We start from the raw sequence: 68160 nt of genomic DNA on the forward strand, positions 1-68160 counted from the left end.
TAACAACACAAACGCAGAAACGCTCCTTGGAAGCCAAAGGGGAGTTACGACACAGATGTTCTCTACCCATACACATTTTTGGTAGAATTCATCTTGGCTAAGAGATGCGTGTGCACACATGGGAAGATCCTGAGATGCACCACCTACGAACTATGCACCAGGCCAGTCAAAATGATTGGCCAAAGGAAACGCAGAAGAAATACCCCATGAAAGTAATTCAAACTGCATGAAGGTGCAACTCAAGAACTCTCTCCCTGAGTCCACCCGCATGTCTGTCCACACATACTGTACTTTTTTTCCTCTTAATAAATACTTGACTTGCGTCACTTTCTGTCTTGGTGGAAATTATTTTCTGCAGAGCCAAAGGGCCAGGACCCTTGTCACTGACCACCAGTCTAGTGGCTAGGATCTGGTGCTCTCACTGCCACGACCTGGCCTCAATCTCTGGCTGGGAACCCAAGCCCCGCTCCAAGCCGTCTCAGACCGAGGCCACCTGATCAAGCCTACTACTCCTCTCTGAACCTCACTTTCCTCAACTGTAAAACAGGGGATTGTGAGGATTCACCAGGTTATATAGATAAAGCACTCAGACCACTCCCCTGCATGGCTACAGCGCCCCATCAAATCGAGAGGGGGAGGTCCTCATTCACAGTGTCCCACTTTGGGCCTCAGTTTCTCTGTCTGGAAAATGGGGGAAGAGGGATGTGGGCTTCAGGGTCTCCCAGCTCTGCCGCTGCCAAGGGTAGGTCCTCTTTTGTCCCTCATTTTTGTAGAGGGAAAGGCAAGGTCCTGAGAGGAGATGTCCCCCATCTGGGAGGTAGCCAGGCCAGGATGGGAAAGCCCATGAGTGTTACCTGTCAGGCTTCCTGGAGTTGGGGAGATAATAGCTACAGCCCCACCTCCACCATCAGCCCAGGCCAGAGGGGGTCACTTCCTCAGTCAGATGGCAAGAGGCTGAAGGGATTACACACACACACACACACACAAACACACACAGGCAGTGTCTGTCAATCTGTCTATACTTTTCTCTCTTTGAAGGCAACAGAGGGTCCTTCTAGCTAACTCTGTCCATTAATCTCTCTCTGCCTCTGTCCTTGGCTCTCAGCTTCGGTCTTCTTTTGCAAAGAAAAAATATTTAATTTTGATAAAATGCATACAACATAAAATTGTCATGTTAAGGGTACTGTTCAGTAGCCTTAAATACATTCACATTGTTGTGCAGCCAATGTTCAGAATCTTGGCATTAAAAAAAATTATTTTATATTGGGCTGTAGTTGATTTATAATGTTGTACTAATTTTAGTGGTACAGCAACGTGATTCACTTATACCTATACACACATCTGGTCCCATCACATCATGGCAAATAGATGGAGAAAGAGTGACAGACTTTATTTTGGGGGGCTCCAAAAGCACTGCAGATGGTGACTGCAGCCATGAAATTAAAAGACGCTTACTCCTTGGAAGAAAAGTTATGACCAACCTAGACAGCATATTAAAAAGCAGAGACATTACTTTGCCAACAAAGGTCCATCTAGTCAAGGCTATGGTTTTTCCAGTGGTCATGTATGGATGTGAGGAGAAAGCTGAGTGGCAAAGAATTGATGCTTTTGAACTATGGTGTTGGAGAAGACTCTTGAGAGTCCCTTGGACTGCAAGGAGATCCAACCAGTCCACCCTAAAGTAAATCAGTCCTGAATATTCTTTAGAAAGACTGATGTTGAAGCTAAAGCTTCAATACTCTGGCCACCTGATGCAAAGAACTGATTCATTTGAAAAGACCCTGATGCTGGGAAAGACAGAAGGTGGGAGGAGAAGGGACCAACAGAGGATGAGATGGTTGGATGGCATCACCCACTCAATGGACATGAGTTTGAGTAAACTCCGGGAGTTGGTGATGGACAGGGAGGCCTGGCGTGCTGCAGTCCATGGGGTCGCAGAGTCAGACAGGACTGAGCGACTAAACTGAACTGAACTGAGCTGACACACATATCTATTCTCTTTCAGTTTCTTTTCCCATTCAGATTATTACAGAGTACTGAACAGAGTTCCCTGTGCGATCAGTAAGTCCTTGTTGGTTATCCATTTAAAATATTGTTGTTGTTTAGTCACTAAGTCGTGTCTGACTCCTTTGAGAGGCCGTGGACTGTGTAGCCCACCAGGCACCTCTGTCCATGGAATTTCTCAGGCAAGAATACTGGAGTGGGTTGCTATTTCCTTCTCCAGGGAGTCTTCCCGACCCAGGGACTGAACTGGTGTCTCCTGCATCGGCAGGAGGCTTCTTCACTGCTGAGCCACCAGAGAAGCCATTTTTTAGATACAGCAGTGTGTATATATCAAGTCTCTGTGTCCCTCTCTGATTTCCCGAGTCTGGCTGTGTTTGGCCCCTAGTTCTCTCACTCTATCTCCTTTTCTGTCTGCCTCTATCTCTCTCAATCCCTCTCCCTCTACATCTCTGCAGATTTTCCTCTCCCTAGCCCCGGGAAACCCCCGAAACCCATTGGCCTCACAGGCAGGTAGGAGTTGGGTGAGGCCCAGGTGAGTCAGAGGAGGAAGGAGCTGACATTCCTGTAGTTTTTTTTTTTCTGGAAATGTCCACGGCCCAGCCTCCTGCCTGCCTCCTCCCATAGCACGTCACTGGACCTCACAGTGTGTGTCACTTAGAGAGAACAAGTCAGAGACAGAGACAGTGAGGGAGAAAGAGCCAGAGACACAGAGATGGAGGACAGAGTCAGAGAGACAGGCAGAGACAAAGAAAAGGAGCGGGACTTCCCTGGCAATCCAGTGGCTGAGACTCCATGCTCCTAATACAGGGGACCCGGGTTCAATCCCTGATCAGGGAACTGGATCCCACATGCTACAATTAAGAGTTCTTCCTGCTGCAGCTAAGACCTGGTGTAGCCAAATAAATAAATATTTAAAAAAAAAAAAAAAAGAAAGAAAGGAGCAAAACGGACGTAGTGAAAAAGACAAAGAAGGACTTCCCCCTGGACATCCAGTGGTTAAGACCCTGTGCTTCCACGGCAGGGGTGAGGTCCAGGAACTATGGTCCCATATGCTGCACAGCCAAATAAAAAAAGACAAGACACAGAAAGGGAGAGACAGATGGACAGACTTAGGAAACTAGAGCAGTCTGGGAGCATGGGAGGGCTCCGAGTTATTTGTCTTCAAATAAAAGAGGAACTCGTAGTCCATAGCGATGAGGTCATCTGGCCAGGAAGTGGCAGCGCCAGACCACACAGCTCCGTGAACCTACAAACCTGAAGCTATTTTCCCCCAAGAGATGTTTCCACCCACCCCAGACCCATTTCACAGCTGGGAAAAGCAAGGATCCATGGAGTGAAGCCACCTGCCCAGGGGCCCCCAGGAGCAGGGGGCTGAACTGGGTCTCAAGGCCACCTGGGCCAACACCCCGACTTTCTACCTCCCCACCTCATCTGCATCAATATCTCGTTCAGTCTTCACACCAACCCCCAGAGGGGCTGAATTTTCCACATGAGGAGACTGATGCTTGCCCATGAGGATATCGGTTGAGCTGTACCATCATGCTGTCGTCAGCACAATTGCTGTCCTCATGAGTCAACATAACAGTTCTACCTCCTGCCCTATCCTACCCACAGAGAGGAAATGCAGGACCAGAGTCTCGAATCTGGACCCAACAGGGATAACAACGGCAGTGACGTCTTTTACTGAGCACTTGCTATTATTATTACTGAGCACTAGCACAGTGCCAGGCACTGTGCCAGAATGTACACTTTTCTGTCTCTAAGCTCACCAGCTGTGGGAGGGAGGCATTTAGCTTCCCTTTCCAGATAGGGGACTTGAGGCCCAGAGAGGTTAAGTAACCTGCCCAAGGCCACACAGCTAATGAGTAGCTGAAACTGGAACCCCCACAGCCTGGTCCCAGCCCCCACACTCTGAACCACTAGGTATAATACCTCTTAGAAAAGAGAAATTCTTTGAGATTTTTCTTATCTTTTTTATTAATTAATTCATATATTTTGGCCTGCACGGGGTGTTTGTGGCTGCATGTGGGCTTTCTCTAGTTGCAGAGATCCAGGGCTACTCTCTAGTTGCGACACTCGAGCTCAGTAGTTGCAGGGCATGGGCTTAGTTGCCCCAAAGCATGTGGAATCTTCCTGGACCAGGGAATTAAGTCATGTTCCCTCCATTAGCAGTCAAATTCTTAACCACTGGACCACAAGGGAAGTCCTTTTCTTATCTTAAAATGATTACCTTAAGGCTTTGATACATTAGTAAGAATAGCAATAGTTTAATCATCATTGCAGTGGTAGAGATAGTTACTGCTTACTCACAGCCTTCTACTGTGTCCCCCTTGATTACACTGGCCTCTTTGCTGTTCCTAGGTCTCATCAGGTCTGCTCTCACCTCAGGGCCTTTGTACTAACTGTTTCCTTTCCCTGGAACTCTTCCTGGACCATCTGTTTGAACGTCTATTCTCACTATATTCAGCCTCTGTTCAAATGTCACCTCCTCAGGAAAGCCCTCCAGGATTACCTGGCCTAAAACCAACCTCACCTCACTTGTACCCTTGCACCTCCTTCAACCCGATTTGTTTTTCTGCATTCAGACTTATCACAGTCTGACAACGATAGACCAGGTAATACATATTTACTCCCTGCTGTCACAAGGGCAGTGACTTTTCTGCTGGGTCCACAGCTTCTTGACCAGTGCCTGGCAGAGAGCAGGTCCTTGGTAAATGTTGACAGAGGTTGTTGAAGCACTCCATGTGGGCCAGTAACCATTTCAAGCATTTAATTCTACCGCATTAAATTGCTCTGACTGGGAGGGAGAGGTTATTTCATGTTTTGTATTTTATTTTTCTCTTTTAAAAGCTTATTATGGGGACTTCCCTGGTGTTTCAGTGGCTAAAACTCCATGTTCCCAATTCAGGGAGCCTGGGTTCAATCCCTGGTCAGGGAATTAGATCCCACATGTTACAACTAAAAATCTCAGAGGTTCAGTAAAATACCCAGGGCCACACAGCTAATGACTAGCTGAAACTGGAACCCCCACGGTCTGGTCTCATGCCACAGAGAAGATCGGAGATCCTGCATGCCAGAACTAAGACCCAGTGCAGCCAAAAAAATATTAAAATAAATAAATAACTGTGACTCAGTGGTAAAGAATCTGCCTTCCAGTGCAGAGATTTAGGTTCAATTCCTGGGTTGGGAAGATTCCCTGGAGGAGGAAATGGCAACCCACTCCAGTATTCTTGCCTGGGAAATCCCATGGACAGAGGTGCCTGGTGGGCTATAGTCTGTGGAGTTGCAACAAGTCAGACACAACGTAGCAACTAAACAATGATATTTTGCCTTTTTTTTTTCCCTAAAGTATCTCAAGGCAAATGATACAATGACATTCAGAAGCTAAATATTTCAGCATCTGTAGAATACAAGATCAAGTTTTCTGCATAACCACAAAACCATTGTCACAACAGCAATATCTGTTTCTTGGCTGAAGTGTTTTAAAGGAAATTGGAGACACTGTGTTATTTCACCCCCAAATATTTCAGCCTGCAGCTCTAAATGAGAAAGACGCTTTCCCATATAACCACGATCATTCCTAACAAGACTAAGGAAAGCCCTGTAATATCTAATAGTCACAAATTTCCCGAAGGGATAAGTTTTAATTTAAAGAGTGAGGTCCCTTTGCCTAGGTGATGTGGCATTGAGAGAAAAGTGGAATTCACACCCAGGCAGTCCGGGGACAGCTGTGACTACCGCCAACGTGAGTCACAGCAGGGTCAGCCCCCGTACCCCCAGCTAGCCACACCCTGGTAAAGGAAGTTTTTGAGGAAGGTGCGGGAGGGGTGGAAGTGTGGGTAGGGGAGGCGGGGGTGGGGGGTGGGGATGGGGAGGAATGACCTACGCATCTGGGGCTGACTCGCTCTTTCGCAAACTTCTGGGAGGAGCCCCCAGGGCCACAAAACTGTCTCCTTCCTGGAGCCAGACTGAGAGGTGCAGGGGGATCGCGAGCAGGAGCCACCGTCGGACATGGGCCAACTGCTGCTGCTACTGCTGTTGGCTCACACCTACATTCCAGGTAGGGGCAAGGTGCCCGGACCTCTAAGCTGGGACTGGGGTCTGACGGCGGGGAAGGGAGAGGGGAAGACGGCTCAGAATCGGATGACCCGGAGGAGGGCTCAATCCCCAGCACCCCCCACCATCAAATAATTCTCCTGTTCTCGGCGCCCCGCCCCCCGCGGTACAGAACCGGGCACACTGTAGCCGCTCAGGAAATACTTATTGAGCAAAGGAGCTTAACCACAGCCATCGTCTGGTGAATATGCTCTTTATGCCAGACACTCTTCTAAGCTTCTTCCTTGCAACTTCCGACTGGGTGGGCAGAACTATTTTAACCCCTTTTTACAGAGAAACAGGCAAAGAGAGGTTAACTAACTGGTCCGAGGTCACACAGCCAGCCTTTGTAAGCGGGATTCTGACCCGCAGTGGCTCCAACAGCCCTCTCCACTCTATCAGATCCCTCCCCCTCCGACCCCCGCCCCGCCACACACACATTCGTAAGACGGGGAGGACAACGCCTCATCTTACCCAAGGTCTAAAGAGTCAAGCTTAGTCTGGCAGAGCCAGGGGCCAGGGAAACAGGGCTTGCACTTCGAGGCTCCTTCCCTTTCACTATACTCTAGCCGACGGGACCTCTTACCTCCTTTCTTTGGAAAATGGAAAACGGGTCGAAAAATGAAAGGAAGTTGAGTTGGAACTGTGAGGGCGGGGCGGGGGGGGGTAGGAGTTGAGAGTTGGTTCGGTAATGAATAACTCAGAATGTTTTCTGGACCGCGGGAGACCTAGAATGAGTAATAACTCGGTAGGAGACTCCGAATTTGGAGCGGGCAAGGGACCACAAGGGAGGTCTGATGGCAAGGTTGAGCCTTGGCAGGGGGGCTAGAGCTCAGGATTCTAACAGCGGGGCGGAGGCGGTGGGCGGGGTCAGAACTTCGGGGCGGGACCAGTGGGTGGGGCCGACAGATCCCGCGCCCCTAGTGGGCGGGGCTGAAGCAGCTCGCGAGCCGCTGGGGGGCGGGGGGAAGCTTCGGGGGAGGCCCCAGTAGGTGGGGTTAGAATCTCCGCAGGGCTGATGGGCGGAGTTGAAAGTTCTCGGACTTATGCGTGGCGGGAGAAAGCCGGGGAGAAGTTAGGAAAGGCAGGAGACCCAGTGGGCATTAGTGGGGGGAGCTCCAGGAACGAAGGTAGAACGTAAAGATCGGCGAAAGTCGGAACACCCCTAGGAGAGCTCGCGAGGTGGAATAGGCCCAGGAGGGCGGGAGTAGAGGAAAGGACTAGGCTAGAAGTCTGCACCCGCAGAGAGGGTGGGAATCTCACTTTCGGCATGGCCCCGGCGCTCTGTTAGAATTAAAGGGAAAGCAAGGGAGGACTGGACTTAGGAAGGACCTGTGGGCGGCGGGGGGGGGGAAACAAAACTGCGTAAAGGACCAAGATAAAACGTTGGCCTAAAGATAGCATAGCAGGCTGGAAACCAGCCTTGGAACTCAGGCAGGGCAAAAGTGGAGCATGAACCTGAGTGCACAAGGCCTGGAGATTTGGTCCAGGTGTTGACGCTTAACGGGGCCCGGGGTGGGGGCGGTAGGGGTGGCGGGCGGGGCGAGATCCTGGCTCAGAGCAATAACACCTCTTCTTTCGTCCCCTTTCTCTGCCCCCAGCCTCCTGGGGCCTGCGGTGCTTACAGTGTAAGAACATGACGAGCTGCAGTGTTGAAGAGTGTGCTCCTGGTCAGGACCTCTGTAGGACGACAGTCCTGCGTGTGTGGGAAGGTGAGCTGGGACAGGGAAAGCGAGGGACCGAGAAACCTTATCTCACGAGTCATCAGGGAAATACGCCCGAAAAAAACGATGAGACCCGTAACACGCCCACCAGATGGACAAGCATTTAAGAATCTGACAGTACTGAGATCGATGAGGTTGTAGAACTGCGGTCTCTGCTGTTAGGGAAGTAAATTCGTTCATCCAGGGAACAGAGCCACGTGGCAATATCTGATACAAATAAAGATTAACATACCTTACAAGCAGCAGTTTAACTTCAAGGAATGTAGAGACCCCAAAGAACCTTAGCCACACTTGCCTAGAGACACATGTAAAAGGATGTTCCTAGGCCTCATATTTGTGACACCGAAAACTGGAAAGACTGAACTTAGGGTCAGCAGAGGAGAAACCTTAAAGTATAATCACACATTATACCCCACAGCAGCTGAAATGAAGGAACTAGGGCTGTCGGGGACTTCCCTGGTGGCTCAGATGATAAAGAATCTACCTGAAATGTGGAAGACCCAGGTTCAATCCCTGGGTTGAGAAGATCCCCTGGAGAAGGGAATGGCAACCCACTCCAGTATTATTGCCCGGAGAATTCCATGGACAGAGGAGCCTGGCGAGCTGCAATCCATGGGGGTCACAGAGTCGGACACGACTGAGCAACTAACACACACACACATACACAAGGCTGTAAGTATTAACCTGGATACATCTCAAAAATTTAAGATTAAAGGAGAAAAAAAAATCATGTTGCAGAGTTGGACACCTTTTACTAGAAAGAGTATTTAACAATCAAAATAAGCAATAACATATATTCTGCATACACAGGTGTGAGAATTACCTATATCAGTGGTTGCCTTCAGACAGGGAATAAGAGAAATGGGATTTGGAGGAGGGCAGTAAGCAGGAGGCTTTAACTATCTTTTAAACTTGGTTTCTCTTTTTAAAAAAATCTGAAACAAATATAACAAAATACTAATATTTTATAAAGTTTTGTGACTAATGCACAGTATTTATTATATCATTTGCTTGTACTTTTTGGTAAGCTCAAAGCATTTCCCTTTAAAGATTCCTACTAGAGGCCTCTCTCTCTTAAGATCTCCAAGCTGGGAGGGAGGAGTTGATGGATCCAGAATGTCCCAGGTACAGTGTTGTCACTAAGAGAGAGTAGGTTTCTGGTATAAGAGGTTGATGGGGAGGATGGGTAAGTCTAGAAAAGACAGAGTTGGACTCAAATAAGAGAAGAGGCCTGGCAGGGTTCAGTCCTGGGAGCAGGTGACTCTATAACCAGGAGTGTCAGAGGCTGGTTGGGTCCAGGGGAGCTTCTGGGGGTGACAAAGATATATTCCTCATAGGCAGCAACGAAATGAATGTGATGGAAAAAGGCTGTACCCATCCGGACAAGACCAACAGGTCCATGAGCTATCGGACTGGCAATCAGATCATCACCCTTTCAGAGGCCGTGTGCAGGTCAGACTTGTGCAACAAGCCCAACCCTGGTGAGTAGGGCAGTCCTTGCCATCCCCAACCCCAAAACATCCCCATCCCAGCCTCAACATCACCCTGGTCTTATCCCCAACCTGGGGCCGCCCCAACTCCAGCTCCATGCCTTACCCCAGGACTGATCCCCCAGCTCAAACCTTTCCTTATCTTAAACAAATCTCCAACCTGACTCCATTTCCATCCCCAACCCCAATCCCTTCCCCAACTTCATTTTATCCCCAACACTCTCCAACTCAAACCCATCCTCCTCCTGAACACATCTCTAATCCCATCCCCCAATCAACCCCAACTCATCTCAAACCGTCACCGGCCCCACTCCCAACTACAAACTCATCTCATCCTATCCCATCCCTTACTGCTTGTGTGTCTGTGTGTGTGTGGTTGTCATTTATAAGATGCATCACCGGCCTTTAAGAAGCTGTATATACATATACCCACTTGAGTGGTGCGTGAGTTATCTCACTGACATTATGCCATCTCGTTTTTCTCATGGGACAGGAAATGGTTCAGGTGACAGATGCTTCGTATCTTAGCAAGGGACCAAGATACAAAGACCAGAGATGCAAGTGACTCAAAGTCCTTAAAGAAAGTCAAAAAAGGAGGGAGCCAGACAGGCTGCCATGGGCTGGTAAAGTTGCTTAGAATCAATTCTCGAGTTGGGCGATGAAAAAAGAATGTAAAGAAACTTTTGCAAGACTTTTTGTAGAGTTTCATGACTTTAGGCTCTGGTCCATCAGTGTAAGAAAAAGACTTAGAAAGGCTCAAATTCCTCCGAGTTCTCACAGGAGAGGAAGGAGAGGAAGGAGTAGACCATGGTGCAGGGTCAAGCAGAGATTCTTCTTTCCGGCTCCGGTGAAAAAGGAAATGTGTTCAGAGCAGTCCAGTCACAATGACATCAGTAAACAGAGCACCTGCGTCTGCACTCAGTGTTCCCTTGTTTCTCCTCTGCCCTGATTCTGCTAGATTTTCACTGATCCTGACCTCAAACTTTCATCTGTTGGTGGGAATTGAATCAGATGTTTATTTTTAAGGAAGTGACAAGAGAGAGGATGTCGGCTTCCTTTTTCTGTTAGATGTGCCAAAGGAAAGCAGTAACAGTTGAGTCTCAGGAACACTTGTAATCAGAGATAACAACCGAAATAGTTAACAGCACTGGTCGGTGCAGAGGACATTGACCAGTCGGGATCTATTTCCCTCAAGGCCTCCAACTGGGCCTGGTGTTTCCCCTTTAGTGGATCTTGGGGACATAGGGATTTTAATGGGCTTCCCAGGTGGTGATAGTGGTGAAGAATCCACCTGTCAGTGCAGGAGATGTAACGGATGTGGGTTCAATCTCTGGATTGGGAAGATTCCCCAGAAGAGGAAATGGCAACCCATTTTTCTTGCCCGGAAAACCCATGGACATAGGATCTTGGTGGGCTACAATCCATGAGGTCACAAAGAGTTGGACTTGACTGAGCGACTTAGCATGCAGGCAAGGGGTCTACAGAGAAGGTTGGGAATGGTCAGGGCTCCACCAGGGAGCTTGGGCAGCAGCTGTCAATCCAGTGACTTAATAACTGAGCAAATTCCCTGATGGTCCAGTGGTTAAGAATCCATGTTTCCTCTGCAGAGGGGAAATGTTCAATCCCTGGTTGGGGAACTAAGATCCCACATGCCTCAAGGTGCTGGAAAAAAAAAAAATCTCTAAAAATTAACTGATATGCCTATGTCAGCCCTATTTCTAAAGCCATTTTACCTTGCTTGTGGTGACTAGAATGGTTGGTTAAACCAAATCCTGTTCTTCTGGGACATCTTCCCTGATGGCTCAGTAGGTAAAGTCTGCCTGCAATGCGGGAGACCCAGGTTCAATCCCTGGAACAGGAAGATCCCCTGGAGAAGGAAATGGCAACCCACACCAGTATTCTTGCCTGGAGAATTCCATGGACATAGGAGCCCGGCGGGTTACAGTCCATGGGGTCACAAAGAGTCAGACGCAGCTCTTCTTCTGTGATGCTGGGGACATAGCAATGGCCAAGACAGCCTTGAGTCCTGCCCCTCTGGGGCTCATAGTCCAGCAGTGTTTGTATATATGGCAGGGGTGGGAGGTGGGGGAGGGGGCAGGACAGACCCTCACCAGACAGTGACTGCCCTACCCCCAGTCAGAGCTGGGATCAGGGGAGCACAGAGAAAGGTGTCAGGACCCTGATAGAGGGAACAGAGACCACAGAGGTCAGAGCTGTAGTAGGGAAGCACAGCCCAGAATCATCAGGGCTGAGATGGGGGAAACAGAGACCAGAGAGGTCAGAGCTGGGATAATGATGAGTAGGGGCTGTAGGACCCTAGAGGAGATAAATGACTCAGGTCAGAGGAGGTTTCCTACAGGAAACAACAGCTAAGCTGGATCTTGAGGGAGGAGGAGTCAGGCTGTTAAAAAGAAGGTGGAAAGGGTTTTTCCAGACAGAAGGGGCAAAAGATACAAAAGCAGCAGAAGAGAGTGAAACTAGCATGGCTGGAGGAAGGACAAGATAGGGCAAGAGGAACTGATGAAATTGGCAAGGTCACATCATACAAGGCCTTCTAGACTGTGATGGGGAATATAGACTTCGTCTGGGAACACTGGGAGGTCATGAAAGGCTACCGGGCCACTCTCAGATTTGTATTTATGGACAAGTTATTCTGACCTCCGGCTCCCCAGGTGGCACTATTGGTAAAGAACCCAACTGCCAATGCAGGAGATGTAAGAGATGTGGGTTCAATCCCTGGGTCGGGAAGATCCCTTGAAGGAGGACGTGGCAGCCCACTCCACTTCTCTTTCCTGGAGAATCCCATGGACAGAGGAGCCTGGCGGGCTACAGTCCATTAGGTCACAAAGAGTCGGACAAGACTGAAGCGACTTAGCAGGCAGGCATTCTGACCTCAGAGTGGAAGACAGATTGGAAGGAAGAAATGATGGAGGGAAGGTAGATTAGGGGAGACCAACCTGGAGGTGTGTGAGGTTGTCCAGATAAAGAAGGGAGTGTATGACTTCCTTGGCAATCCAGTGGTTAAAACCTCATGCTTCCACTGCAGGGGATATGGGCTCAATCCTCGGTCAGGGAACTAAGATTGCACATGCCACATGGCATGGCTAAAAACAAAAAAAGGAGAAGAGAGTGTTTGTCTGATCAGCAGATGGAGAAAAGTGGATGGATTTAAGAGCTATTTAGCAGGCAGATAAGCATAACTTAATGATGGGTTAGATGGTGAGGGCAGATATGCAGTTCTGGTCACGTGGAGTTACTTGTCTCAGACCAACGCCCCCCCCACCCCACTATCCACCACCAATGACAGTTACAAAAGCTGGATAAATTATAAAGAATCGCTGAAGTCACTCGAGAGCAGCAAATGCAGAGAGGAAGCAGAGGTGCTCCAATCCTTGAAATAAGTGAAGCACCGAAGTTGAATTCCACAGACAAGCTGGCTCTTGCCTTGAGTGCACTTGCCAATTCCTGCTCTGGAAGGGAAGTAGAACGCAGATAGAAAGAGACTGTCACTAGACTGAGAAGGCAGAGGTTGAAATCTGGGGCTGCCAGAGTGTCTGGAAAACGAGAAGTAAAATCCTGGAATGCATGGAACCACAGAAAAGGGAGTCCCCAAATCTACAGATTTCCTTCAAGTCATTGGCAAGCCATACGTGCATAGCGTTAGACTCCAAGAAGCTCTACAGAAAATAGTATCTGGGAAACTACAGAACTGAGCAGGAATTCCCGCGAGCATGTGATGCTGGGAGACTGAAGTTGCCAGATTGGAAAGAGATGTCTCAGGCTTTCCTCTGAGACCACAGCCTAAGAATAAGGGCAAAACCAGAAATTGACCAGCCCCAGTCGGTAAAGAATCCGCCTGCAATGCAGGAGACCTGGGTTTGATCCCTGGCTTGGGAAGATCCGCTGGAAGAGGACATGGCAACCCACTCCGGTATTCTTGCCTGAAGAATCTCCATGGACAGAGGAGCCTGGTGGGCTGCAGTACATGGGATCGCAAAGAGTTGGATGTGACTGAATGACTACGCACAGTACAAAAATGCCTACATCCAATTTCTACAGGAAGAAAGCCTAATCTCTCTTTGGCAGAAGATAAAATCATTTAAAGCCTTTACAAGTCGTTATCTATGTCTGGCATCTAATCAAAACACACAAGGTATCCTGAAGAAAATAAACAGGACCAATCAACTGGGGAAACCAAGAGAAAAATCCCACAACAGGAACAGACTTGCTGTGAATCAGATATTGGAGTTATTAGACAGGGGAGGTCTAAAATAGCTATGATCAATATCTTCAAGAAAATAGAGGAAAGGATAATTTTTCGCAGAAATCTGGAATCCATTTTAAAATGAGTCAAACAGGAAATAGAGACCAGTCTTTAAAATTAAGAACTCAATAGAAGATGCTTAATGGAGATCAGAAGCAATATGGCAAAAGGATTACAGAAGATAGGGAAGTTGGAGTAATTAGATTGATGCTTAGATATGGAAGATCAAGGAGTCTGCCAAATTTCTACCCTGGGAGACCAGATGGGGCCACCTCAGAGATGTGGAATTCAGGAGAACCAGCAGTTTGGAGAAGATGGAGAGTCTTGTTGCAGACTTGTAGAGATTCAGGTGTTTGACAGATAGCCAGGGACCGCCAGGAGGCCCGTGGGTGTACAGGTGTGGAGTTCAGAGCAAAGTCTTGCCTGGAGAGAGATTTGTGATTTCTCTGCAGATAGGTGGAGATGAAGCAATGTCAATAGATAACATCCAATGGAAGAGAGTATATCCCATGAGAAATAAAAAAAGGACCTCAGACAGAGCCTGGATATCATCCACATTTAGAAGAGCAACATAAGAAGAAGAACTCACAAAGGAGACCCATGGGTGATGTGAGACAGCTATGTTGGCGATGACGGCAATTTGCATTTTCATTTTCAAGGTGGTTCATATGAGAAGATGTGGGTTGTTGGCCTTTTAGTTATTCTTCTTTGGGGAAGGGGTGGGGAAAATTTGGCTTTGAAGGTAAGTGATTCACCAAATTACAGCTGCTGGCCTGCCGGTTAAGTGTCTTGGCTGAGAGAGCCCTCTAATTTCTCTAAGACTTGGCTCAAACTCAAACTTGGATATCTGGGGTCAGGAAGGAAAGGGCATGCCAGGCTTGGGGATGGTGTGAGCCAAGGTCTGGGCAGAGGAATGACTCCGGTGTTTCCAGGAAAAGCTAATTCATCCACTTGGCCTGGATGGGAAGGTCCATGTGAGAGGCAAAGTTATCACAGATTAGTCAAGTGAGACTTTGACCTCTGACATGATTGGGAAGTCCTATTGCTGTAGGACTTCCTTGATGGTTCAGTGGTTAAGACTCTGTGCTTCCAGTGCTCGGAGTGCGGGTTTGATCCTTGTTCAGGGAACTAAGATCCCATATGCTGATAGCACAGCCAAAAAAATAATAATAATAATTAATAAATATTTATTGAATATTTTCTCTGGCCCTGGCCCTGTGCTGGGTCATGTTGGCACACAGGATAGCCCAGGCTCTACCTGGGACTTAGTCCAAACAGAGATGATCCAGAGGAGCCCAGGGGGCACCTAATCCAGCCTGGAGGTCAAGGAGGGCTTCTTGGAGGAGGTAAAAGTTAGGGAAGATGACTCCTGAAGAATGAGTAGGAGGTAGGGAAATTAGGGAGCAGGGTAAAGTGTTGTGCAGAAGCAAAGACTGGGTGGGAGTCAGCACTTGGGGACTGAGGGAAGCCGGTGTAGAGTCTGAGCGGATGGGGGAGAGAAATGAGGCAGGAAGGGTGGCCAGGAACCAGTCTTTGATGGGCCTTGAATGCCACGCTGAGTTTCTTGGATTTTGTTCTGAGGGCCCTGGAGACCCATGGAAGAGTTGAGCAGAGGAGAGACGGGGTTCGATTTGAGTATTAGAAGCATCCTTCTAGGGCCATGTGGGAGGCACTGGGGTGGAAGGGCAAGAATGGAAACCAGGAGGCCAGGGAGAACGCTGGTATTGAAGGAGGTCCGACCTGATCATGGAGCTGGAAAGGAAGGGATGGATCCTAGGAAGAGTTAGGAGATAGGATGGGCAGAACTTGTTGACTGGCTGAAGAGTGGGATAAGGAAGAACTGATGTGCAGGAGAGTCCTGTAGCAAGATGGGTCTCTAGGACTCCTCCCGTGGGGTCTCACCCTCCTGCTCCTCCCCAAACAGGCCCAGATGCCACTGTTTCCAGAAACCGCTACCTCGAATGTGCTTCCTGTGCCTCGACGGACCTCAGCTGTGAGAGGGGCTGGGACCAGAGCCTGCAATGCCGCAACCCTGGAGATCAGTGCGTGGATGTGATAACCCACCAGAGCCTGAAAGGTGAGCCCCAACATGCCAGCAACTCCCCTTCCCAGCTTTGTTCCTCCCAAAGGCTGCACTTAACAACAACCCCCCAAATAACAGGGAGGTAAGCAAGGTAGAAAGTTAGTACTCAGACAGGAAGCCCAGTGATGGGAAGTCTAGGGCCACTAAGACAGTTCCACAGTCACCAGATGCCTTCTCATTTCTTACATGTTGCTTCCATTTGCAAGATTGCCTCATGGTCCCAGATGGTTGCTTGAGCGCCTGACCTCGTATCCGAGTTCCAGGAAGGAGGAAGGGAGGAAAGAAGGGGCAAAAAGGTGGTGGCCCTGCTTTTGTAAAGCTTCTCCTTTCTGCAAGTCCCATAAGCCTTTTTACTTAGATCATATTGACCAGAACTTAGCCACATGACTAAACCCATGTGTGCATGCTAAGTCACTTCAGTCATGTCTGACTCTTGGCGACCCTATTATCCATAGCCCTCCAGGATCCTTTGTCCATGGGATTCTCTAGGCATGAATACTGGAGTGGGTTGCTGTGCCCTCCTTCAGGGGACTTTCCCAACCCAGGGATCGAACCCGCATCTCTTATGTCTCTTGCATTGCCAGGTGGGTTCTTTACCACTGGTGCCACTTGGGAAGCCCTGACTATCCCCGTGGAGGCTGGCATCTGTGTCTCTTGGTTAGATATATGGCTGCCCCTCATACATTGAGAGTCCTATAGTGAAGGATGAAGTGGAGGATGGACAGGTAACAAATCCAGTCCCAACTCCTCGGCAACACTCTAACCTCCTGTGTCCCCACAGAGAATCCAGGGGACGAGCGCCACATGAGAGGCTGTGGCGTCCTTCCTGGCTGCCCGGGCCCCACCGGCTTCCACAATAACCACACCTTCCACTTCCTGCGGTGCTGCAACACCACCAAATGCAATGCGGGCTCAGGTAAGGGGGCAGGGGGCCTGGCATAAGACCTGGGACTGGGGGCAGAGAGGTGCAGCCAGGCTGCTTACTCACAGGTAAATCCCTCCACTCTGCTTCCTCCTCTGGGGAAAAAAAAATGGACCTATTAAGCCCTTTCTCAAGAAAGATTTTGTGGGAATTCAAGGAGACCATCAAAGCCTGTGCTTTATGCTTCTACATCTTCTTGAATCCTTCCGCTGCTCACCACGCTGGTCCCAGCCCTCATGGCCTCTTGCCTGGATTGTTCCAGTGACCTTGCTGCCCCTCCTGCTACCCTACAGCCTACAGAGTGATTTCTTTTTAATGTAAATCAAAGCACGTCCCTCTTCCTCAAACATTTCAGTGCCTTCTGCTTGCTTTTAAAATGCTGTCCGAAGGCTCTCTTATGCTGTCTGTAACCCAGCATGTGTCTGCCTCGTGGCCTTTGCACATACAGTGCCCTCCACCAGGAACACATCTCCCCTAGGGGTTTGCCTGGCTGGCTATTTCTCCTTCATCAGGTCTCAGCTTTAAAGCATCATCCTCAGGAAAGATGTCCCTAACTCTGCCCTCTCAAGTATAATCTAGATCCTTTGTGTTATTCTGTTTCTGCAAACAATTATTGGCCAAAAGGACTTCCGATGGTGATGAAAATTTCTGTATCTGTATCGCCCAGTAGAGTAGCCTCTACTACATATGGTATTGAGCACGTGAACTGAATTGGATTTCATTCCATATCATTTTAGTATTCATTTTACTGTCATTGTAAACAACCACATGTGGCTAGTCCCTATCGTATGGGACGGTGTAGCTCTATTATTTATTTATTATTTCTTTTTATGGCCGCACTGGATCTTTGTTGCTACCCATGGGCTTTCTCTAGCTGCAGAGAGAGGGCTACTCTCTAGTTGCGCTGTGCGGGCTGCTCATTGCAGTGGCTTCTTCTGTTGCGGCGCACGGGCTCTAGGGCACGCGGGGTTCAGTAGTCAGTGCTTCTCCAGCTCTAGAGCCCAGACTCCAAAGCTGTGTGCCCGCGGCGTGTGGTATCTTCTCAAACCAGGGATCGAACCCAGGTACCCTGCGTTGGCAGGTGGATTCTTAACCACTGGACCACTAGGGAAGTCAGGGGACAGTGTAGCTCTAAATCATACGTTCTCTGAAGGCAGCGACTGTTTCGTCTTACCCAGAGTCTAGGCAGGTGAGGGTTCATGGGGAGCTGGGAGTCAAGATTTCTGTCATAAGCCTCAGAGAACCAACCCCCGCCCAAAGAGGGTGCTGTTCCAAGGTCTGACCACAAGGGAGCGCCATGAGATCTCTGGCTGAGAGGTGGGAGTCCTGGAGACCGAATGGTGGGAAACCCCTCGGGCTAATTTCCTTGGTTTCTCTGTCACTGATCTTCTCCCAAGTCCTGGAGCTTCAAAACCTGCCACCAAATGGCGTGCAGTGTTACAGCTGTGAGGGGAACAGCACCCACAGGTGTTCCTCTGAAGAAACTTTCCTCATTGACTGCCGCGGCCCTATGAATCAATGTCTGGAAGCGACAGGCAGTAAAGGTAAGGATCCTTGGATACTTACGGGGGGGTCTGCAAGAGGTAACCTCCTGTGAAACTGGACTTAACTGAGGTGGATCGTCTTGTTGGAAAAGGTAGGACTTCCTTCAGGAGGGTGCAAAGTGTAGCAAGGACTTAGGACTCCTTCATTAGGAAGTGGATATCTGCACTAGGGACAAGTGGATTTCTTTGTGGGGGAGTGGAACTTCCGTGGGTGGGTGGGACTTCTGTGGACCTCATGAGAGTCCATCCTGAGATGTCCTGGGCAGGTTCCTCTATTCCAGAGCTTTTCAAACTTTGGGGTCTCAAAATTCCTTGATGCTCTTAAAACTTATTGCTTATGTCAGTTACATCTGTAGCTATTTACTGCATTAGAAATGAAAACCAAGAGACTTTTTAAAATGTATTTATTCATTTTAAAAGAACAATTGGAAACTCATGACATGTGAACATATTTTTATGGAAAAAAAAAAGGAGACATTTTCCAAAATGCAACAAAAGTGAGCGAGAAGATGGACATTGTTCTTTGCAATCTCTTTAATGTCTGGCTTAATAGAAGACAGCTGGACCCTCATATTTGCCTCTGCGTTCAGTCTGTGGCAAAATCACATGCCCTTGGGTTTCTAGGAAACCCCTTGTGAGAGCACAAAAAAAAGGCAATGAGGTTGTAGCATTATTATGAGAATAATTTTGACTTCATGGAGCCCCTGGAAGGGTCTGAGGGAAAGCCGAGGCGTCCCCGGACCAGACTTAGAACTGCTGCTTTTCCAGGTGGCACCCACCACGAGGCGGCGCGTCACCCGGTGAGAATTCCAGTTTCCACTTCCAAGAACTTGGAGTCTCACATGGTCCTTCTCTCTCTTCAGGACTGAGGAAGCCAAGCTACATCATCAGAGGCTGTGCAGCCCCCTCGTGGTGCCAAAGCCTCCACGTGGCTGAAGCCTTCGACCTCACCCACGCCAACGTCTCCTGCTGTACCGGAAATGGCTGTAACCATCCAGCCAGGGACGCCCATCCCCGCAAGGGGGGCGCCCCCCAAGCCAGCCCTGCCCACCTCAGCTTCTTTATCAGCCTGCTCTTGACTGCCAGACTTTGGGGAGCCACTCTCCTCTGCACTTGAACCCCACCTTCCCACCACACTGGCTGGATCCAGGGGACCCCTTTGCCCTTCCCTCAGTTCCCAGCCCTACCAACTTGCTGTGTGACCTCAGGCCAGTGGGCTGCCCTCTCTGGGCTTCAATTTTCCCAGCTGCCCAGAGAGAGAACTGTGAGAACCAGAGGAGAAAAGCTAGCAAAAGGCTGCAGGCCAGCAGGAGAGAGCTCATGTGATTATTGATAGTGTTGCGGCTATTGTTATTATTAATTAATATTTGTTTTATTTAATATTTTATACTGAAATAAAGATTTTTGAACCAGCAAACAAGGCCACATCTGCCCTTCTCCAGAGAGGATGAATGGCGGGGGCTAACTTTTCACAGGCTCCTGGAATTAGGGGGTCATATTGTAGGACCCAGGCACCCGAGACCCCAGCCTTGGGAGCTGTCCCACGCAGCCTTCCACCCAAAGCCAGCTCCACATCTATTTCTGGCCTCCAAATGCAACTTGCCATCTCACTGACCCAAGCATTAACCTTCCAGCCTCTTCTCCCACATCCAAAGGTCAAGACTATTTTGTTGCTCTAAAGGGACCCATCTGTGTTTCCTAGGGGGCTCTGAGACAGGAGATGAATAGGAGATGACCCCTGGGAGCCCCGCCATGAGGACTAAGGACAGGACATCATTCCCCTGCTGCTCTGTGGGCAGGAGATAAAGGTTGGGCTATATTTCCTGGGATGCTCTCAGGCCAACTGAGAAAAAGCCAGAACTACCATTTCTTTTGTTTCTTTTTTTAATTTATTTTTTGTGAGAACTACCATTTCAGTGGTACTCTTTGAGCGCAACATGGCAGAATTCATCTTTTCCATGGTTTGTTGAGGCAAGCCCGCAGAGACAAAATTGTGTTTCCCTGGGACCCTATGGTTTAATGAAGAGAAAGAACATTTTCCATGGTATCTGAGGGCAGGTGGAGGACAAGGTTTCTTTTCTTTTCTCAGTTTTTATTTTATATTGGAGTATACTTGGAAGGACTGATGCTAAAGCTGAAACTCCAATACTTTGGCCACCTCATGCGACGAGTTGACTCACTGGAAAAGATGCTGATGCTGGGAGGGATTGGGGGCAGGAGGAGAAGGGGACGACAGAGAATGAGATGACTGGAAGGCATCACCAACTCGATGGAGGTGAGTTTGAGTGAATTCCGGGAGTTGGTGATGGACAGGGAGGCCTGGCGTGCTGTGATTCATGGGGTCGCAGAGAGTCGGACACGACTGAGCGACTGAACTGAACTGAACTGATACTTGATTAACAATGTTGTGTTAGTTTCAAGTGTACAGCAGTGTAATTCAGTTATACATATACATGAAAGTGAAAGTGTTAGCTGCTCAGTCATGTCTGACTCTTTTGTGGCCCGATGAACTGTGGCCCACCAGGTTCCTCTGTCCATGGGATTCTCCAGGCAAGAAAACTGGAATGGGGAGCCATTCTCCAGGGGAATCTTCCTGAGCAAGGGATCGAACCCAGGTCCCCAGCATCACAGGCAGCTTCTTTACCACCTGAGCCACTGGAGAAGCCCCATTTTAAATATAGTGGTGTTATATGTCAATCCCAAACTCCCAACCTATCCCTTCCTCCCCACTCCCAGAGACAGGATTTCTTTTCAAGATCTTCTCAAATCCCGTATCCAGGCTTCCCAGATGTCTCAGCAGTCAAGAAGCCACCTGCCAATACAGGAGATGCAAGAGATGAGGGTTCGATCCCTGAATCAGGACGAGCTCCTGCAGTAGGAAATGGCAGCCCTCTCCAGTATTCTTGCCTGGGAAATCCCATGGACAGAGAAGCCTGGTGGGCTACAGTCCATGGGGTCACAAAGAGCTGGACATGACTGAGCACATTCACACGCAAATACTGTATCACCAACTGTCATTGTGGTGGCCTAAACGGATGGGGTCAATACTAGCTCTTGGATGTCCCTGGTGATCCAGTGGTTAAGACTACATGCTCCCAATGCAGGGGACCAAGGTTCGATCCCAGCTCAGATAACTAGGTCTCACATGCTGCAACTAAGAGTTCGAATGTCACGACTGAGACCCAGCACAGTCAAATAATAATAAATTTTGCAAAACTAGAATATGGTGGGAGTGGCACTGTGGGAAGCCGATTGCCATGTCAAAGTCCCCCTGCACCAAGACTGCCATGCTCTGAGGACACCCAAGCTACCCGTGCAAGGATGCCACGTGTAGAGAGAGCCCCAGAGGTTCCAGCCATCTCAGCCCAGGCACCAGCCAAGAGAACAAAGGAGCTACCCTAGATGTGGCAACCCAGCAGATGCAAAGTGCAGGAGACCTGAGAAACCCAGCTGATTTCATTTCCTAGGACTGCCATGATAAGTGACTACAAACTCACCAACGAGGTGGCTTCAAACAACAGAAATTCTGGATGTTAGAAACAAAAAAATTAAGGTGTTAGCAGAATCATGTTCCTTCTAAAGCTCTGGGGAAGAATCTTCCTTGCTTCTGGGTTGTTATTGATCAGTCACTCAGTCATGTCCAAGTCGTTGAAACCTCATGGACTGCAGCACACCAGGCTTCCCTGTTCTTCACTATCTCCTGGAGTTTGCTCAAATTCATGTCCCCTGAGTTGATGATGCCATCCAACCATCTCATCCTCTGTCACCCTCTTCTCCTCCTGCCCTCAATCTTTCCTAGCATCAGGGTCTTTTCCAATTTTGGCTGCATTAGGCACCCAAAATGTTGGAGCTTCAGCTTTAGCATCAGTCTTTCCAATGAATAGTCAGGGCTGATTCCTTTAGGATTGACAGGTTTGATCTCCTTGCTGTCCAAGGGACTCTCAAGAGTCTTCTCCAGCACCACAGTTCGAAAGCATCAATTCTTTGGCACTCAGCCTTCTTTGCCAGCGATCCTCAACAGTCCTTGGGTTGTGGCTGCATCCATCACTCCAGTCTCCGCCTGTCATCACATGACTTTCTTTCCTGTCAATATGGCTGTGAGTCTCCAAATCTCTCTATATGAGGACACCTGTCATTGGATTTAGGGGCTCACCCTAATCCAGTTTGACGTCATCTTAATATACCAATCTACCTTTTTTTTTTTTTTTAACTTTTTGGCTGTACCCCTCAGCATGTGGGATATTAGTTCCCCAACCAGGGATCGAACATGCAACCTCTGCATGGAAGTCCCCCTATTTCCATATAAGATCACATTCATAGAACCTGGGAGTTAGGATTTCAACATATTTTGGGGGGACACAATTCAACCCACACAAAACCAAAGTTTCCGATATATGGCCCCAGATGAAGCAGCTCATCCATCTCCGGCTGTTGGCTCTAGTCCATTGAGGATTCAATCCACACTGACCTCACTGTGCCTTGCTCAAATTCTTGACCCACAGAATCATAAAATAAAAAAGGTTGTGGTTTTACATGGCTGAGTTTTGGGGTATTTTGTTATGCTGCAATGGTTGGCTAGAATAATCACTTGTTTGTCTGGTTTTTGCTAACCCTCCCCACAATACTCTCCATAAAGGGTAAATCCTTTTATTTGCTCACTACTGTATTCCCAGTTTCTAGATTAGAGCCCAGGACATGAGCAAAGGAGGAAGGGAGGGAAGGAAAGAGGACATCTTGGGTGGTACCTTACAACAAAACCTGGCCTAAGACTATATTTCCCATGATACCCTTAAGCAGAGATGAGGCTAAGATGACATTTTCTGAGATGCTTCATAATTAAAATTGAGGCTACTTTCACCATTCTGCTGTGATTCTCTACAGCAGCAGAAACTTACTGAAAAGAGACCCCCACTTCCCGCTCCGCCCCACCCCCCTACCCTCCCGCACCAGTGGGTCCAGAAGTTTGTTGCAAGGTAGATTTTTATTCGGTGGTCCAGGAATGGAGAAGGGGTCAGCTCAGTTCAGTCTCTCAGTCATGTCCGACTCTTGGGGACCCAATGGACTGCAGCCTGCCAGGCTTCCCTGTCCATCACCAGCTCCCGGAGCTTGCTTAAATTCATGTCCATCCAACCAGTGATGCCATCCAACCATCTCATCCTCTGTTGTCCCCTTCTCCTGCCTTCAATCTTTCTCAGTATCAGGGTCTTTTCTAATAAGTCAGTTCTTCACATCAGGTGGCCAAACTGTTGGAGTTTCAGCTTCAGCATCAGTCCTTCCAATGAATATTCAGGACTGACTTCTTTTAGGATTGACTGGTTGGGATCTCCTATGCTCTAAAGATACCTTCTTCCAGATTACAAGTGGGGGACAAGCTTTTTATAGAAAAGGGTGAAGAAGAGTTATTGGGGGTGGGGGTCTCATGTCACCCTGATTTGTGGAAATAGGTACAGATTTCCTGGAATGAACTCCTCTTTTCTGCCCTTGAATGATCCTTTGGTGACTGGACAGGAATTGGATTGTACCAATATGGCACCGGGGGCAGAGATCTTACTATTATAATGAGATGGTAATGAGCTGCAGAGCAACCCTTGTCCCAATTTTGAAGTCCCGTCAGCTTATACCAGTGTCTTGTGGTTAAGGCTCTCTTGTTCCTGTCTTGTTAAAAAAAAAAAAAAAAAGCAGCTAGAAGGTATAGTCAATTGTGGGTGTTTTTTTTTTTTTTTTGCAAGTTTGCCCAGAGTGAGGCTTTTATTAGAAATGAGGGGGAGGATGGCTTCCTTACCTTTTTGTCTAAGGGAGGTGTACTTGTTTTATTGAGACAGTGAGGTGTGGGTTAGGGACCCTCAGGTTGCTCCCCTGGGTGATAACTGGAGACTAGGATTGCATTCATCATGATACCCCCATAGCAGAGACTGGAGGCTAGGAATACATTTCCCAGGATGACTTACAGCTGAAATTGAGGCTAGAACTGCATTTCCCATGAGACCCTGTGGCAGAGGCTGGAGGGTAGGATTGCATTTCCCATGATACCCTACAGTGGGGATCAAAGGATGGAAATACATGTCCCATGGTGCAGCTACTGAGGCTAGAGATAAATTTCTCATAATGTTCTACCCCAGACCTTGTGATCAGGACCTCATCATTAATGGCTCCCAAGTTTTTGTTCAGGGATCTCAGTTGCAAGAAATAAAATCTGTTTGAGCTGACTCAAGCAAAAAACGACAGCATTATTGGAAGTTTAGAATCCAGGCAAGAGCTAGGTCTCTGGGCTGCACCAGGGACAAGAAACAGAATTGAAAAGCTGGGCGAAATCAATGTTGTCTCCCTTTTGCAAAATCTGCCTCTCTGTGTCACCCTCTCTCGCTCTGAGTGTGTGGCTTCCTTCACGGACTGGGCTTTCACCTTATTTTTGTCTCCTCACAGACTACCTCCTGCCTCAAACACAGTAGCCAAACATGCCCTTGAAATGTCAAGTACCAAGAACTACTTGTGTCTGTTATAATATTTTAATGAACAGACTCTTCTCACTCTTCTCTGGGGGAGTCCAGTTTGGGTCAGGACTCCTCTGCTATGGCCAGAGAAGTTTATATCAAAGCCATGACACACAGTTGTGGACATTCTAAACAAGCATCTACCACTCAGGCAATTCTCATGGTAGGCAACCCACTTAGGCGGAGCTGAGAAAACCACCTCTATGAGAGAGATCCTATCACAAGGATGGGGGAGCAACTGAAAAAGAAAACTACCGCTTAAAATGTTTTAATCTGTAAGCAGGGATACCTCCATGTGTTCTATCTGAATTGCAGGCAATATGGTGGTCAGGGCTGTATTTAAAAGGATACCCAACTCAAAATGGTTGAAACAAAGAGGAAATTGATGATCTCACAGAAGAGATCATGAGATAGGGCAGTTCCTGAATTGACTTATTCAATGTTTCCATTATGTCCTAAAGGATCCATTCAAGCATATCTGCCTCATGGCCTCAAGAAGGCCACTGCAGTTCCAGGCATCACACCCACATTCAGAAGCAATAACAAAGGGCCATCTCTTCTCTTCTTTTTTAAAACAAAGAAAGCTTATCCCCAAACTTCCAGGGTAACTTGCCTTTCCCGCGTTTTATTTGCCTGATTTGTTTCATGCCCCACCCCTTGCACTAGAAGGGGGCATGGAACCACAATATTCAACAAAGTATATTCAGACCCTACTCCTAGGACTTCCCACACATCAGCTGACTATTAAAGAAAAGTTGATGCCTGAACAAAATCAGGATTCTCTTAGGAAAGAACAAAGGAGGAGGGACTGTGTATTGGGGGGAAATGCCCACCCAGTCTTCTTTCTGTAGAGAGAACAACTCACTTTTTCCCTACTGGTCTTTCTCTTGTTCGTCTCCTCTACTCTCACAGTGGGATCACACTCACAACACTTCAGGTCATCAAATGTGGGGAGTGCTTCCCAACACCAGGCAATTTTCTGTGACCCTGGCTGGCTGTTCTGTGACTTAATTCTGACACTATCTACCTGGAAATAGCCTCAGATCCCACAGATTAAGGACTCAGTCCCATACTTTCCACTTCCAATGACAATCAGAAGTCCAGATTGTGCTTCTGACCAACTGGCTACAAACCAGAGGTTCCCATGATCCCCTCTTCAGGTCTGATTAACCCACTAGAGTGGCTCACAGAATTCAGGAAAAGTGACTTACCTTTATTTTAAAAGAATATGATAGAGAATACAGATGAACAGTCAGATGGAAGAGATGCACAGGGCAAGGTCTGTGCCCTGGGGCACACAACTTCCATTCTCTTTTCAGGCATGTCACTCTCCCAGCCCCTGCATGTGTTCATCAACCCACAAGCTCCCTGAACCCCATGCTATTGGGATTTTTACGGAGGCTTCATCACAAAGGCGTCATGGATCCTTCACTCCGTTTTCAGCCCTTCTCCCTTCTCAAGAGAATGGGGAGTGGGGCTGAAAATCTCAAGTTTGTTATCATAGTTGGGTCTTTTGGGGGACCAGACCTCATCCAGGAGCCCACCATAAGTCACCGATTTGAACAACAGACATTCTTATCACCCAAGAAATGACAAGGATTTCCGGAGACCTGAGTTAGGAGCTAGGGTCAAAGACTAAATATTAGAACAAAGCTGATCCTGGTGTTCTTATCACTTAGGTAATTACAAGGGTTTCAGGAGCTCTGTGTCAGCAACCAGGGGCAGAGACCAATATATTTTCTATTATCTTGCAGAATGATGCTGAGAAAACAAATAACAAACTCTGAACCATCCCATGACTTAAAATACCCAAGAATGGTCAAGCCCACAGTGCACAGCCCACCCCACCACCCAGAATAGCGGGGACAGCAACTGTCTCCCTAATATCTACTTCTGTTTGAGAAATCTAATTTCACCTCTGACCTGGGGGTAGAGGGAGTCTGTGGCTTATATCTAATTTAATCAGTTTTATCTCATCTCCTGGCCATTGATGTTGGTTCAGTGATAGGCAGGTGGCATTATCTGAACCAAGGAGACCCAATGGAAGGTTTCAAGGAGGGTTATAAGGGAAAAGAAATATTTCCTCATTCCGCTGAAGGAGCTTCTTCAGTCTCTTATCTCTGCTCAGGCTCCCACAGCCTGGCTCTCTCAGTCTGTCTGTCTTTTTCTCTCTCTGTGCTGTGTGCTCTGCTAAGTTGCTTCCGTCGTGTCCAACTCTTTGCGACCCTATGGCCCATAGCCCACCAGGTTCCTCTGTCCATGGGATTCTCCAGGCAAGAATACTGAAGAATACTGCCATTTCCTACTCCAGGGGATCTTCACAACCCAGGGACTGAACCCACATATCTTGCATCTCCTGCACTGGCAGGTGGTATATTTACCACCAGCGCCACCCAGGAAGCTCAGGTGTATGCCTCTGTGAGTGTGTGCTGAGTGGTTTCATTCATGTCTGACTCTATGCGACCCCATGGACTGTAGCCTGCCAGGCTCAGAGGTCCATGTGATTCTCCAGGCATAAATACTGGAGTGGGTTACCATGCCCTCCTCCAGGGGATCTTCTTGACCCAGGGATCAAACCTGAAGCTCTTGCACTGGCAGGCACTAGTCAAGGCTATGGTTTTTCCCATGGTCATGTATGGATGTGAGAGTTGGACTGTGAAGAAAGCTGAGTGCTGAAGAATTGATGCTTTTGAACTGTGGTGCTGGAGAAGACTCTTGAGAGTCCCTTGGACTGCAAGGAGATCCAACCAGTCCATTCGAAAGGAGATCAATCCTGGGTGTTCATTGGAAGGACTGATGCTAAAGCTGAAACTCCAATACTTTGGCTACCTCATGCGATGAGTTGACTCACTGGAAGAGTTTGATGCTAGGAAGGATTGGGGGTGGGAGGAGAAGGGGACGACAGAGAATGAGATGGCTGGATGGCATCACCGACTCGATGGACATGAATTTGAGTGAACTCCAGGAGTTGGTGATGGACAGGGAGGCCTGGCGTGCTGTGATTCATGGGGTCGCAAAGAGTCGGACACGACTGAGCGACTGAACTGAACTGAACTGAGTGCCACCTGGGAAGCCCTTTTCTCTTTCTACCCCTCTGCAAATATGAAGCCCCAAATATGTGGTCCCAGGGGTACTGACCAGTCATCCTACTACATAAGGGGACCATTTATCCTTAGGACAGATAATGCTGGAGTCAGTCATACCCAAGCCTTTTTTGTATGTGAAACAATCCTCTTTATCTTAAGCCAGTTGGGTTGAATTTTCCATCACTTGAATGAAAATCCCAATGCATACAGTAACTTGGAGTAGGACTGGGACAGGACAACCTCATGTGGAAGAAAAGGTGGGGCCCAAAAAAGACAGATGAGAGCCAAACCAACATCCTCCAGGGTGCCCTGGAGCTGAAGTAGGAGACACTGGTTAAAGCCATGAGTGGGGGACCGATAGATTTTTGAGAGGAAAGACAACCTTTAGCTACTCCCTAACCCAGTATCCCAGATCCAGGTTGGACACCTCTCTCCCACCTATCTCAACACACAGACTGTGAGCTCTGGGAGGACTGGAGATTATCCAACCCAACACCTTTCTCCCGTTTACAGAAAGGTAAACTGAGAACTGAAAAGGAAAGAAGTCACTTGGAGCTGTGGTCCTGGGCACATAGAGACTGATGGGAGCTTGGGTCCCAAGGACAGAGAGGATGCTGGGAATGACTGAAGCAACTTAGCATAGCACACAGCACAGAGAGAAAAAGACAGACAGACTGAGAGAGCCAGGAGCTGAAGTCCGACGGAGGCCCTGAATGCAGGAGCTTTGGGTAGTGATGGAGATAAAGGATTTTCATAGTTGGCGTATCCCAGTTTCCCTGATTGTCAAATGATGGTGGGAGAGGTTGAAGTCTCCTACCTTCCATGGTTTTTCACTCTTCCTGGCTCATAAGGGTGATAACCCTGCACCGGCTCTACCAAGTCCCACAGAAGGGGTTCGGGGGGACTCACCCCCCAGGAGGGAAAAGGGGCCCAAGTCTGGAGGAGTGAGTCAGCACCAGCGATGGAGAGGCGTGGGGACCGCGCGCAGACAGTCAGGACGGAAAGAGAGGCCGGGCCGCAAGAGGAGCGCGCAGGGTGGGGAGGCCGACGCCTGGGCGTCCACCAGCGCCTCTCCCACCCCAGGAATGAGGCAGAAACGCGGAGCTTCTGGGTGAGGACGGGGCAAGGGTGAGTCCTGACCCCAGCCCAGCCTAGCCCTGCCCTGGGAGGTCCTGGACCTGCCCAGACACCAGGCTGTGGCCTTCCCTCTCAAGGTGGCCCAGCTCACAGCCTGTCACACTCACCTGTCCACAGACTACCTACACGGTCTACCACAGACTACCTTTCCCACACCCCACTCCATGCTCACACCTTCACCTTCTCTCCCCCTCTAGAGTACGTTCACTTCCCCTCCGGAATATGTGCACCCACCTTCACCTTCGCCCACGGAATTCCTCCTCCTGTCCGGGGAACACCTCTCCCACTCACCTTCCCCACCAAACTCCCTCTCCCCGGACGCTCACAGCCTCACACACATCCTCACTCAACTCCCTCCCCTCCGCACCCTCCCGCACCTTGGCGCATCCTTGCAACAGCACCCTCACCTTTCCTACGACACACTGCCCCTCGCAGCACCTGCCCGCGCTCCCCTCCGCATCATCGCCCACCACTTCTGCCTTCACGCAGCGCCGGCACTCTCTGCCCGCGAGTCCCCCCGGCACACGACCCCTGCTCGCCGCGCCCCCGGGCCCCCGAGCTCTCGGGCGCAGCCCCCTCCGGCTCCCGCATCCCCTGGAGGTGCCCTCTCCGCGGTTGCCCGGGGCCTCCCCGCGCCTCTCCGCCCCCGCCCCCGCCCCCGCCCCCGCCCCCGCGCCGGCCCCGCCCCGGCCTCGGAGCCCCGCCCCCCGGGCGGGCAGGGGGCGGGGCGCGGGGGGCGGGGCGGGCGGCGCGGGCGGTGCAGGTGCCGGGCCGGGAGCGAGCGGCGGCGGCGGCGGCGGCGGCACCATGGGCCGGGCCCGGCGCTTCCAGTGGCCGCTGCTGCTGCTATGGGCGGCCGCGGCGGGGCCAGGTAGGGTCGGGGGCCGGGGTCGGCCGGCTGGCCGGGTCGGGGCGGGGGGCGCGCCGCGGTGACAGCCGGGCGGTCGCGGGGCCGCAGAGGCCGAACAATGCGCGCGGGGCCGGGCCGGGCCCCCCTTCCCCGGGACAAAGCGCAGCGCGGGCCGGGAGCCGCGAGCCGGGAGCCGCGAGCGGGGGAGGGGGCGCAGGCCCGGCCACCGTGCCGCAGCCCCCCCAACCCCGCACAGGCCCTGATCCCTGCAGGGACAAAGGGCCCGAGACCCCCCTCCAGCCCCAAGCCAGCCTTCTCGAGGCCGGCCCCTCTGTCCTTCTGTCCGATCCCTGTGTCCCTCTGTCCGCCCGTCTCTGAACCCCTCAGTCTCTCTCCTTGTCCCCCTACCCTTGTCCTCTGTCCTCCGTCTCCAAGACTGTCCGTCCTTCTGTCCCCCTTTCTCCTTGCCTCCCTGTCCCCCGGCTCTCTAGCCTTTGTCCCCCACCTCTGTCCCCTGGTCTCTGTCCCTTTTCACTGGGTCACTCTGCCCGCCCCCCAGCATCCTCTCCATCCCCTTGTCTGTGCCCCTGTATTTCTGCCCCGTCTTTCTGTCACCTCTGCTTCTCTGTCCCCCATCTGTCCCATTCCCTTGTCCCCTCTCTTTCTGTCATTCCTGGTTCTCTAGCCCTCCCTGTCATCTGTCTTCCCCATTCCCCACTCTCTCCTGTCTGTCTGTCCCACTGTGTCCCTGTCCCCTGTCTCTTTGCCTCCCCTATCTACCGTCACATCCTCCATCCTGGGCTTCCCCATCACCATCCTTCATTTCTGCATCTCTCTGTCCCTCTGTGCCCCTGGAGAGGAACTGAGTCGGGCAGGGCATCCTGAAGGGCCCTGGAGGGAAATGTGTGCATATGTGTGTGTGTTTGAAGAAGTGTGTGGGGAACCTTGGCGTGTGGGCACACACGTGGATCCAACAGATGCCTTCCAAACGCTGCCCCTCCCCACCCATTCACACACCCAGGCCACTATCTACAGAGAAGCCCCCTCCAGGACATCCAGGGAGCCCTCCACGTACCCTTATCATGCACTGTGAAAAGCTGGAGTCCTCCAAGACAGGGTGACCCTGAGACCCAGGACAAGGTCAGGAAATGTCACCCCCACACTCACACTCTCACACTGTGTGTGCCTGGTACCTGCCACCGGTCACCCCCTCCCCGGTGGGGGAAGCCACTCGGGGTCGGGGGAAATGGATAACAGGGAGGTAACTGAGCAGGAGCGGGAGGGCCGGATGTCCTGTGGAAATTTGGGAGCTGTGACCAGATGGCACAGGGTTGGGGGCCTGCCTGGGTTTAAATTCTGGCTCGTGCCATTTGCCAGCGTAGCCAATGGCAAGCACCCTTCTCTCTCAGAGCCCCAGTTTCCCTTTCTGTAAAGTGAGGGTGTTGAACTCGGTGACCTGAAAGGAAAGGAACTCCAGCTTGGACACCTGAAAGGGTTTCTGGCAAGCTGGGTGCAGTGACACCTTCCCCACTCCAGAGCTGAGGCAAAGTGTGCTTCTCCTCTCCTCAGGGCAAAGTGATGGGCTGAGAGTGGGCCTGTCACCCTCCACCTTGCTTTCTTCTATAGTCTTCTGTCATCACTTCAGAACTTTCACCGTTACCTCCTTTTTGATGGGAGACAAGCCACAATTTCCCAGATAAGCACTTTAGTACTTAAGCTACATCTCCATCCACTTTTGTTTCTTTCTTTGTTAGGCCAGCTCATAGACTCCTAGAACCAATGAATCCAGTGAACAGAAAACTTGAGGGTGTTTTAGAACCACTGGCTTCCAGAAGCCCAAAGTCTTTAGACTCTTGACACCTTTAAAATTCTAGAACCTCTCTGGCGTTTGCATTCTAGCCTCCTGACACCTTCAAAATTCTGAAACCTTTACCTTTCGGAGATCCCGAATCTTGACACCTCTGAGGTCTAGAATCGTGGGAGTTTGGATTCTCAGAATCAGAATACTGCCTAAGAGGACCACCTCCCCAGTTTGGGAATCTTTTCACCAGCACTTCCGGGAAGGAGCTCTCCAGGCTTGTCCCTCCTGTGGTTTTAAAGTCTCTGCTTCCTGGTGCCCTAATCCCTTCTGTAAACTTCTCTAGGTGAAATGACGGGGGACTTCACCATTTGGGAGAGAGCTAGGTGTCATGGGAAGCACTCTGGAACCCGTGCTCTCGGTATAGTTCTGGGTCCACCCCTTCCCCATCCCCCTCTGAGCCTCAATTCCCCTTCTGTAAAGCGTGGGGTAGGCAGCTGAAGTATCTGATCCCAGGGGGCCCTGTCTGCTTTCCTTTTCATTGGCTATTTCTGAATGGCTTTGGCCACCGGATTCTTGGAGGTGTCCATGGTCCCCACCTTCCCCTCTTTGTCACTCCCTTCCCCTCTCACCTTGCCCAGCCAGCAGGAGTGGGGACCGGAGCTGGGGTTCATTTACACCCTTTCAAAAATGTATTATTTTCTCCCTGGCTTCCTCATCTACCAGGAATATCAGAAAAGGATGATGAGATGTATGCTAACAGAAAGAAGGGTCCAGGGTGGGCGGGCGACAGGGATTGAGAGAGGGATGGGTTGCCTGCCCAAAGATGCAGGCAGGCAGAAACAGATCCACAGGCCAGGCACTGGATGGCCCAGAAGGGAGCACGGGAAACAGACTCCAGATCCAAAGAAAAGATGAAGAGGCTATTAAGAGTTGGGGGGCGGGGGCGGTGCCTGATGGAGAGTTTGTTAATCCCGAATAATGTTTCCCTCCCCAGGGACTGACTCTTCCCTGCCTCCTAAAGTTTGGGCCGGCCACTCTGAGAAGCAGGGTTCTGCCTCTAGCCCCCACCCATCCAATGAGCCTGATGCCTGCGTCCCCAGAGCACGGGGTCAGGTTCCGCAAGGGATTCCAAGACCTTAGACACAGCAGGGCTGGGGCCTGGGGTGGATTAATGTCGTGCGAGCCTGGCCTGTCCCCGTCTTGGGGAACACAAAGGCAGCTTTCTCTCTCTGGGTGGGGTGGGGGTGGGGGGGCCGGACTCGCCAGCGCCCAGTGGCCTGTGGCACCACGACCTGAGCACCCACTGGTTCCTGCCTGTGTGGACCCCAGGCCCCTAGGTCCTCTAGGAACCAGGCACGGAGGCGCCTCAGCAGACACCCAGTGGGGCAAGAGGGCGTTCTTCTGGAAGGGGGTGAATATAGACGGCGCTGGGGGTGGAAGAGAAGACAGCGAGGGCTCAGTACACCCTTCCCGGAGCAGGAATTCTTCCCCTGACCCCGCACCCAGGGGGAACCTCCGGAGGACTCCCCCACCCCCTGACTGGGCTCAAGGCCCGGAATCCAGGGAGTTCTGAATATCCCAGGAACGTGGGGGCCACAGGGGGAACTTTGTATGCCAGGCTGCTGACTCACCCCGACGCCCCCACCTGATGCTTGCCTCACAGACGGGAGGGGGACAAGAGGGCTGGGGAGACAGGGCTGTGGCCCTGGAGCCAAAAGTTCCCAGGAGATCCTGGAGCTGGGGGCCTAGAGTCCTGGGTCTGAGGGAGCAGAAGTCTAGGGGTTTCTGTGTTAGGACAAGGAGGAGCTGGGGTCTTGGACTCTGGGTCTGAGGGAGGAGGCAGCTGGGGGGCTTGAACTCCTGGGTCCAGAGGGAGAAGGGTACTGGGATCCCAGACTCCGGAGTCTTGATGGAGGGTGGGGTGCAGGTGCAGACTCCTGAGTCCTGAGAAAGGAAGCCCTGGGTGGGGGTCCCACTCCAGGTTTCTGAGGGAGGAGGGACTGGGACCCTGATGCCTAGGTCCTGCGAATACAGGCGCCTTCACAAGGCTGAGCTGGGGAAGAATTGATGCTTTGTGTGAGGATGTTCGGACTCCGCCATTGATGGGGGGCTGGGGGGGTTCGGTCAGGACGCAGGGATGTACCACCTCCCTAGGGGAGGATGGGGGGGGGAGGAGGCAGGATGCTATGAGCCCCCTGGGGAGAGGATATGGAGGGGGCGGCTGTGACCTTCCCGGAACTGTGACCTTGAGACTCCCTTGGGTATTCGCTGACTCAGGACCCAGGAAGTGCTCCCCCCACTCCTTTTAGTCTCCGTGGAAACATCCACCAGCTGTGTAGTCTGGACCCCTGGTTCCTCAAGGAAGAGGGGGGTGAGGGCCCAGAATCCTGGATTTGAGGAGGGAGAAGGCTGGGGGCTTGCGACTTCTGGATTTGAGGGAAGATGCTGAGAGCCCAGATTCCTGATCCTGATGGAGAAGGAAGCTAGAAACTGGAACTCCTGGATCCTGGGAGAGGAGGCAGTTGGGGGGCTGGATTCCTGGGTCTAAAGGAGGAGAGTGTTGGATTCTGGGTCTCTACACATCACCTGCTCAGTCACTCTTTCCCAAACCCTCCCTAGTCCCTTTTTTCCAGGCAGTTTAAAGGGCCAGTGCCCCAGTCACCAAAGCTCTACCCCTCGCTGACCAGAAAGTCCTGCCTCACCACCCCCCAACCCCGAAACAAAAGCTCCTGGGACATTAATATTCCAGGCACAGACACTGTTGGTTACTGACTCCTCAGGAGGGGGAGGGAATAAAACAAAAGCCCCCCACCCTTACCCCATGTGCTTCCTCAAGCAGAGAGCAGGGGATATGTTTGGGGGGGTGCGGACCCAGAGGTCCTGAGGGCACCCAAGAGATGTTGAGTTTCTGCCACTGACTTGCCTGGGTCTCCTGAGCCTCATTCTCCGCATCTGTAAAATGGGGGGCTAGCCCTTGGGCTAGTCCTGAGGACCAGGATCCACGGATAGCCTTCTTCAATATGTTTTTTTAAAAAGTGCCCGGATGTGCAAACAGGCCAGTTCAGTTTTCACAGGAATAAGCATGTTTCTGGAGGTTGTAATAACAGCAGCGCAGAGGGCTCCCTGAGCCTCCGCTTCTGGGCTGATTCTTGTGAATCAGGCCCTGGCGTCATCCCCACTTTACAGACGGGTCATCTGAAGCTCAGGAAGGTTAAGCCATTTGTCCCAGGTCACACAGATGGCAAGTGGTCCAGCTGGGATCAACCCAAGTGTTTAAGATGAGAATATTGCCATGTCACAAAGTTGTCGTGAGACTGAAATGCCTAGCATGTGAGATTCAGGCATCAGTCTACCCAGACATTTATCAAGGGTCAAGTACACTTCCATGCACTAGGGTGCAGCAACAAACCCAAGAGATTACAATCCTGCCTTCATGAGGTGTATATTCGAATAATGGGGGATGGACAACCACCAAGTGTGCAAATGAATAAAATAATTTCAGTGAAAGTTCCATACAGGAAATAAAACAGTGGTGATGAAATAGGAAGAGTTCTAGGGACTTCCCTGGTGGTCCAGTGGCTAATGGTGATCCACGCTCCCAGTGCAGGAGGTCTGAGTCTGATCCCTGGTCTAAGTGAAGGTCCCACATGCCTCGGGGCAACTGAGCCCATGAACTGTGACTCTGAGCCTCTGCACTCTAGAGTCTGTGCTCCACCACAGGAAAAGCCCACGCACTGCAGCTATCCAGCTGATGTGTTAAGACTGGTCTTACAGGGAGGCAGGTGTGGGAGTAGGGAGACTCACGAGTAGCTCTTGAAGGACCAGGTCAGAGATAGTGTCACGGGGATGATGTGACAAAGGTGAACAGATTTGGGATATATTTTAGAAGCAGAATGGATAGATCTTGCTGATGGAGTGGGTGTTAGAGGTGAGGGAAAGGATAAAAACGTGGATGATTTTTAGGTGTTTTGGCCTGAGCAACCAGGTTGTGACATGTACTGAGACAGAAAACATGGGAGGGAAAATATTTGGTGCCAGGATTGGACATATTAAGACTGCTATTCAGGAAAGTGCTAGATAAACCCCTAAGAGGGGCTTAAATTCACAAAACATTATATTCAAAAATAAAAGACGCCGGAAGTTGGTATCCAAGGCTTTTACGACAGTTCCACATCATCACCAGAGACCCAGGCATCTTCCAGTTCTCAGTTCCTGAACTCCATCACATCCTAGTTTCAGGCAGCACAAAGGTGACCAGGTGGAAAAAGGACTTGTCCCCTTTCTTTAAAAAGTCCCCTTGCGACTTCCATGGTGATCCAGTGGCTGAGACTCCGTGCTCCTGATGCAGGGAGCCTGGGTTTGATCCCTGGTCAGGGAGCTAGATCCCACATGCCACAACTAAGAGTTGACATGCTGCAACTAAGCCTTGGCATAACAAAATTAAAAAAAAAAAAAGTCCCCTCAAATGATCACATGACACTTTTCCTGATATCTAGTCGGATAAAACTTTATCACGTGGCCTCACTTAGCTGCAAGGGAGTCTGGGGAATTTCTCTTTCTGCTGGATGTAAGGCAACCGTAAGGGCTCCCCGGGTGGCTCAGTGGTAAAGAATCCACCAGCCAATGCAGGAGACACAGGAGCTGTGGGTTTGATCCCTGGGTCGGGAAGATCCCTTGGAGGAGGAAATGGCAACCCACTCCAGTATTTCTAGTCTGGAAAATCCCATGGACTGAGGAGCCTGGTGGGCTGGACAGTCCATGGTGTGGGGACACAAAGGGTCGAACATGACTTAGCTGATGAGCACAGCACAGGGCAACCATAAAATACAATCAGGATTCTTTTACTAAAGAGAAAGGGAAGAGTGTATACTGACTAGGAAGCTTGCTGTCTCTACTTTTTCCCCCACCCTCCAGAATTAATCTTTTCCACCCTTCAGCCCCCAAAGCAGGTTACCTATCCCTCTTACAGGAACTGAAACACTTCTGATGGGATTTTACAGTGATTTATGTCTACCTCCCCATAAATCTTGAAGGCCTCCCAGGACAGGGACCTCATCTGACTCACCCCTGGGCACCCAGGCCCTGACACCCTCCCTGCAGCACAAATGAATGAATGAGACAGAATGTAAGACAGATGAAAAAATAGTCATCCAGAATTTAAAGGTGAATAACCAGGGACTTCCCTGGTGGTCTGGTGATTAAGACTCCCTGCTTCCAATGCAGGGGGTACGAGTTTGATCCCTGGTCAAGGAACTAAGATCCCATGTGCTGCATGGCATGGCCAAAAAAAAAAACGTGAATAATCAAATCTGATCATGGCTCTTTCCTGCTTCAGTTCCTGGCCTTCAGGATAAAAGCTGATCTTGTAGCTTGGCTGAGACCCTTCACAAGCACACGCCACAATCCTCACCAATGCTGGACACCTTTCACCCAGACAACCAGGAGTGGATGTGGGTGCAGGATACAGAATTGGGAGACCTCGAGGTAGATCCTGCCTCTGCCACTCTCAGGCTGTGACCTTGGCCAAGTCATTTTCTCTCTCTGGAACAAATTTTCTCACCTAAAAAATGAGAACTGGGAAAAAAAACAACTGGGGATTGATAATGCTGCTGCTGCTGCTGCTAAGTCGCTTCAGTCGTGTCCGACTCTGTGCGACCCCATAGACGGGCAGCCCACCAGGCTCCCCCGTCCCTGGAATTCTCCAGGCAAGAACACTGGAGTGGGTTGCCATTTCCTTCTCCAATGCATGAAAGTGAAAAGTGAAAGTGAAGGCGCTCAGTCATGTCCGACTCCTAGCGACCCCATGGACTGCAGCCTACCAGTCTCCTCCGTCCATGGGATTTTCCAGGCAAGAGTACTGGAGTGGGGTGCCACGTCCTTCTCCTGTGCCTCCCTTATTCAGGTATTGTGATGATTAAATGGAAATTATATCAGTCGGTAAAGGATCTGCCTGCAGTAAAGGATCTGCCTGCAGTGCAGGAGACCTGGGTTCGATCCCTGGATTGGGAAGATCCCCTGGAGAAGGAAATGGCAATCCACTCCAGTATCCTTGCCTGGAAAAATCTCATGGACAGAGGAGCCTGGTGGGCTGCAGTCCATGGGGTCGCAAAGAGACACGACTGAGCGACTAACACTTAACTTATTCAGGTATTGTGATGATTAAATGGAAATTATATAGGTAATGCCCTTAGCACAAAGCCTGGAACAGAAATTGCCTAATAAACAGTAGCTATGATGGTTATTGTTATTTTGAAGATGACAGTGACATTGATGATGCTGATGATGATTAATCTCAGCTCTGAGCTTTACTTTGCACTGTTTACTTGGCTGGAAACACCCCCTTACTAATCCCTTACTTCATTCCTCTGATGGATTAATCAGGGTAAGTTAACTGCTGTAACAACAGCCCTGAAATCTCAATGGCTGAACCAAAAAAATGTATTTCTCACTCATGCTACAGTCCTGTGCAGGCAGGTAACATGGGGCAGAAAGTCAGGGCCCCAGACTCCTTCCAGCTCATAATCCCATTCTCCTCTGGGCTCCTAGGAGTCCTCTCCATTCTGCCAGCATGAAGGATTGTGGGTGAGAATGAACCAGGCTGGAGAAGGAGTTTCTCTCTTCTGCCTACAGCCTATTGGCCAGAAATCAGTCATGGGGCCCCGTGTAAGCACAAGGGATCCTCAGAAATGTAGCCTAATAGTGTGTTCTCCCTTGAGGGCTTCCCTGGTGGCTCAGCTGGTAAAGAATCTGCCTGCAATGCGGGAGGCCTGTGTTTGATCCCTGGGTTGGGAAGATCCCTTGGAGTGAGTGGGTACGGCTACCCACTCCAGTATTCTGGCCTGTAGAATTCAGTTCTATACAGTCCGTGGGGCTCGCAGAGAGTCAGACATGACTGAGTGACTTTCACTTCAGTGTGTTGAACCAGTTAACTTTAGCCGTGTTAAGACACCCTCCAAAACATTGTGGCTTTGAACAGCAATTATGTTTTTTGCTCATGACTCTGGGAGCCAACAGTTTGGATTGGATCAATTGGGCACTTCTTCTCTTGGTCTCAACTGGGGTCACTCATGTGGCTGTAGTCACTTGGTGGTGCCACAGGGGCTGGATAGTCCAAAATGGCCTGACTCCCGTGGCTGGCGTTTGGTGCTGGCTTTTGGCTGGACTTCTCTCACTCCGTGTGGTCTCTCATCCTCAAGGAGGCTGGCCTGGGCATCTTCACCCAACAGTGTCAGAGCAGCAAAAGGGCATGAGTGGAAGCTGTGAGGTCTCTTGAGATTTAGGCTCCAGAACTCATTCAATATCACTTCTAGCAAATTCTGTTGATCAAAGCAAGTCACAAGCCCTCCCCAGATTCATAGGGTCAGAGTGCTTCGTTAATGGGAAGAACAGCAGGAATTTCCCTGGTGGTTCAGTGGTTGGTTGTGGTTAAGACGCTACACTTCCACTGAAGGTGGTAGGGGTTCAGTCCCTGTTTGGGGAACTAAGATCCACAAGCTGTGCTACACAGCCTTAAAAAACAAAACAAAACCCAAAACAGGAAGAGCAGCAAGCTTAACTCTGCAGGGATGGGAAGAATATCTCGCCCATCTCTGCAGACAAGTTAAAATATGTGCTCAGGTGTGAAGGACGGGGTTTGGTGAACACACAACAGTTTCCCATACCCAGGGGATTGCTCACTCTTTAAAATGTGGGGCCAATGGAGCTTTCTTCTAGAATCTTCTCTGATCATTCATCTCCCTGGGTGGTCTTAGTCTCTACTTCCTCTGGGCTCCCAGTGTGACCTGTGCTGCCCCACCCACCCACTCCTTAGATCCACTGGATCTTGATTGCAGCTCCTCTAGAGCAGGGGGCTGGAGAAGGAAATGGCAACCCACTCCAGTACTCTTGCCTGGAAAATTCCATGGATGTAGGAGCCTGGTGGGCTACTGTCCATGGGGTCGCAAAGAGTCGGACATGACTGAGCAACTTCCCTTCCCTAGAGCAGGGGGCAGGTTTTATCCATCTCCTGGATTCCAGCCCACAGGAAATGTTGGGTGTAATGAACTGCATGAGGGGAAGGAGAGGTGTTGGAAGTTTGGATGGGTGAAGACCCGAGGGAGAAAGCAAAGACTGAATTGTGCCCTTTAATGAGTCTCTTATCCTGTGTCTCTGTCTACTGGTCCAGGGGCAGGACAGGAAGTCCAGACGGAGAACGTGACAGTGGCTGAGGGCGGGGTGGCTGAGATAACCTGCCGACTGCACCAGTATGATGGATCCATAGTTGTCATTCAGAACCCCGCCCGGCAGACCCTCTTCTTCAATGGCACCCGTGGTGCGTGCTGGGGGTCCGGAGCCTGAGTCTTGGAAGAGGAGAGGGCTGGGGCCTGACTGAAGACAGAGCTGAGACTCTGGTCTCCTGGATCTGAGGGAGGAGGGGGCTGGGGCCTGGAACATTCTGGGCACCTGAGAGAGTAACTCGGTGGGCGCCTTAGACACCTGGGTGTGGTTGGAGAAAAGAGAGGGCCGAACTCTAAGCTCCTGAAAGAAAGGTGGGACTCCTGCGGTACGGATTCCCCCAGTTCACTCCCACCGCTTCACTCTCTAGCCCTGAAGGATGAGCGTTTCCAGCTTGAGGAGTTCTCCCCGCGCCGGGTGCGGATCCGGCTCTCAGATGCCCGCCTGGAGGACGAGGGGGGCTACTTCTGCCAGCTCTACACAGAGGACACCCACCACCAGATCGCCACGCTCACTGTACTGGGTAATGGCCTCCCCGCCTCAGAGCCATCCTGTCTCCTTTCTCCTTTGCTCATCCCTTATCCTGAGACTTGACCTGGGCTGTTTTTAACCTCCTGGACTTCTGCTCCCAGTAAACATGGCTGGTTTCCCTGACCTCTTGCCTCTGTGTTTGACCCTTTGTTCCCCTTGTTCCCTGGAATCCTGCAGTTTGGTTACTCTAAGCCCACCCTGGTCCCTCTCTTGACCTCCCTCTTATCCCCTTCTCCCTGTGGCAGTGGCCCCGGAGAATCCTATAGTGGAGGTCCGGGAACAGGCGGTGGAGGGCGGCGAGGTGGAGCTCAGCTGTCTTGTTCCGCGGTCCCGCCCGGCTGCCGTCCTGCGCTGGTACCGGGACCGAAAGGAACTGAAAGGTATAACCTGGGGGCGGGGATGGGAGTGGGCTGGAGAGGCGCCTGTGAAGGGCGAGACTTACGAGACGGGGTTCCAGGAGGTGTGGCTTGGAAAAGGCTGGTTTATATATGGATGGAGCTTGAGGAAGAGTGCATGGGTTTGGCGGACACTACTACTCAATATATTGGTTTTCCCTGGTGGCTCAGTCGGTAAATAATTTGCCTGCAACGCAGGAGACCACCTACAGCTCAGGAGACCCGGGTTCAACCCCTGGGTTGAGAAGATCTCCTGGAGAAGGAAATGGCAACCCACTCCATTATTCTTGCCTGGAAAATCCCATGGACAGAGGAGTCTGGCGGGCTAACAGTCCATGGGGTCGCAAGAGTCGGACCTGACTTAGCGACTCAACCACCACTCAGTATATAACTATTGAATGAATTGTTAGATGAGAGGGCGTGGGGTGAAAGATCGAGGAGCTTTGGAAAGAGACACGGGGTTGTGGGCCCGGTTTGGAGAGGGGCGTGGTTTGGAGGACTAGAGGCGAGGCTGTGGATAAGGGGTGGAGCTTGGCAAATAGCCTGCTTTGGGATTGGCCAGGTGGGAGGGTGTGCCTTTAGTGGGCGGAGCCATAGCCCTGACTTGACAGTTTCTGGGCGGGGCTTGGCAGGAGTGACCAGCGGCCAGGAAAATGGCAAGGTCTGGAGTGTGGCAAGCACAGTGCGGTTTCGTGTAGACCGCAAGGACGATGGCGGTATCGTCATCTGTGAGGCGCAGAACCAGGCGCTACCCTCCGGACACAGCAAGCAGACGCAGTACGTGCTGGATGTGCAGTGTAAGTGCCTGGCAGGCCAGTGCCCGGCGGGGAAGGAGGGTTCCAATGCGCCTGCCACCTGCCCCCGGGAGAATTCCTAGTCCTGCATAACCCAGATAACCACTCTCCCATCTCACTCCTGCCCACAGACTCCCCCACGGCCCGGATCCATGCCTCCCAAGCTGTGGTGAGGGAGGGAGATACACTGGTGCTGACGTGTGCTGTGACGGGGAACCCCAGGTGAGCTTTGGGGTCCGAGGTTCCTGGGTCCTGCGGAGAACAGGTGACCCGGGCACCTGAAGCTGGAAGAACAGAGTGGGCTGAGACCCAGCCTTCTGAATCCTGAGAAAGAAGGGATCTGGGGCTAGATGGTGAGGAAGGAGGCTGTGGGTCCCCCCAGTCTCCTGGATTTTCAGTGTGGAAGGGGCTGGGGGTGGGGGTGAGGGGCTAGGATTCCTGAGATCCTGCTGATGGGTTGAAGTTGGGCCCGGGACTCTTGGTTTTCAAGTAAGGGAAAGGTCTAGTAAGGATTCTCTTATTTGGAGATGTCGCATATCTAGATTTCTGAGACATCAGAATTGTGTGCTGACACCCGCGTCCCTAACTCTCATTATAACCCCGCCCAGGCCAAACCAGATCCGCTGGAACCGCGGTAATGAGTCTTTGCCAGAGCGGGCGGAGGCAGTCGGGGAGACGCTTACGCTGCCCGGCCTGGTATCAGCGGATAATGGCACCTACACCTGCGAGGCGTCGAACAAGCACGGCCACGCGAGGGCGCTCTATGTGCTCGTGGTCTACGGTGAGGACCTGGGGGCAGGGCTCAGCGTGGGGACGAGGCCTCCCGGGGTCTCCTCGCCGTCCTGGGTGGGGCTGGGCCTTGGGAACAGGCAGGATGGATTGGATGGTGTTTGAGGTGCCGACCTATGTAAAGAATGATTCCGGGGGGTCAAAAGCCCACAGAGTTCTTATAGTTCTGGGACCAGACAGATTGTCTGGGTTCAGATTCAGTTCTGCAGCGTCCTGTTGCAGGTAAGTTTGTCCCTTAGGTTCCTCATTGGTAAAGTGGAAATAAACAATAGCACCTACCTCATAGGGCTGTTGTAAAAATTATGAGCTAAATATAGAAAGCAGTTGGAGGTCGCCAGCACAAAGAAGTGTTATGTGTTTAGCTCCTGTGACGGTGCGGCAGGAATTTTGGAGTGGCTGGGCCCTAGATCAGCGGTTTAACTACCTGGAGCGTTTTAAACAAGATGGGAAGGGACTTAGGTCTGAAGTGAAGGAAAAAGGATGTGCTATTTCTGTTCTCTGGGGAATGAAGTGGCGGGAGGAGGCAGGTAGGTATTAGCGAAGTGACTGGGGGCCAAGTCAGGCATTTCTTGAAGAAGTGGAACATCAAGAATGGCACCAGGAGCTTTGCTCAGTGGCAGTGTCGTAGCCAATGAGGTTTATCCGAGGCGCAATTATTGCTAATTGGGGAAAAAAAAAAAAGGCGCCAGGGGAAGGGCCCACCAGGTGGCGGTAATTTGCGAGGCGTGGCACGTAAGGGGGCGCGGTTGGACGTGGTGTGCAGAATGGTTTAAGACATCGCCAGCTACGGGCCCGGGCTGGGCCCGCCTTCTGATGACCTGGGCCTGCGCCCTGTCCCTCTGGCAGACCCTGGTGCGGTGGTAGAGGCTCAGACGTCGGTACCCTATGCCATTGTGGGCGGCATCCTGGCGCTGCTGGTGTTTCTGATCATCTGTGTGCTGGTGGGCATGGTCTGGTGCTCGGTACGGCAGAAGGGTGAGTGGGGGCGGGGTCAAATTCAGCGACGGACGTGGTTGGTTATGGAGTCCAGGAGGGGGCGGGGCTTAGAACCCGATTCGAAAGGGGGCGGGCGTAGAGCCAGGGCAAGGGGGCGGAGCCTAGAGCCAGGAGCGGAAACTTTAGGCCCAGACCCCGAAAGGGGCGGGTCTTTCGATCCAGTATCCTAAAAGGGGTGAAGGGTTGGAGCTGAGTCTAGGACGTTTACCTTTGAATTCCTAATTGGCGAATTCGTTGGGAGCGGAGCAAGCGGGTACTACCTAGAGAACGGATAAGGGTTGATCTTTCAGTGAACTTGGGAAGTCCTCCTAATTCTGCTTTTCTCTCTTTCTCTGCCCCTGTTTTGCTCTTCCCTGGACTTGACTCTCCCCTTGTATGTTCCACTCTCCCTCTTCATCTGATGTGTTTTGTCTGCCTCCCCGTCCAACTCCTGGGTCCACACGTATCTGTGGCCTCTGCCGGGGGTGGGGATCTGTCACCCCTCAGGCTCCTATCTGACCCATGAGGCCAGTGGCCTGGATGAGCAGGGAGAAGCGAGAGAAGCCTTTCTCAATGGCAGCGATGGACACAAGAGGAAAGAAGAATTCTTCATCTGACTCCACCTCCACCCCAGGCCTGGGCCTGGGCTGGGGTCCACCCCACTGCCAGCTGCAAAGACATTTACCAGAGTCTGGGATGGTGGGCTTCTCCCCCCACCACTAACACCTCAGACGCTTGGACAGGGATGGGGGTGTTGGCTGCCTGGGTCTCTCTCTACAAGGGCCAAAAGCAAGGGCCCAGAGGTCTGGGTCCCCCGATGGGGGGGCAAGGGCCAAAGGTCCAGACCCCCTAAGTCCAGGGAGGGCGATAGGGATCGGGTTGGGGTAAGATAACTGGGGGAAGGCCAAGGCCCCTAGGCTGCAGTCCCAGGTCTTGTGGGGAGGGGTCAGATTCTGGGAAGGGTGGGGTGGGCAGGGAAGGGGAACAGAGATTTCTTTGGGGGTCCCAGACCCCATGCCAGCCATTGTAGGAGTTCCACAGAGCTCTGGGCACCTCTTTGCAAAGCCATGTTTGCACGGTGGGGGTAAGGGTGGGGGGAGGGTGTGGAAACAGGGATTCTGTGTCTTTGTGTCATAACTTTGATGGGGGCGGTGAGGGAGACAGCCCCAACTTTGCTCCAGTCCCCTTTCCCCAGCTCCTGGGCTCTCCTCCCCTCCCCCCCCTCCCCACATCTGTCCCATCCATCTTTGTCTCTCTGTCCACCCACTCCTGGGGGGGCCTTCCCCATCTCTCCTCCAGGCCCCCCGGGGAGGGGGAAAGGAGTCTGGGGGGAGGGTGCATTGCTCTCTATGGTTTTATATATAATATATTAAAAAAATAAAAAATCTGTATGAAAATATCAGATTGCACCCCCTCCCCCCCATTCCTGGCTTTTGCCCCCTTTTTCTTGTTTAAAAAAAAAACAACACATTTTGTACGGGGCAGGGAGGGGAACGGGGAGGGGGTTTGGCAATCCCACTAACCACCATTAAACTGAGGAGAGAACAAGTTTTTGGGGTGGCTGTGTGTCTGTCCCTCTGCCCAGACCTGCACCATGTTGGGAGGGGTGCTGAACTAAGGGAGGGGGAGGGAGGGTGATGATTGCCGTGGACTGTTTAGGTCAGGAGAGGGTCCTTACATCTCCAAGGACACTGCCACCCTCCCAGGAAACCTGGGTTTTTTCTGGTCAGTCTTTCAGCCAAAAAGCACCATCTTGTCCCCTCAGTAGCCACTGAGCTACCCTATCCCCACCCAATAGCCTGGACACTTCCCCTGTCTTATCCCCACCCCTGACATCAATCTCAGAGGACCTTTCAATTACTCACATTTTGCCCTGTCAAAATCTGTCCCTGCCAGCTCAAAAATCTTTCCCTAGCTCTCTGTTCACCTCTAGACCAAGTCAAAGCTCCTGAGCCTGGCATTCCTGGCCCCTCATTCATTCATCTAAATGTTAAACAAGTGATTTTTATTTTCAAGTAAAAAATATATTAACCTTACTTTGTACAAGGTGCTGCTCAAAGGGCTGGAGATGCCATGGTGAATAAAACAGGCAAAAAGCTAGGTGTTCCAGACAGCTTAGTGCTAACCGCAGACTTGATCCTGTTCTAGGCACTGAGAACCCAAAGTGAAAAAGAGCGACTCCATTCTTGCCTTCTTTCCTTTTATGAGGAAAACATTACAGCAAGGAAGCCAAACAAACAAAACTCAATTTCAGATGGCCGTAAGTACTGTTGGGTTTCCTAGGTGGCGCAATGGTAAAGAATCTGCCTGCAGGAGACGCCGAGAGGTAGGGGTTAGATCTCTGGGTGGGGAAGATCCCCTGGAGTAGGAAATGGCAACCCACTCCAGTAGTCTAGCCTGGAAAATTTCATGGACAGAGAAGCCTGGTGGGGTTACAGTCAAAGAGGGTGGCAAAGAGTTGAACATGACTGAGCACGCACACACGCGCGCGCACACACACACACACACACAAGTACTATTAAGATAAAAGCAGAGTAAGGGGTATGGGGTACTATTTTAACTTCTTATAGAAAACCTCAAACATACCAAAGTGGAACAGGACAATAAAGCCCCGTGCATCTGTCAATCCCAGCTTTAACAATCATCTCACTGGCTCTGAGAGCCGATCCTGCTTTACTCATAACCCACTCACTTCTCTAGAGTCAATCTGGAGGTGCTATCTCAGAAACATCAGAGAAAACCTCTCAGATTGACACCTCTGCCAGGATATGAATGATGAGCAAACAGTTATTTGAAGATGAGAGGAGAAAGCATTTTCAGGAAAAGGGAACAGCAACAGCAAGTGCCCAAGATGGTAAGGCTCAGGCAGACAGAACCCCAGTGGATAGAGGAGGGAATGGGGGTGAAGTCAGAGGTGAGTGGGGTTAGACCAGGTGTACAGTCCCTGAAAAGTGAAAGTTTCTCAGTCCTGTTAGACTCTTTGAGACCCCACTCCGTGGAATTCTCCAACCATTTCTACTCCAGGGGTTCTTCCCAACCCAGGGATCGAACCCAGGTCTCCCACATTGCAGGCAGATTCTTTACCAGCTGAGCCACCAGGGAAGCCCAAGAATACTGGAGTGGGTAGCCTATCCCTGCTCCAGGGGATCTTCCCGGCCCGAGAATCTAACCGGGGTCTCCTGCATTGCAGGTGGACTCTTTACCAGCTGAGCCAGAAGGGAAGTGAAAGTGTTAGTGGCTCAGTCTGTCCGACTGTTTGCAACGCTATGGACTGAAGCCCACCAGGCTCCTCTGTCCATGGAATTCTCTAGGCATGAATACTGGAGTGGGTTTTCATTCCCTTCTCCAGGGGATCTTCCTGACCTTGGGCTCGAACCCAGGTCTCCTGCATTGCATGCAGATTTTAAACCATCCGAGCCACTAGGGAAGCCCCAGGGACCTGATAAAGCCTTTGGTTTTTTTTCCAAGTGTAATGGGATCTCACTGGAGAGTTTTCAGTTGGAAAGTGAGTCATTTCCAGGGAGACTAAGAATGCTGCAATAGCTTCCTCTACTCTCGTCTTAAAGTCTGAGCTCTTAACGTCACCTGGAGGAACTTCCCCTCCCTGACTGTGTTCCAGGCAAACTAAACTGCTTTCACTTCCTCAAACCATTCACCTTTTTAATTTGCCTCTAGGCCTTCGTCCTTGCTCGTCCCTGTGTCAAAGACTCCCTGGGGCCTGCGCCTCCCGTGACTCCCACAGCTTCCTCTGCTCGACTCATCCCACGTCTAAGCACTCAGTTGAGGTCCTGATTGTACGTGAATCTCCTTCCTTTGATTGGGAGGCCAGCAGCACAGATGCTGGCTACGCTCGCTGCGGAAACCATAGTGCCCTCTAGCACAAGAGAACAATAAATGTTTATCCTGCTTGTGGGAAGGGAGGGTTGGTAAGGGTATCGTCCCTTGTTGTGCAAACTGATCCCAATTACACCGAGGATGCCCGCTTCGCGCTAGTCCGCAGTCCCTCTGCGCACGCGCTAGAGTCAGTCGCCTCCCCCACCCCGCCCGCCCCAGTACTCCCTGCATATGCTAATCTCTGCGCTCCGGAGTATGGCCCCTCAGGGGAATATGCAAACCAACCCTTCCAGCGCCCTAGGCCTCCCATTGTCCCGCGCTAAGATTATGCAAATGAGCAGGCCTCAGGTCCCGGATCCGGGCCGAGCTGGCACCCCCACCCCACTCTCGGAGCATCCTATTATCCGTAGGCGCGTTCATGCGAGCGCTCATGCACGCGCGAGCCTTGCCGTTTCTTGTTCGGTCCGGCTGCGGACTGTACCAAGTAAACCCGGACAGCGAGGAGCAAAGCCCGGAACCCCCTGCGCGAGCCTCATCGATGGCCCGACCCAGAAAGCCCCCTTTCCCACTCCGCTACAGGAATGGTCTATCTCGTCGCGCAAGCGCCCTAGGCTCTTCACGCCCCTCGCACTCCCTCCTACCCCACTTGCAGCGCAGGCGCAGAGCCTGGGCGTGCAGCCGCTGCCGCCGAGCCAGAACTGGGGCCGCCAGCGCCGGTGAGTGTCCGGGATGGAGGTGCGCGGGGCATGCTGGGAAGCGGGCCCTACGGCAGCGCTGCATGATGGGAGTGACGGCTCCCGTCACCGAGGAGTCGGCCGCGGTCTCGGGCTATGATGACTCGAAGGCGAGACCCAGGCTCCCTTTTCTCCCCCCGCGCAGCTCTGTGCCGCTCTGGGGGCATCCTGGGAAAACCGGACGCCCTGCCCTAAAGCATTGTGGGAGTCTGGCTACTAGTCGTTAATGGGTCTGGAGCATTCTGGGATTATCCTAGCTTCTTGCGGGGAACCGTCTCTTTTGTCACACACCTTCAGCTGAGTGTCCTGGAAGCTTGGAGTGCTTTGACGAAGAGCGCCTTGGAATGGTCGTTACAGGCTCAAGGCATCCTGGGAGAAATTTCAGTAGCAGGGCACTGTGGGGGCTGGTCCTAATAGTCCTAAGGTTTTGCTCTTGCTTCCTCTCCCTCGCATTGTGGGATCGGGTGCCCATTATGTTCGCGCTTGGCGTCTTGGGAGTTGGACATTGTGGGGTCTCCGGCACTGTGTTATGGTAGTGAGGGAGTCTCATTTATTCCCCTCTAAGATCGTGGAAGCCAGTCTGGCCCCCATATTCATTGTAGGAATGGGACTTGAGCACCAAGGAATGTTTCCATCTGACATCTGGAATACTCTGGAAGGGGCTTAGTGTGCTGTGGGCGTGGGGAAGGGTAGGCAGGACTGCTGAGCAATGTCTCCTGGTAATCCCATAGGAAGTTCTGATTGTCCCTGGTGTATGGTTGCCAGTTAAAATACAGACCACCCGGTTAGATTTGAATTTCAGATAAACAACAAAGAATTTATTAATATACCTATGTTCCATGCAATATTTGAGATGTACATTTCTAAAAGACCATCTGTTTATCTGAAATTGAAATTTAACTGAGTGTTGTATATTTTTATTTACTAAATCTGGCAACCTATCCTGGCATGAAGTAGAATTCCCAAATTAAATGGGGCCCTATAGGCAATGGGCTTCCCTGGTGGCTCAGATGGTAAAAAAACAAAAAACCTGCCTGCAATGCAGGAGATCCAGGTTCAGTCCCTGGGTTGGGAAGATCCCCTGGAGGAGGGCATGGCCACCCACTCCAGTATTCTTGCCTGGAGAATCCCCATGGACAGAGGAGCCTGGCATGCTACAGTTCATGGGTCATAAAGAGTTGGACATAACTGAGCGACTAAGCACACAGTTGTGAAAAATCTTGGTGTTCACAAGTAGAGGTGAAAGTCTGAAATGACTGGGGGTTTATAGCGGGTTCGGGTTGGGGATAGTAATAGCCACCATTAATGGAGTACCTGCCACATACCAGCATTTGATACGAATTAATCTACTGAATTTTCAAAAAATCTTTTCAGCTGAAGGATCATTTTTTGAGAGGTAAGATGACATGGCTTTAAATCCTAGTTCACCCACCCACGATTTGGTACGACCTTGGGCTACTTGTTAATCCTCTTTGTGCTTCAGTTTCCTCATCTGTACAAAGGAGATAATAATCTGTCTCAGTATGGTTCTGTTCCGTTCCATTCTGTCGCTCAGTCGTGTCCGACTCTTTGCGACCCTGTGGACTGTAGCCGACCAGGCTTCTCCGTCCATGGGATTCTCCAGGTAAGAATACTGGAGTGGGTTACCGTTTCCTTCTCCAGGGGATCTTCCCAACCCAGGGATCGAACCCGGGTCTCCCGCATTAGAGGCAGACACTTGAACCTCTGAGCCACCAGGGAAGCCCCTCAGTATGGTTACAAGTACATAAATTAAGCTCTGGAAGACTTCTTTGTACCTAGGAGGAAATAGACTACAGAAAGTAGGCCCTTTGCTTGAAGCTGTACAATTAGAATGTGGCAGATTTAGGATTCAGACCTAGATATCCTCTTGCCAGGGTATAAACTGATAAAGAATTACGGCTGACAGTCACAAATTAAGTGCAGCCATACTAGTTGTTTAAATACAGAATGACTTCTAGACTGGTTGGTGTATCACCAGTATACCAAGTAATCCCTACCCCTGCTTGCCAATTTGGAGTCTTCTCCCAATTCCAGGCTTACCCAGAGCCCAGCAAGTAAAGGATTAATGCCTGGCAAGAGGCCCATGTTCCACTCTCAGTCCTGATTGGTGCTCATGTTAGTACTCCCTGATAAATAATTTGGAATATTACCCTTTCACACCCCATTGAATGAGAACCAGATGGGGAAATTAAAGCCTACAAGAGGGACAGAGCCTGCAGTCAAGGCCCTGGAGACAGACTTGGACAGAGCTGGGATCACCTTTGCCTTACCCACACTGAGCACACTGAGTCCTGGGGAGGCAGATGCTATGTAAAAATTTATTGTCGCCACAGGTCTTTCCTTCCTCTGTCCAGCATCCCTCTCTACGAGCCGACATCCACATTAGAGGACCTGTGGCCAAAGTGTGGCTGTGGAAAGCTGGCCAGGGAGGGACACTGCCTAGCTTCTGCTCTGCTCCTGTCTTCTGTCCCCTCCCCTGGCCATGACAGAGACCCGTGAGCCAGCTGAGACTGGGGGCTACGCCAGCTTGGAAGAAGATGATGAGGACCTTTCTCCAGGTGAGACAGCCTTAGAGGCAGTAGAGTCGGCTTGTGTATCATCCTGGTTTGGGACTTGGGCTCTGCTAAGAAATCTTGACCGCGAGTGGTTCCTTGTCTCACTAGGTGTTCTGTTCCCATTAGGACTCTGTGCTCTGCTAGGGGATCCCTTCCTGCTGAGACTGCTGGGGGTTGTAGATTGGCTGGAATTGCTCTCCTTGTTGGGGTCACATTCTTGGTTGGACGTTCTGGTTTGGCTGTGGTCTCTCTTCTTTCCGGCAGTCCTGGATCGGCTGTGATCTCTTCCCTTGCTGGAGGTTCGAGATCGGCTGTGATCTCTCTTTTTTCTGGAGGTTCTAGTTTGACTGTGATCTCTCTCCTTGCTGGGGCTTCTAGGTTGGCTGTGATCTCTCTCCTTGCTGGGGGTTCTAGGTTGGATGTGATCTCTCCCCTTGCTAGAGGTTCGAGATCGTCTGTGATCTCTCTCTTTTCTGGAGGTTCTAGTTTGGCTGTGATCTCTCTCCTTGCTGGGGTTTCTAGGTTGGCTGTGATCTCTCCCCTTGCTGGAGGTTCGAGATCGTCTATGATCTCTCTCTCTTCTAGGGGTTCTAGATCGGCTGTAATATCTTTCCTTGCTGAGGGTTCTAGTTTGGCTGTAGTCTCTCTCCTTGCTGGGGCTTCTGGATCGACTGTGGTCTCTCTCCTCACTGGGGGTCCTAGATCGGCTGTGGTCTCTTTCCTTGCTGGGGGTTCTAGACCATATGCGACCTCTCTCCTTGCTGTGGGTTCTAGATCGCCTGTAACCACTCTCCCTGCTGTGGCTTCTAGACTGGCTGTGACTTCTTTCCTTTCTGGGGGTTCTAGATTGGTTATAATTTTTCCCCTTGTTGTGGATTCTTGACTGACTTTGTCTTCCCATCTGACTGGGAGTTCCCTTCCGGGTACGACTTCTTGCCCTGCTGTGATTTCTCTTCCAGCTATGACTTCTCACCCTGCTGTGGGCCCTCTCCTGACTGTGACTTCTTGCCCTTCTGGGCGTTCTAGACTGGCTGTGACTTTGGGGCCGGCTGGGGCTGCTAGATCTGCTGTGACTTTGGGGCCGGCTGGGCATACTACCCTGGTTGTAACTCTCGACCCTGCTGAACGCTTCAGTCGGGCTGTAACTCCATTCCCTGCTGGGGGTAATCATCTGGCTGTAACTTTTCACCCTCCGCGATGATGATGGAGACTGGCTGTAACCTGTCTCCTCGAAGGGAGTTCGAGTGGGGCTGTAACTCTTTGCCCTGCTGGGGGCTGCAGCCGGGCTGGAACTCTTTCCCAGATCAGAGGCTCCTGGGGGGCTGTAGCTCTTCTTTCGGCTCACGCTTCTAGGCTGGCTCTCGCTCCTTTCCTGGTTGCTGGCTCTCGGCCGACTGTAACTCTTCCCCCTGCCCTGTTTATGCTGGGCAGTAGGAGTTCTCACCTTGCTGGGCATGCTTGGTCTGGCACCGTGAGTTCTTACCCTGCTTGGCGTGCTGGCCCTGTTGGCTGACCGCTTGGAGCTGCGGCTTCCCTTTCCACCAGGAGTTCTGCCCCGGCTGCGGGTGCCTCGGTGCTGGGGGCGTCTTACCCCGCTGGCCTTGCTGGCCTTGCTGACCCGGGTGTCGGTGCTGGCTTTGCTGGGCGTGCGTGCCTGGCTTTGGACTCGCGACTTGTGGCTGGGCTGGTTAGAAGGGGCTGTCTTGGTCTTCGCCCATTTGGGAGATTTGGAACTGCTTGGGCTGGTGACCAAGTTGGGGGCTGTGGACGGTTTGGTGGATGCCGAGGGGCTGTTGGGCACTGCCGATTTGGGGGTCTTCAAGGAGGCAGGAAGCTTGGAAGATGCTGTGGGCATTGGGGGTCCAGTGGGTGCCGGAGACGTGCTGGGCTTTGGGGCTCTCGTAGGTGGAGAAGGCATGGTGGCCGTGAAAGGGCTTGTGGGCCTGGAAGTCACGGTGGACACAAAAGGCCTGGTAGCCATCTGATTGCCTTGCTCAAGCCAACTTTGTGAAGTCACAGTGGGCAGTGAAGACCCCGGAGGGGTGGTGTGAAGTCAGAGGTGGGAGGAGAAAGAGGGGTGGGGCCCTGGGGCCCCAGCCCAAAGCTGAAGGTGTGCTTCACAGCTCTTCAGCATATGCCCCCTCAGGCTGCCTTATGCTCAGGATAAGGAGAGGATGCAGAGAGGGGTGAGACCCAGGTCCTGCCTTCCAGGAGTTTCCAGTCTCCACAGCCAGGCGGTCACTGCCCAGGCCAGGCGGTCACGGTATGTTGGGGGTAGGGGGAACCCAGACGAGAGAGGCACTGACCACCTGGGCAGTCCAGGAGGACCTCACAGAGGAGGTGATGTGGAGCTGGGGCCTTAAAGAGAAACGGGAGGTTCCTAGTCAAGAAGGAAAGGGTCGTCCCAGGTGGGAGGGAAGCAGAGGCAAAGGCCTGGAGGAGAGAGAGCAAGGCGGTCCTTGTTCATCCCACCCACGCGTCCTGTTGAGGACCCCAGATGAGTCAGCCCTGCCCCGAGGGCTTCCTAGCCTGATGGGGGAGACATTCTGGGACCCAGATGGCTGCAGCCCTTAGGACAGTGATGGGGAGGTGGAGCCAGGGTGGAGGGAAGAGGGCAGAGACCCCCTACCTGAAGTCATCAGGGTGGTGACTTCAAGGAGGACGGAGCTTGTGCTGGGTCCTGAAGGATGAGTAGGAGGTCACCAGGCAGACAGAGTGGGGAACAGCATTCCAGGCCGAGGGACCAGCCCACCCTCAGGCTCTTTACGTGACAGAGACAGTGGGACAGAGGCAGGAACAAGTAAGAGACAGAGAGAGCCGCAGAGAGGGACAAACGTTTATAACCTGGGCTTCCAAGCTGGGTGATGCCGGGGACCCAGCAGTGAATCAGCCCAGGCCTGTCCGCTGATCAGTGGGGAAGAACTTCGGATGGGCACCTCCCTAAAGGTTCAGGACTAGGATAGCCAGAGGGCAGAAGTGACTGGCTGCCTGGGGTCAGGAGATCTGGGGTGCCCTCACCAGAGAGGAAGGCTCCTAAAGGCTAACAGGAGACATTCCCAGCACATGGGAAAGCCACAGTAAAGGCTGTCAAATTGAATGCCAGGCACAAGGAAAGTGTTCTCGATGCTAGGGGCACAGCCATGAATGAGACAGAGCCCCTGCGCTCAGGGACAGGCAGTAAACACACAGCGGGAGCTGCATACAGCAAATTGAGACAGATGAAGCCGAGTGAGGGGTGTAGGGAGTGCTCGGGAGGGACTGCCAGTCCGACTCACTGACCAGGTGTTCACCGAGATGACACCTGTGCAGAGATGTGAAAGAAGGGAGGGATCAAGCCTTAGTCCATCTGCAGAAAGGGAGGCGAAGGCCCTGAGGGGGTGTCTGGCCTGGGTGGTGAGGGATGTGGCTGGCCCAGTTGTAACCGGGTCCCCGTACTCTGCAGGGGGAAACTAAGGCGGAGGGCCATGGGGAAAGGGCTAAGCTGTCGCAGTCTTAGGAGATGTTCTTGGCAGGCTCAGGCTGCCACTCCTAAAGCAGCCGCTATTTCCCACACTGCCACTGCTGCCACAGTAGGGGCTCCCTCTGACTGGGGCTGGGGTCCACACCCCCCATAACAGCTGTTGGTGTCGCCCTTCCTGTATATCCACTTTATACACGTTTTACTTTATTGCAATGTAAATTTGTCCTAGGCATGTCCGTCATACCCATGAAATCACAGTAATACACCTATTCTTACAAATATTTTAACTCACTTTACTAGATGTTTTTTGTATACATAAATACATACATGTATGTGTATATAAAGGGGTTTTATATATATAAAGGGTTTCCTGGTGGCTCAGCAGTAAAGAATCTGCCTGTAGTGCAGAAGACATGGGTTCGATCCCTGGGTAGAGAAGATCCCCTGGAAAAAGGATAGGCTGCCTACTCCAGTATTCTTGGCTTCCCATTGGCTCAGCGGTAAGGAATCTGCCTACAGTGCAGGAGATGTGATTCGATCCCTGGGTCAGGAAGATCCCCTGGAGAGGGCATGGCAGCCTTCTCCAGTATTCTTGCCTAGAGAGCCCCATGGACAGAGGAGCCTGGCGGGCTACAGTCCACGGGTTCGCAAAGAGACAGACACAACTTAAGTTACTGACCATGCACTCATGTATGTATATTAATATAAAACCATGTATTTCAAAGTATGTATATATATATGTGTTTTAATTTGCTGAAATATCTGCTCGAGTGTTTGCCTCCCTAAAATGAGCCGTGCTAGCCCGTCACCCACATTTAGCTTTCCCTTTTAGCTGTGTGACTGGAGGCCAGTGAGTCACCGCATCTCCATGTCTCGGTTTCCCCTTTTGTCACTTAGGGATAATAATAGTAACTCAGGGTTGTTGTAAAGATTAGTTGAGTTAGTATTTATAAAAAATAAGGTTCTTGGGAATACCCTGGTAGTATAGTGGTTAAGACTGAGTGCTTCCATTGCAGAGGGCGTAGGTTTGATCCCTGGTTGAGGAACTAAGGTCCGGCATGCTGCACAGCATGGCCAAAAAAACCCCCAAAGTTCTTAAAATAGCAGCGGACACTATCACTGTTGTTTTTATTATTCGTATTTCTCCTGCTTTGTTCTTTTTAACCCCCTAAGATGCAGTTCTTAAAAGATGTGCATTTGCTTGATGCACAGATTCCTAGCACCTCCTGTGTGCCTGGCTGTTCTGTGCGATGGGGGTTCATCAGTGCGGCGAGCAGGGTTGGGCCCAATACTGCAGTGAGTCTGCAGGGGTCTCCTGGAGTGGACAGCCAGGCACAGCCCTCTGTCCTGTGACACACTATCTCCTTACCCACCACCCCCTGCAGGCCCCGAGCATTCCTCTGACTCCGAATACACTCTCTCAGAGCCAGACTCCGAAGAGGAAGACGAGGAAGAAGAGGAGGAGGAGGAGACCACTGACGATCCCGAATATGACCCCGGCTACAAGGTGAAGCAGCGCCTGGGCGGGGGCCGTGGGGGCCCGTCCCGCCGGGCCCCCCGTGCGGCCCAGCCTCCCGGCCCCCCAGCCCAGCCCTGCCAGCTCTGTGGCCGCTCACCCCTCGGGGAGGCCCCTCCAGGCACCCCACCTTGCCGGCTCTGCTGCCCTGCGGTAGCCCCCCAAGAAGCACCAGCCCCTGAAACCCGGGCCCCTGGGGAGGAAGAGGGGGGCGCGCCTCGGGCTGGGGAGGGCCGACCCACCGGGAGGGACGAGGAGGAGGAAGAGGAGGAGGAGGAGGGCACCTACCACTGCACCGAGTGCGAGGATTCCTTCGACAGCCTCGGCGAGCTGCACGGGCACTTCATGCTGCACGCCCGCGGGGAGGTGTAGGCAGAGCCCCACCCGGGGCACCTGGTAGAGGGGTGGGGCAGGGCGGGGCGGGCGGGGTGGGATGAGGGGCTGAGGACACTCGGGTGGTCTAGGGGATGGGGTACCTCCAATCTGTGTCGTCTTAACAGTAGACATGTGAAGGCCAGAATAAAAGCCAAATTCTGTGTGTTGGTCCAGTGTGCCTTTGGGGTGTGTGTGTGTGTATGTGTATGTATGTAAGCTCAAGTGTGTGAGGCATGTGCCTGGGCATTTACCTTACCATCCCCGGGCTCCTTCTTGGGGAAACCTTAGGATCATTGTTACCACGAAAATTAATGTTTACTAAGTGCATAGTTCAGTGTGGTTTCCATGTGTTTAATCATAGACCCTATGATGTGCAGGCTCAAACACACGAGGATTTTGTTTCTTACTCACATGATAGTCCAAGGCGGGGTGTTTCAGGTTGGCAGGTAATCTCCATATGGTGATTTGGGAAGACCCAGGCCATCCTTTTGTCATTCACATGGTCATGGCTGGATGTCCCTGGCTGGGGCTCTGTGGTGGAAGAGGAGAGGTACACATGCTTGCTTAGAGGCCCCAGCCTAGAAGGGGCACATACCACTGCCACTTAGGTTCTATGGCTGAGAGACTAAACACATGACCACAGTTCGCTGCAAGGGAGTGTGGGAAAGGCGGTCTCGCCAAGTGCCCAGAAAGCAGAAAACGTTTGTGGAAGACAGCGAGTGCACTCTGCCACTTCATCCAAGAACCTTCACAAAGAGGACTTTAATTATAATCATAGCTCTGCTTCCTGAGCGCTTCCTGAGTGCCAAACGCCAGTCCAAGAGCTTTATGTATTCAGTGTATTGACTCAGAAAAGTTGTGCATCTAGGAACACACAAAAATAGAACCTTAATTATAATTACAGCTGCCGTTTTCCCAGCACTTAACAGAGTGCTGCATTTTATTTGCATGAGATCATCAGGCCCTTAGAATAACTGCAAAGTAGGGACTGTGAGCCATTAATTCATTTAACAAATATCTTTTCAATCCTTGGCTGTGTGCTAAGCATTGGGAACACACCAGTGAATAAGATAAAATCCTTGTGTTCGTGGAGCTTACCTGGAAGTGAGAAGGGGCCCCTGGTGGGGCAGGTAGTAGACAAGAAATAGACGAGAAAGGCCTAACATGCTTGATGGTGCTAAGCGCTGTGGAGGAAACCGGAGCAGAGAAGAGAACAGTTCTGGAAGAGGGTGCAGTTTTAAATAGTGATGTCACCTCCCTCAGGTGAACAGAGAAGGGGAGGGGCGGGGCCTGGCACCGGGGTGGGAGGAGCCATCTAGGTGAGGGGGTGGGGCATCAAGGAGGCCAGCGTGGCTGGAGGGATGAGGTCAGAGTTGGGAGTAGAGGGTCAGCTGGTGACAGCCGTGTGGAAACACCAGCTCTCGCTCTGAGATGGGAAATACTAATTCCCAGAAGCTTGGCACTGAAGCTTCTTTGAAAATAGAAGCTTAATTATAATAATAGCTACCATTTACTGTGTGCCAAGCTCTGTTCTAAGGCGCTTTACATGTGTTAACTCACAGAAGCTTGGCAACTAAGAACCCGCAAGAATAGAACCTGAATTACCATAATGGCTCACGGCTGACCAGACCCTGGGCTAAGCGCTCTATAGGGACAATCACATCGGATCCTTTATGAAGTAGGGACCGTTACTTATTCCCATTCATTCAACACTGATTTACTGAGCACGTAGGTGATACAGGTACTGTTTGGGGAGCGGGGAACAGAGTGGTAAACACAATGAATAAAAATGTCTGCCTTTGTGGTGGTTGTAACAGTGAAAACAGGCACTTGAATATTTAAGCAAAATGTGTAGAATGGGCATTTCCCTGATGCCGAGTGGCTAAGACTCCGCACTCCCAATGCAGGGGGCCCAGGCTGAATCCCGGTCAGGGAACTAGATCCCACATGCTGCAACTGCAAGAACCCGAAAGCCACAGCTAAGACTGAGTATGGCCAAAACAACCACCCACCAGAAAAGGTATAGAATGTTAGGTTATAAGTGCTGTGGAGGAAAAGAGGAGAGGAGTGGGAGGCTTTTGTGTGTGAAGCAGTTTCAAATGTAGTCAGGGAAGGCTTCACTAAGAAGGTGACATCAGAGGAGACCTCGAGGGGGAGGAGCAGGCCGTGTGGCTGTGGGAACAGCAGGTGCAAAGGCCCAGCTTGGGGTGTTCATGGCAGCGCACTAGGGGCCAAGAGGCTGTTGCTGAGGAAGGCAGTGGGGAGACCGGTGGGAGCGTAGGGGCAGAGGGCCACGTGACATAGGGCATAATACCGACTTTGACTTTCTCTCCAAGTCTGTCTTCATAATCCTTAGAGCTATAGGGGCTGTGATCATGATATTTTGCAGCTGGGGCACAAAGAGGTTGAGTAATCTGCTAGAGGTCACACAGCTAGAGAGAAGCAGAGGCTAGGTTTGAATCCAGACAGCTGGGTCAGGGCACACATTCTTAGTCGCTAAGCCACACACCAGAAATGGCTGTTCACAGCCATCATCTGACTTGCAGGAGTGCATTTGGTCTCCAGAGTTATTGAGGTTTTTAAAATCATGTTGGTCAACAACATTGAAAAACTAGGCAGATCTGGAACAGAAATGGAAGTTTCCAGCATCCCTGTGAGATTGATGGCTGAACTCACAATCCCATGGGGTGACAGTTTGCTAGAGCTGAGTGGGGGTCACCTCCAATTAATGGGGCATTCTGTCCTGCATGCCCAGTCCCCACCATCAGGCATCTGGACCCCTCATACGCTGCTTGTGTCACCAATTTGTGGTACTTGCTTGGCCCCAAAAGAGAATTTATGTTTTGATGTCTGTTACAGGATTATGACCAAAGCATCTTTCAAAACCCCATACTGTTCATCCTGGAAGCTCAGAATCTGATATTTATCCACTCTTTGAGACTTTCATAACCACTCTAGCTTAACATCAATGAGTCTCAGAATAATCAAAGCATTGGGTTGGCCAAAGAGTTTCCATAAGGTTTTTCCATAAGATGTTACAAGGATTTCCCTGGTGGCTCAGTGGTAAAGAATCTGCTTGCTGTGCAGGAGACAAGAGTTCAATCCCTGGGTCAGGAAGATCCTCTGGAGAAGGAGATGGCAACCCACTCCAGTATTCTTGCCTGGAGAGTCTCATGGACAGAGGAGCCTGGTGGGCTACCGTCTGTGGGGTCCGCAAAGAGTCGGACAAAACTTGGTGACTAAATCACCACCACAGAACTACCTCAGAATCTCAGTAGCTGAGCCAAGATGTTATGGAAAAGTCCTAATGAACTTTTTGGCCAACTCAGTAGAAACCCGCAGCTCATTAAAAAAACAGATGGATTTTATTTCCTGGGGTAGCATGCCTAAACCCTGTTGTGCCTTAAGACAGGGCTTTCTAAACACAGAAGCAGAGAATTACCCCTTCGTCAGCAAAAGTTCCTAAGGATCATGAGAGACTGGGAATTAGGAGACCTGGTCTGCTGCCAGTGGAGTCCTTCAGTTCTTCAGAGCCTAGAGGAAATAGAGGCCAAGTGAGGAATTCCGGAGGATTCTATACTAGGAGTTGGTCACACAGGTACTAGAAAGCTAAGAGCACAAACTTATGCTCAAAGTATGGTAACTGAGAAGTGTCTGCAAGAAGCTCCCACCTCTAGGACTGCGGTACAGAAAGAGAAGTACAATGGCCAGAACCCAGTGGGAGCCATGTGTGTGGCTGGTACAGGGATCGATGACCCCATAGCTCCTGCTTAAACCCTAGGTGGGGCACAGTGCTCTGGCTGAGTGTGTGAGGAGATACTGGAGCTTGAACTGCTGCTGGAGGGTCACCAACAGGACCCCTTCCCTCTTTGACCTTCTTTCTGCCCTTGGGTCTTATGGGATGAAGTTAAGGAAGCCAACTCTCCAGGGAGTCTGGGAAGTACAGCTGCCAGAAGCCCAGGCTGAACAGTGTGGAAGGATGGGCTGAGGCTGAGAGCGAAGTAAGCCAGTGGGCAGTCAAGGAGTTCTTTTTTGAGCTGCCATGGTAAGCGCTGTCCTAGGTGCTGAGGATGAAGCCGTGAGGGAGATGCAGCACTCGCCCTCAGGAGCTCGGATTCCAGAGGAAGGACAGAGCTGATGATATAAACACGGGTGACAGTTCCAAGTGGTGAAGTGTGCTGGGAAGAAACTGAACGAGGGTAAGGGTTGAAGGTGCTGTTGTAGCCAAGGAGGACCTCTCTGAGGTGGCAGGCATCCAGACCTGAGTAACAAGGAGGCAGCCTGGCAAAGTTCTGGGTAAGACGAAGCAGGGAGTGCAGAGGCTCCGAGGCAGATGTCAGCCTGGCCAGTGTGGCTGGGGTGTAGGGAAGACGACAGCTCCATCCCTGGAGCTGAGACTGCTTTGGGGGCTGGGGCCTTGGCACTGTTGGGTTTTGTGGTCCTGGTTAAGGTCTTTCAATGTTACTTACAGGATGCCATTGGAGGGTGAGTTTTTTTTTTCCCAAATCTTTCCCCCACCCCCAAACTACTACTCTTAAAGACCTGAGCATGCAGGCACTTTGCTCCAGGTCTGCACCTCAGAAAGTCTTCTTTTAAAAAAAAAAAAAATTATTTGGCTGTGCTGGGTCTTAGCTGCAGCATGTGGGATCTAGTTCCACAATCAGGGATCGAACCCAGGCTCCCTGCATTGGGAGCATAGTCTTAGCCACTGGACCACCAGGGAAGTCCCCTGTTGGAGGGTTTTGAATGAGTGATGTAAGCTGATTTCCATATACACAAGGGGTGGTTTGTAGTAAAGAGACTGGGAGGTGGGGGTGGGGGGAGCAGTAATAACAGGAGAACCTGCCTCCTTCTGTCTTCTTGCTCCGCCACCATGGGGTCCCCTCTCCTGGTCCAAGATGACTGGAGACCATGTCCACTTTCCAGGTGGGAAGGTGGAGGAAAAGAAGGTTCCTTTCTTTTTTTTTTTTTTTGAAGGTTCCTTTCTGAAGCTTGAAGACTCTACCCAGGAATTTAGTCGGAACTGTATCATATGGCCACAATTAGCTGCAAGGAAATGTGGGAGATGCTGTCTTTGTAGCCAGCATGTGCCTCGCTAAAAACTGGGAGATGGCTCAGTCTCTGTGGGCTTTCAAAATATCCCTCAGTTCAAACAGAGTCTGTGATTATTTTGTGCAAAGCATTGACCATTGTCTTTGGGGCAGAGCAGGTAATGTGAGGGAGTAACACTGGCCCAGTGGAACTCAGCCCAGAATGGGACCTTTTAAGAGCTGAAAATAGGATCTTAATGGAATATCTCCCAGTGCTGGCCAAATACAACAGGAAACAGAAGGTATCTCTTGTTTGACTCCAAACCATTTCCCCTACAGGGCCAGCTCTGCCCTGAGCACCCCACCCCCGTGCCCTTCTGTTCTCTGGGAATTCCTGCTCAAAGGCCAGAGTTCTGTGCTTAGACAGTTTAATGTGGACCTTTTGTTTTTTTAATCTTTTGGCTGCATTGTGAGGCATGTGGGATCTTGGTTTCCCCAACCAGGGATTGAAAACCCATGTCCCCTGCATTGAAAGTGCAGAGTCTTAACCACTGGGCCGCCAGGGAAGTCCCACGGACCTTTTGATTTTAGATAGTATTTTTGTTAGTTTATTCATGCCATCTCACCTACACATATAGAAAATAATCCATGACCAGAATGGTACATAAAATTATTTAAATAGTAAGTCATCCGGAGAAGACAATGGCAACCCACTTCAGTACTCTCACCTGGAAAATCCCATGGATGGAGGAGCTTGGTAGGCTGCAGTCCATGGGGTCGCTAAGAGTCGGACATGACTGAGCGACTTCACTTTCACACATTGGAGAAGGAAATGGCAACCCACTCCAGTGTTCTTGCCTGGAGAATCCCAGGGACGGGGGAGCCTGGTGGGCTGCCATCTGTGGGGTTGCACAGAGTCGGACATGACTGAGGTCACTTAGCAGCAGCAGCATCAGGGGAGGAGTGGGGCAGAGCTGTCCAATGTCGTGGCCCCTCCTTGAGTGGGAAAGACTGGCAAGGGGGTGGGAAGAAAAACTAGCTCAGATTGCAACCCCCACATGACTCAGTACAGACTCTGACTTTGCTGTCCCATCCCCAAAGGCCCAAGTCGCTCCATGTGTGGGACTTGTGCTGTGGTGGCGTTACAGGTGGGCAACGCCTCACTTTCCCTGCCCCCAATCAGGCCCAAATCCAGTCTCTCGGCTCCTACAGCCCCACAGCATCCATCTGGGATGAATTAAAGGTGGTTACACAATCTGCAGATAGTTGCAGTTTCAAACTATTTAATTGGGGATGAGGGAGATACAAATAATAGTTTTCCCTCTTTCCTGTTAATTTCTTTTTAAAACAATAGATCTCATTATTGTCTGATTTGACTGTTTCCTTGAAGGCTTTTGTGTCCTCCAAAGACTGAAGCTCCAAATGAGCATCTTCTGGGTCCTGTTTACCAGGAGTCCTTTGCCTTTCCAGGGAGGAAAGTCCAAGGCTCCCATCCCACATCAGACGTGCATCCCACCAGCCACAGAGTTCCCATGGCCCTGGGGCAGGCGTAAGCTACTCTCAGAGCTCCCCCCGCGCATGCCGGATGTAGTGTTGGTGCAGCCCTGCTTCCTGGGCAAAGTCCTGACCACACTCGGTGCAGGCAAAGGGGCCAGGAAGGGTACGGGCCTCATGTGCCTGGCGATGCTGCCTCAGAGAAGCAGCCTGCCCGAAGGTCTTGCCACAGTCGGGACAGGGGAAGGTGGGCGGTGTGGTGGTGGGTACAGCCGGCTGGGAGGGCCTGGCCGCTGGACCGTGGCCACGCTGGTGGGTGATCAGGGCCTTGGAGGAGGGGAAGGATCGGGCGCAGGTGAAGCAGATGAAGAGGACCCCCTGCAGCTTCTGGGCCACGAAGTCCGCTGGGTGCTCCCGCTTCATGTGGCGCTCCTGGAACTTGGAATCGGCGAAGGTGATGAGGCAGCGGGTGCACTGCAGGGCCCCCAGGTGGCCTGAGGACGGGGCGGGGAGAGGTTGGGGGAGGCCAGCAGGTGTGGTGAGGGCCTCTCCCAGCCCTAGAATCATGCCAACAACCAGCATGCAGGACTTGACTTGCTCTGTGCCAGGTGCTATGCCAGGCCTGGATGGCAGACTTACTGGACCTATTTTGTGAACGATCAGACTGGGGCTGAAAAAGGTTAGGCAACTTGCTAACTGTCATGAGGTTAGGAAGTGAAATGGTGGAGTCAGGACTGGAACCCAGGCAGTCTGCCTTTCTGACAGAGCTGTATGATTAGGGCACAGCCTCTGGAGCCAGACTGCCTGGAACTGACTCCCCTGGTAAGTAAAAACAGTGTTTTCATCTGGAAAAAGGGGTAATCACTATATTAGTATCCACCTCATAGGGCTGTTGAAGGAATAAATGAATGAACTTATAAACAGTGTTTAGAACAGTGCTACACAATGGTTTTCGAAGAAACTCCACAGTCAGGGGCTGGCCTGGCACAGCTAGGCCTTGGCGTTCTGGTGAGCATAAAGAAGTCCACAGAACACTGTCAAACAAGGCCGTGCTGTGACTGGGGCAAATCAAGACCACGCCATGGTGCCGTTCTGAACACAGACAAAACATGAACATTGTCTGGGCCACGAGAAATGGCCAGACAGCCCCTTGTCCTGGCTTACATGAGTGCCTGCTGATGCTTGGCCAGTCAGAGCTGGAGCGTTCCCTTGTTCCTCCCACCTCCTAGGTCAGATTTATTGAGCCAGCCATCTAAGAGCCCCTGCTTCCTGGCAGCCTCTATCCAGAGCAAAACCCCTTTCCTGAACCCTTCCCCAATGCACCTACCACAAGCCCAGATCCTATAATAAGTGCTTCTTATGAGATACCCCACAGTGTGTGTACATCCTCAGCACAATGAGCAATAAGCCCAATTTGCACAACTCCACATGTGTACCTGGTGGTCTCCGGCTAGAGAGCACTGACACTGTGGCTTTCACTGTTACAAATACTTAACCTCTCTTTGCCTCAGTTCCCTCACTTCATACGAAAGTGATAATTATCAATTTCATAGAGTCTGTTAGGAGGACGGACCGAAGACAACAAGTGTTAAAATCTTAGAATGCACCTAACACATAATAAGCACTCAGTAGAAGCTGTTGCTGTTCTATGTCAAATTGGCTATCTTCATTAATATTAAGCTTTCCCCTTTTCTGCCACTAATCCTCATACCAGCCAGCCCTGTGAGGTGGAGTGGCCACCGCTTTTGGCAGACAGGGAAACTGAGGTCCAAGGCACACTGAAAGTCTGGGGCAGGGTTGGGACTGGGGCTCACTGCTCTTCCCAGTCATTTCTCCCACCCTAAGCCTCTCTGGATGCCACTCTGTCTTGAAGTGCATCCCTTTCATATTTATGTGGACAGAGCAGGGAGCTCTGCTCCTTGTTACCTCTGAGGGTAACAAGGGTCGGGGTCCTGAGAGGGCAGCTCAGGGACCATTAACAGCTCCTTCCTAACGAGTAAGTCCCCACAATGCTTTGTACACTGAGATGCTATAAAAATCCTTTTAGCATCACAGCACCTGAAACCCACCCTCCTCTGGTCAGCAGTACTCACAGATGTCACCTCCCGGACTTTGGGAACTTCTCTCCTTGGATGAATCCCGCTGGTCCATGGTCTGTCTGGAGTGCCGGTCCTCCATGGTGACTGGGACCCCTCTGGTCAAGAGAGGGGCACGCATGGCAGAATAGTAAATCAAGTGAAGTCGCTTATCTATAGCCAAATTTAGAGGGCCCGCTAATCCTGTGACCTTTGACAGGCTTTTACTTCCATGAGATAACATCTCTTTAAATTCTAACCAGACAGCTCTCACTAGAGGATTCAACCTTCCAAAAGATTCAACTTCTCAACTTTGTGATTTCTCTTAGCGCCTTCTCACTTGCGTGAGACCTCTGACCTATGCCTGCTACATCAAACTAACTCCCTGAACACAGAGCTAGGGACCCCTGATCTTTGGACACCAGCCTCAACCCCTTCTCTCCCACCTGTCTTGAGGCAGGTAGTGGTACCCACGCTTTAGCCCGCCTCCTCCCAGGAGACATTTTTCTCTGACATCCCGAAACTCATTCCATCCTGAGACCCCGCTTCCCACGCGCGCTTTCAGTCGTTGTGACCCGCTGCCCCCAAGCACTGCCCTCGGCTCCCTCCCGAGGCCAGTAGCCCAGGTCTCTGCTTTTCTCCAAGCCAGCAGAGGGGCTGCCTTTCGTTGCGCCTGTCAGTTGCTCGTCACAGCGCCGTCACCCGAAGGGAAACGGGGTAGGGCCCACCGAGTCTCAAAGTCCCGAGCCTTTCCACGGCCTTTCGCCTGATGAGCCTTTCGAAGCCCGGATCTTGGATTGCCATCCGACTGCAATGACGCAGTCCCACCAATTCGGTCCTCAAAATAACGCGAGGGGTCCTTCCCTGCACTGGGGTGCGTAATGATGACGTTGCAAGCAACGCTCGCCTTACGGACCGGTGCTTACTGCGCAAGCGTGTTAGGCGCTCCTGGCGCGCACGCGCTTTGGCTCCCTCATTGTTCTAGGCCCTGCGACCGCGGAGAGCGAGCGAGCGCCCATAGGTCGTTCTGCGCAGGCGCCGCACAGGGCCGTCTCCCCGAGGTCACGCTTTCAAGACACACCTCCTCCTAAAGGGAATGACGTCAGGTTAGAACCCCTGGAAAGCGTCTGGACGTCCCCGAAGCCCGGCGCTCTATCCTCTTAGGCCTCTGTCCCCGGACCCCGGAGCGGGGGCGTCTCAGGGGCAGACCAGCTGCTACCGACTGCGCCGTCCCTTGTTGCCGGCTGTTTGCTCGGTTGGTGATTTGGAAGGGAGGAGTGAGGGGTTAAAAACATCTGTATCCCAGAGGGAGTTGGGAGCTGGAGGCCAATTTCTGAGTTTTTGAAGCGGAAAAGGAAAGCCATCCAGAAGAAGGGCGGACGGTACTCCCGGGTCCCTGGGGAATAGAGGCTGGGCGCCAGATTTCTGGCTGCCTGGGAGTGGTACCCGAGAACGAAAGAAAGGGACAGAATAATCGGCTGAAATGTGAGACCGGAGTAGGGAAGCTAGAAAAGAATAAGGTTGGGTGCTCCGTGACCCAGGTCTTCCTCTCTCCTTGCTTTCCAGCTATGCCTCCGCCGCGAGGTGACGTGACCGTGTTATTCCTGGGGCCTCCGGGCTCCGGAAAATCTGCGCTGATCGCAGCGCTGTGCGACAGAGATGTGGAGACGGTCGAGATCCCCGACGGACGGCCGGATTCCGGGCTCCCCAGCCTGCGAGCTGCAGGCCCAGGCCTTTTCCTAGGCGAGCTGAGCTGCCCACCCGCAGAGCCGGGACCCTGGGCGGCGGAAGCCAACGTGCTGGTACTGGTGCTGCCAGGCCCCGAGGGCAATGAGGAGCCCTTGGCCCCGGCGCTGGGGGAGGCAGCACGGGCCGCCCAGGCCCGAGGGACCCCGCTGCTGGCTGTGCGGAATCTCCGACCCGAGGAGTCACAGAATGAAGCCCAGGCCCGGGATCAGACCGCGGCCCTGCTGGACAGCGCCGGGTTGGGCGCCGCGGCTCTATTCGTGCCACGGACCGACTGCCTCAGCCCTGACGGCTGCGGGGAGCTGGAGCGCCTGCGAGCGGCGCTGCGGAGCCAGGCCGAGGCGCTGCAGAGGTAAGCGCGGAGCTTCTGGGTGGGTGGAAGAGGCCTGGAGCTTTATTTACTCTATACCTCCTCCCTAAGGTGCTTTTTGAAGTCAGCCCGCAGCGAGTTTGGGACCAACCTTAAAGCGATATCTGCTGAAAGCCCTGCTTCAGATCTTGCCCTTCAGTGTAGGTCGTGAGGTCCACGAGGCCCCACCTCAAGCTAGCGCTCTGTGCTTTTGTCATCTAGGCCCCATCCAAGGGTCAGCTGGAAGTCCCAACCTGCCATCTAGCCTGCTCCTGCTAGCACTCTGAGGTCAAAAGTCCCGCTCCCCTGCCAGAATTCTAGGATGGGCCCGGACCTAAAGCCCAAACACTGCCCCCAAGCCAAGGTGTGAAGGAGGGCTTGCTCTCTGCATCCAAACTGGTGATCCCCATGAAATTTGTACCCGAAGACTCCACTCTCCTGTCTTCACTTTCCTTCTCACCATCTGCTTGGTTCTCAAGGGATCGCAGTCTTCAGAGAGCCACACCCTCAGTGAGTTTTGTCATTTAGGGGGCCCTCCCCCATTTCGTTTCTCTAATCCCCTTCCTCTTCTTTCTGTACCCACCGGCTGGCTATCTCCTGTCTTTTCTCCCCCCACCCTAAGCGGCCTGGCCTCCTTTTGTAGAGGTTGAAAGAGGCTCAGAGAGGGGCAGCTGCTCCAAGCCCACCACCCTTTTTTTTTCCTTAGCCCCACGCCCTTGCTAAGAACTATTAAATGAGGCTTCACCCCTCACTGAACTTTACACTCCTAACAACGCCTCTGCTCAAGAAGGAGCCCTTGGTGACCTTGCCTGCCTAGAGCATTTAGTCCACGATTTTCATTTAGTCCCTCAATTCATTCGGGATTCTTTTGCCCTAAGGCTCACTCTCTGTGAGTTTTGCCCCGCCCAGCATGGCCTTTTCTTAATCCTGCAGGTCCTTTGGAAAGCCTAGTTCCCAAAGAGTGTAACCCTCGGGGAGACTTAGGCCGTTCCCCATTTTCAGCTCTGTTGGAAGCCAGATTTCAATCCAGCAGTCCCTCCCTTGCTTTAGGCAATGAGGGAGACCTGGGTTTGATCCCTGGGTCGGAAAATCCCCTGGAGAAGGAAATGGCAACCCACTCTAGTATTCTTGCCTGGAAAATTCCATGGATGAAGGAGCCTGGTAGGCTACGGTCCAGGGAATCGCAGAGAGTTGGACAGGACTGCACGACTTCACTTTCCTTCCTAGCCTTGGTGCCGTTAATCTGGCCCCTCCCTTTCTTGCTTCAAACTCCACCTTGTCATTTTAGCCTGGTCCAACACCCTAGGCTAGCTCTCCAGCCTCGAGCCCCTCTTCTGCCCTTGACCCTATCCCTCCCTGTCCCCGCAGACTCCTTCCACCAGCTCAGGATGGCTTCGAGGTGTTGGGCGCTGCGGAGTTGGAGGCTGTGCGGGAGGCCTTTGAGACTGGGGGCCTGGAGGCGGCCCTGTCCTGGGTTCGGGCCGGCCTGGAGCGACTGGGCAGCGCACGCCTGGACCTGGCTGTGGCCGGTAGGGCTGACTTGGGCCTTGTGTTGGACGTGCTCCTCGGGTTAGATCCTGAAGATCCCGGTGCAGTGCCTGCTGCGGCGCCTGCGGGGCCCACGCCCTACCCGGCCCCAGAGCGCCCCAACGTGGTGCTCTGGAGCGTTCCTCTGGGCTCCACGGACACCACCGTCGCCCCGTACCCGAACACCCACTACGACGCTCTCATCCTCGTCACCCCTGGGACCCCCACTGAGAAGGACTGGGCCCAGGTCCGGCC

The 68160-nt window shown here is 51.7% G+C and overlaps 6 protein-coding genes and 1 pseudogene across 12 annotated transcripts in view; 5 read left to right on the plus strand and 2 right to left on the minus strand.

Moving 5' to 3' along the window:
• Window positions 1-5908: 5908 nt before the first annotated feature.
• PLAUR (plasminogen activator, urokinase receptor) lies at window positions 5909-19563 on the plus strand. The gene is made up of 7 exons (XM_055412000.2): window positions 5909-6064; window positions 7701-7811; window positions 9161-9304; window positions 15502-15654; window positions 16442-16576; window positions 17980-18126; window positions 18990-19563. Exons 1-7 carry the CDS (start codon window positions 6016-6018, stop codon window positions 19241-19243), a joined length of 993 nt encoding a protein of 330 aa, XP_055267975.2. The 5' UTR covers window positions 5909-6015; the 3' UTR covers window positions 19244-19563.
• Window positions 19564-29602: 10039 nt separating this feature from the next.
• On the plus strand, window positions 29603-44092 carry CADM4 (cell adhesion molecule 4). The gene is made up of 9 exons (XM_055411997.2): window positions 29603-29711; window positions 39656-39802; window positions 40076-40228; window positions 40482-40616; window positions 41264-41428; window positions 41557-41647; window positions 42034-42206; window positions 43061-43189; window positions 43697-44092. Exons 1-9 carry the CDS (start codon window positions 29648-29650, stop codon window positions 43804-43806), a joined length of 1167 nt encoding a protein of 388 aa, XP_055267972.1. The 5' UTR covers window positions 29603-29647; the 3' UTR covers window positions 43807-44092.
• Window positions 42817-42881, plus strand: LOC129547393 (U4 spliceosomal RNA; annotated as a pseudogene).
• A 6106-nt stretch (window positions 44093-50198) lies between the features above and the next one.
• Window positions 50199-55681, plus strand: ZNF428 (zinc finger protein 428). Its single transcript, XM_055412014.1, has 2 exons — window positions 50199-50336; window positions 55179-55681. Exons 1-2 carry the CDS (start codon window positions 50261-50263, stop codon window positions 55679-55681), a joined length of 579 nt encoding a protein of 192 aa, XP_055267989.1. The 5' UTR covers window positions 50199-50260.
• SRRM5 (serine/arginine repetitive matrix 5) lies at window positions 50296-53306 on the minus strand. The gene is made up of 2 exons (XM_055411961.2): window positions 52963-53306; window positions 50296-52691 (listed from the first exon to the last, which is right to left on the minus strand). The coding sequence occupies exon 2, from the start codon at window positions 52312-52314 to the stop codon at window positions 50296-50298; it is 2019 nt and encodes a 672-aa protein (XP_055267936.2). The 5' UTR covers window positions 52315-52691; window positions 52963-53306.
• Window positions 55585-65157, minus strand: ZNF576 (zinc finger protein 576). 6 transcript variants are annotated; one of them, XM_055412004.2, is made up of 5 exons: window positions 64302-65157; window positions 61443-62702; window positions 59127-59218; window positions 56096-56215; window positions 55585-55702 (listed from the first exon to the last, which is right to left on the minus strand). In XM_055412004.2, exons 1-2 carry the CDS (start codon window positions 64525-64527, stop codon window positions 62275-62277), a joined length of 654 nt encoding a protein of 217 aa, XP_055267979.2. In that variant the 5' UTR covers window positions 64528-65157; the 3' UTR covers window positions 55585-55702; window positions 56096-56215; window positions 59127-59218; window positions 61443-62274. The 6 variants fall into 6 exon arrangements, with proteins under 6 accessions (XP_055267979.2, XP_055267981.2, XP_055267983.2 ...); XM_055412006.2 differs by having other exon boundaries at window positions 55621-56215; window positions 64302-64402; window positions 64758-65157; XM_055412008.2 differs by having other exon boundaries at window positions 55621-56215; window positions 64302-64402; window positions 64730-65157.
• Window positions 65158-65280: 123 nt separating this feature from the next.
• Window positions 65281-68160, plus strand: part of IRGQ (immunity related GTPase Q) — a 4141-nt gene continuing 1261 nt past the window's right edge. Inside the window, exons 1-3 of one of the 2 annotated variants that reach the window (XM_055411965.2) lie at window positions 65281-65389; window positions 65850-66381; window positions 67747-68160. The exon at window positions 67747-68160 is cut by the window's right edge and continues 1261 nt beyond it. In XM_055411965.2, coding sequence (XP_055267940.1) covers window positions 65380-65389; window positions 65850-66381; window positions 67747-68160 — 956 coding nt within the window. In that variant the 5' untranslated portion in view covers window positions 65281-65379. Of the gene's footprint in view, window positions 65539-65849; window positions 66382-67746 lie in introns of both variants that reach the window. The other variant, XM_055411966.2, reaches the window with a different exon arrangement.

This window comes from Moschus berezovskii, chromosome 22 (genome assembly GCF_049115385.1).
Source record: "Moschus berezovskii isolate FMDL1 chromosome 22, NW_MosBer_1.0, whole genome shotgun sequence".
Lineage (NCBI taxonomy): Eukaryota > Metazoa > Chordata > Mammalia > Artiodactyla > Moschidae > Moschus > Moschus berezovskii.

Excerpts from the sequence above, each read along its gene's own strand:
- PLAUR (XM_055412000.2), top strand. The coding sequence starts at position 6,016 with ATGGGCCAACTGCTGCTGCTACTGCTGTTGGCTCACACCTACATTCCA. Across the intron at positions 7,812-9,160 it reads AGTCCTGCGTGTGTGGGAAG|GCAGCAACGAAATGAATGTG; the intron begins GTGAGCTGGGAC and ends TATTCCTCATAG. Across the intron at positions 16,577-17,979 it reads CAAATGCAATGCGGGCTCAG|TCCTGGAGCTTCAAAACCTG; the intron begins GTAAGGGGGCAG and ends TCTTCTCCCAAG.
- CADM4 (XM_055411997.2), top strand. The coding sequence starts at position 29,648 with ATGGGCCGGGCCCGGCGCTTCCAGTGGCCGCTGCTGCTGCTATGGGCG. Across the intron at positions 40,229-40,481 it reads CGCCACGCTCACTGTACTGG|TGGCCCCGGAGAATCCTATA; the intron begins GTAATGGCCTCC and ends TCCCTGTGGCAG. Across the intron at positions 40,617-41,263 it reads GGACCGAAAGGAACTGAAAG|GAGTGACCAGCGGCCAGGAA; the intron begins GTATAACCTGGG and ends GGGGCTTGGCAG.
- ZNF428 (XM_055412014.1), top strand. The coding sequence starts at position 50,261 with ATGACAGAGACCCGTGAGCCAGCTGAGACTGGGGGCTACGCCAGCTTG. Across the intron at positions 50,337-55,178 it reads TGATGAGGACCTTTCTCCAG|GCCCCGAGCATTCCTCTGAC; the intron begins GTGAGACAGCCT and ends CACCCCCTGCAG.
- SRRM5 (XM_055411961.2), bottom strand. The coding sequence starts at position 52,314 with ATGGCTACCAGGCCTTTTGTGTCCACCGTGACTTCCAGGCCCACAAGC.
- ZNF576 (XM_055412004.2), bottom strand. The coding sequence starts at position 64,527 with ATGTTATCTCATGGAAGTAAAAGCCTGTCAAAGGTCACAGGATTAGCG. Across the intron at positions 62,703-64,301 it reads AAGTCCGGGAGGTGACATCT|GCCACCTGGGGGCCCTGCAG; the intron begins GTGAGTACTGCT and ends CCCCGTCCTCAG.